The sequence below is a fragment of the Lethenteron reissneri genome, chromosome 17 (genome assembly GCF_015708825.2).
Source record: "Lethenteron reissneri isolate LAM-NWPU_2019-01 chromosome 17, ASM1570882v1, whole genome shotgun sequence".
NCBI lineage: Eukaryota > Metazoa > Chordata > Hyperoartia > Petromyzontiformes > Petromyzontidae > Lethenteron > Lethenteron reissneri.
The window spans coordinates 466,611-519,717 of NC_083795.1; the positions used below are offsets into that span (position 1 = coordinate 466,611).

Below are 53,107 nucleotides of genomic sequence, written 5' to 3' on the forward strand. Positions count from 1 at the left end.
CAGCAGACGCAATTCTGCGACCCCTCGATTTCCATCTTGCAGGCCACGTGGCCGTCCCTAACGCGGCTCGCCGCAGCCCCGGGTCCCTGCGACGCGGAGAAGCCACGCGGCACCTCTGTTGGATCCTCAGTCGGGTGTCTCGTTCGGGATGTCGCAGGCTGAGCACCACGTGAACATCACCGCCGGCTTGTCGGTGCCTTCTCCTGTTGCCCAAGCGTCGAGGAATGGGTCCAGGAGGGTTTAATAGACACGGGCGGCTGGTAGTAGCGATTTGATGCCTTGCTGTACCTGTGAGTAATCTCATTGTATTATTATCATCATCATCCCCTCATTGTATTGTCGGAGTACGGCAGCGAATCGTCTCATGTTCCATGGTCGGGGTGCTCGAGACTTCATTCTTGCAATGAGCCACTGTGAGTGGCGGCCTGCGCCGTGTGCCTGAGGCCATACACGAGGCATTGGGGAGACGCTTTGAGGAAACGTTCTAAACGTCTCAGAACAAATGTATTCTCGTAGAAAGCCATATAATTAGCTTTCCTGATATAATTACACTATTTTAAAACGTTTGAAAATACCCTTGTATAACGTATTCTCAACTCAGACGAATTACACTCACATCTTTACACACCACTCCGCAGTATTCACATCTCAATTATATCAACTTTACAACTTCGCGATAGTGGAGGAGCACATTTGTTGGCAGGCCAATTGGAGAGTAGGCGAATGTCTGTATCTGTACAACACCATCACAGACGTCACAAACCACCACTGTGACGTCACACACGATCATTGTGATGTCACACGATAATTGTGATGTCACACACGATCATTGTGATGTCACACAATCATTGTGATGTCACACACGATCATTGTGATGTCACACACGATCATTGTGATGTCACACACGATCATTGTGATGTCACACGATCATTGTGATGTCACACACGATCATTGTGACGTCACACATGATCATTGCGACGTCACACACGATCATTGTGTCACTGGCAGAAGGAACCTCAACATTTACAACAAACGAAGTGGTTTTCCACGTTATCCGCATTGAAATAATTAGTGAAACCAATTATGAACTGTATTGAATGAAGTCGTATTTTTTAGTAAAACCGTAGATTTAACAAAACCGTTAAGGTACTGCCTGGCGCATGGAGCTAATGATCGATAATAAATGTTGCTATGCAAGTATTGCCAAAAGCGTTTGTTAAGACGCCCCGACCAAAGCATGCCGCTTGCGAATGCGTTACCCTCGGTGAGTGTTTTGCACTGCGCTGACATCCAACCACGTGACACCGTCAGTGACGTCACGGCATGCGCCACAAATGCATCCCTATAACGCCAACACGACTGTTGCATGCACTGACGTTAAGCGACAGCGGAGAAGCGATGTAAGCCCTAGTTGCACTGCTGCTATCAATGTTGATATTGTGCAACGATATGACGCGCGTATGTAACGTCGGTGAACTTTAACGAGACTGGAGGTCATGCCGTAGCACAAGTGTAAAACAAAGAAGGAAAATATCACGCGTTTGCATTTACTACTGAAGTGCTCGCCGCTCCAACTAATGTGTCTGCGACCATCGGAGTGTTTTATAACTTCGTTATTGCGATACATCCCTTCTCAATACGGCTTCAAATGACCACTCTCACACACACATCGTGCACTAAGTTGTAAGTTTATAGTGGCCAACTTCAATGTAGCCTTCTGAGTGCATGTTGGCCAGAAGTGAATATCAAGTGAACGCGTTTCAATCTCTAAGGGAGGGGTGCAAGACATTCACTCCTTGCTCACTCGAAGGGAAGTGAATAAGGGCGGATATACATTGCACTGAGTAACACTGAATAACACGGAATAACACTGTGCGTCTCCGGGTCGTTCCGCGCATTGTCCGGCAAGCTGTGCGACGTTTCACACCACGTGCTGGGAGCTCCATGTCGTGAAGTTGCTGAAAAAGCTGCCAGCGCGTGGAGTGAAACGTTGGACATTGTGCCGAACAACGCTCTGGTATCGGAGTAGACAGCAGACGGGAGGAGTGGCATTGTCCCGCCATCTTCTTTGAGAACGTCGAGTGACGCCTTGGACAGGTTCTTGGTGACATCGGCAATGAGTCCAACAAGGGCTTGTGAGCTGCACCCAAGCACGATGCGAGCCCTGCTAGCAACACGCACTCGGAGTGGCTGATTGGGGATGAGATTTTAGGGCAATTCCTCGAGAGAATTGGATGAACTATAAACATCGGAAAATGCACAGCACAAATAACAATGGGGTTTCATGGAAATAGTGGACATTGGTAACGTCAACGCAAGGTGTCCATTAAGGACGAACCCATTTGATTTGTTCTGCCCCTGTTCTTTATAAACAAGTGGGTGTGAGATTCGGGTGATCGCCACCCCGAAAATAGTCGTTTGATTGACTTTTACCATGCAGATACATCTCACTGCGGTGGGGTTATAGTTCACTACTAATGTAGGGCCCTATTGAACAGCTAGACGTTTCGGGGGACGCCCCGGGAAGTGTTTCGATCCCCTTGTGGCTGCCGTCTCCATTCTGCACTGCTGCCGTGCCGGCTGCCCACAAGCCGCGTGGACGGGGGCCGGGCGGTAGAAGCAGCAGCAGCTAAAGCAGCAGCAGCAGTTGCAGCTAAAGCAGCAGCAGCAGCTAAAGCAGCAGCAGTTGCAGCTAAAGCAGCAGCAGCTAAAGCAGCAGCAGCAATTGCAGCTAAAGCAGCAGCAGCAGTTGCAGCTAAAGCAGCAGCAGCAGCTAAAGCAGCAGCAGTTGCAGCTAAAGCAGCAGCAGCAGTTGCAGCTAAAGCATCAGCAGCAGTTGCAGCTAAAGCAGCAGCAGTTGCAGCAGCACCTGCAGCAGCAGCAGTTGCAGCTAAAGCAGCAGCAGCTAAAGCAGCAGTTGCAGCAGCAGTTGCAACAGCAGCTAAAGCAGCAGTTAAATCAGCAGCAGTTGCAGCTGCAGCGGCAGCAGCTGCTGCAGCTGCTGCGGCCGCCAAGGCGCCACGAGTCGGAGACGTCTTCAACATTGAGACGCAAATCACGCGGCCGCTAAATTGCGGCATCTCTGAATGTGATTATATCTACACACACATATATACGTAGGGATTCACAATCAATCTTTTGATTTGTAATTGTTTTTCTTGGGGTGAGGTCGACGTGTAAAAATGTGTCGTGAACCCTCCTCCACCTGACACAACCGATGAACACAAGTGTCACGTGAGACACTGCGATTCCTTGGCATACACGGTGGGTGCACGTTGTTACACGAGCCACACAAACGTCGCGTTCAGTTCACAATGGTGGTCGCCAGTGTCCTTGTACGGCGGGGGCAATGCTTTTGGATTTGATGAACAAGCGGTGAGGCTCATGGCATTACAAGGATACGACAGTGTGTCTCTGCAACACAAAGTGTGTCTCTGCAACACACAGTGTGTCTCTGCAACACAAATGTTTTGCAAAGAACGAGAACATCTCCCACTAAAATATATCTTTTAAACCTCTCGTGGCGTGTCTCACCGACAAGTCTCGCGTCACACGGCAGAGGTCACGCGTCGCCCGCTCTCGCGGTGGGGGGGGGGGGGTCTGCTGCCGAACTATCATTAAATTACGCAACAACAAACCCCAAAGGAGATTGGCATCCAAAACTAAGCGTTTAAACCGCGGAGTACTCGAAGGCGGAGCGAAACGACGTCCAGGGAGGTGAATGCGTCGATTGGTCTCCCTCGGTATTGGTTGCTGTCACCAGCGCGCTGCACACACGGCCCGGCACAGTCCGCAGCTCACTGCGTGTCCCGTCAACAGCCACTCGCGTGTGTCACCATGGCGCATTGCCCCCTGACACAGACCCATATACAAGTTCCCTTTGGCACGATGACATTTGTAGCGTTGACAACGACTTTAAACGAGCTAATCGAGACATCTGTTGATGAACTGGACGTGCAGTGGTGGAAGGCACATTTGTCGTTCCCGTGTGCGAGGCTCACCGAATGGACACAAACCAAACCATGGGACACGTGGCCTGCTATTTGTTTGTCCACTCAGCTGTGCGTGTCGCCAGCTCACGTGCACGTCATGAGTTGCTATGAAGCTTGGCATACGGATATTGTCACTGACACGCAGTGCCTTTTAACAACTTGCAGACATTTGGAGCTGTCAGACTCTCCGCTGCTGCGCGGGTGACGTCGCGACGCCTCTGAGTGACAATTTGTGCCGACGTCACAGTCTCGTGCTCAGTCACGTGATCACAGTCCCGCTCACAGCCACGTGCGCGTTGCCTTCCTCTCTGGAGGCGTCCGTTTCGGAGCTTGTTTGGCGTTTTAATATATAATTTTGTTCTTTAATATTTACACGTAAAACATGCCGGATAAACACAATTGGGACATACATTTTCGCCAATTATGATAAAATCTTGATCTGAAGCTTTCGTGACTGCAGGAATCCATACTCTTTGGTTATTTCGGTAAAGTCACGTGGGTAGAAAATAAAATAATCGATCACGACATTTCGGACGCAACACAAACGACCGTCATCAGGTGAGACAATCACAGCAGGGAAACTGCTTCAGCTTCAGCAGCTTCCCTGCTGCGATTGTCTCCCCTGATGACGTTGAAATGGTTGCCCTTGCTATGAGCTGGTGGTCGCTATGAGTTGGCAGGATCGGGATTTCTCCGAATGAATTTTGCTGATAAGAGCAACCCAGCAAGTGACAGGATGGTGCCCACAGGGAGCATTCCCCTCGTTGTGCGTGACAGCCCGCTCGCCGGGCGCGTCTACGAGGGCCGTGGAGCGACGTTATTGCCCGGTTCATTGTTGACCGCTGCTGCTGCTTCAGAGAGAACCGGGGGCGAAGAGGCATTGGTTGCATTGTGCATGCACGTGGTCTACCGTGGACTCATGGTTCCCGTTTAAGGGGACGGTTGAAACGTTCCATCAACCTGGCTCCGAAGAGTCTCGTCCACGATGTTGTCTGGCCACACTCCAAGTCAGAGGCAAAGTGACGACACTGATTGCGAATCGGACACGGCGCCGTCACACGAGGAATCGACCTCGACGATATCCAAAGCTCAAAGCACCTCCTTGACCTCCGTAGGTCTCGGTGTGAGTTGCCGGGACTCGCGTGATCTGCACTTTCATTCCTCTCCACCCCTTGCCCCCTCCCCGGCCTGCCAATAGGGTCTGCCAATAGGGTTTGCTCCGGTAAAAGCGTCGTGCAGTTAGAATCGGCCTCTTGCGAGGCGTTCTGTGGCCATGGGACTGCACCGCGGTGGTGGTAGTGGTGGTGGCGGTGGTGGTGGTTATAGTAGTGGTGGTGGTGGCGACGGTGGTAGCGGTGTTCATGAGGACGCTTGCCGGCGATCGGCGCATGCGGTTACATGCGTTCGTGTGCACCGCACGAAAATGCGTGGGCAGTGCGATTATTTAAAACAAAATGTTTTCCAGATGAGCTTCACTTGCGACGTGCAGCCGCATTGAGATGGAGGTGCCTCCTAAACTGGAGTTAAACAGTGCAACGTCCCTGCGCGCACACCTCTGTTGCACTTTCCAAGTGCTGGACAACATCCCGTGTTAAATACTGCGAGTTAGTTGCTTCTGACTTGCAACACAGACACACACTGATGGTCCATTAAACTCAACGAGGTCCATGTATGCGTTCGACAGCTTACACGTCCCAAATGAATTACACACAGAATAGTCGTAAATATAGTAGAGTACACGACTCTCATAACCAGTCTGGATTTAATAATGAGAAATTAATGTCATGAGATGGAGTGAGAGGGATTGTGGCGTCCATGAGGAATGGCGACAGTGGCGAGGCTATTCATCCAGCAGTGGATAGACCGTGGCCGATGACGATGAATGTAAAGAAGCACGGGGGAGGAACCGTGCCAGACGGCGGTGTGGTGCAGCAGTGGTGCCCATGTGCCAGCTCCAGTCTGGAGGCAATGGGCACGCCTGTTTCGGGGGGCGGACGCATCGCTGGTCGAGCGGCATCGATGGATCACCGATTCGAGGGATGGGATTTGAGCGTCATTGTGCTGTGGACGTGTACGCGTCGGCGCTGAGAATCACGGGTTTTTGTTTGTTGCTAAAATCAAAACAAATGCAGATTTTGACTCGAAATAGGTGAACGTTTTATTTTGTATACCATGGAATACTTACGGAAGCGATATGTTTGGATGGTATTTGGATCGTGTGATTGGATGTGTTTGGTTCGTACTCCGTGGTACACATGCGGACACGCCGTGGCTCGCGCCGGGGTCTTCTCCAGAGTGAGACGACCACCACCACCGGGTGCTAAACGCGGCGTGCGCCTTGGCGTGGCACGGTGCGCGGTGCCTTGTGGCTTTGTGCGAAACAGTTTCCCTGTGAAGCCTCTCACGTGCGCCGCGAACCGTGTCCGATGCGTAGGCGTACAGTGCCTGTTGCCTGCGCGCCGTGTGTACACGTGTGTGTGTGTGTACACGTGTGTGCGTGTGTACACGTGTGTGTGTACACGTGCAGTGTCCATCGAGAAGAACGGCGTGCGGAGCTGCAGAGTTGTGTGTGTGTGTAGACGTGTGTGCGCGTTGTGTGTGTGTGTAGACGTGTGTGCGCGTTGTGTGCGTGTGTACACGTGCGTGTGTACACGTGCGTGTGTACACGTGTGTGTGTACACGTGTGTGTGTACACGTGTGTGTGTACACGTGTGTGTGTACACGTGTGTGTGTACACGTGTGTGTGTACACGTGTGTGTGTGTCGTGGATTCGTGGTGCACTCGTGAGACGAGTGTGGGCCCCGCAATGTGCGACTGGGCCCTGTGTCGGCTTCTATTCGACGTTGCGTGCCAGGTCCCCGCACTGCCCTACCTCTGTCTAGCGCGTCGTGTGCTGCTCGTGGAGAACATTTATTTTTCAAAAAAGTATCAAGGCAGCTGCTATATTCCTTTAAAAAGCACTATGAATATTCGTTGTTCTAGATAGCGAGTTGTCAAAACAATGTTTAACATTACACAGAAATGAGTAAATTATTATATTTTGTACATATGTATATAATTTAATTAGCAGCAGATTTCTTTGTACAACGCTGTATATGCACTTCCAATGGCCCTGCATGCTGCCTGGCTAAACCTGACCGTGAGTGAGGGTGTCCGCAGAGTCGCAGGGCACCGGTAGACGAGACAGCGCTTGACGTGGAGACCAGCAGGGGCCCACATCACCAGCTCCGAGATCCATTCACGTGGATCTCAACGGGCGACGCCGTCCACCCACAAACCTTCACCGACAATTGACCTGTAATATACCGTACTGTGGACATGACGCACATAAAGTACTCACACCATCAATCGCTAGAAGTTCATTGTCGTCTACTTTGCCGATTTGTCCACCCGTGTGTGTCGCCATGCACGGCTTGCCCACCACCGCTGGGCCTGACCAGGCCACGGCGAGGATGCGAGTGCTGTACACGTGGCCCTGGGACAGGCTCCCATGGAGAGGCGGGGGTGGTGACGATGGCGGCTGCTGCGTGAAGCGTGCGGCAAACCGTCTTCTCTCGCTGAGTCGTTCGCCACGAGAAGTGGTGGCGGCAAGGTCAGAGGGACAATGTCAGAGGGCAAGGTCAGAGGGGCAAGGTCAGAGGGCAAGGTCAGAGGGCAAGGTCAGAGGGGCAAGGTCAGAGGGGCAAGGTCAGAGGGGCAAGGTCAGAGGGCAAGGTGAGAGGGGCAAGTTGAGAGAGGGCGTCACGGGTAGATGGGCTCGTCGAATGTGTTGAGAAACTGGGTGACCTGACATCCTGGCCCTCCTAAAGTCTCACGCACCCAGAACATCAGAGTGGCCATTGGCGAGAGGGGGCCATGGCACCACCAGCTCGATATGGCAGCCACAGACAAAGGCAGCCAGCAGCTGGCACCAACAATCGCCCAAACTCTGTGGTCTGTTCATGGCGGGGAATTCTGGTCACGTGGCTTAGCCTCGGGCACCCCCAGTGGAAGCTGTCGCTGTGCATTATCTGCCAGTCAGGGGGGGGGGGGTCACACTTGCAACTGTATTTATAACTCTGTTTTTTATTGGGAAGTTTAGACCAGGACGCCGGCACGCAGTGGGCTGGTCTTGGGGTAGGCGCCGCGTGGGCAATAATCACCAGCGAAACCGCCACTGCAACGGTCATCTTGACGACACATTCGGAGACTGCATCGCTGTGTCCAGGCATGCCGCGGCTGTCTTTTGCTGAAGCAACGTGGACTCACGCCCATCTATGTGCCGACGCGAGTTACTGGAGGCCGTTGTAAACGAAGCAGTCCTTCTCCGCCCCCCTTGGCAGTGCACAACCTCCACAGTGGCCACCGCCAGCCACTCTCCCCACCGCGCCCCCGGGTCGTTCGGTCCAGTCCGGTAGCACGATCGGTCTCCCCAGGTCGTGACTATTGCCGCCACCCTCTTCGCTACGCAGGACGGCTCTGCTGCCGGATGTCTATCCAACACGCGAATGCGCACTGCACGGGGCGGACGTGTCAAGATCACTTCTGACCAACTGCTTCACCGGACTCGTATGTGTTCTAAAACGAAGGCTTGTGAAAGGCATCTGGCTCCTGCTGGAGCACGTCAGGGTAGTGACCTGCATTCTGAAGCCGGTGTCGTATAAAGCGTGGTCCAGATGTCTTGTGACCCCCATTTAATTCTCTAAACCGTAATATTTGTAAGTATTGTAAGGTTTACTTAAAACATGAATGAATATGCAAAGGGTAAAACCTGTTTGGGGTCAATTAATCGTGGGTCAGGAGACACGTGGGGTGCCCTGGACACTGCAGGGCACGCTGGCGAATGCGTCATGTATGGCCGTGCACGTCTTTAACAAACTCACGCACCTCAAAACGCGCCGTGTGATGTGCTGGAGAGATGAAGCCGCTCTTACACCGCGCTGCGTCCATCCTGCCAGGCTCAGCTACTCTTATGGGGGGGGGGGGGGGACCGTAACCGCGAGAATCATAGGGTGAGGGAGCGTGGCCTCGACTGGTGCCAAAGCGACATTTGGTTGTGCAAAGGAAACTTCGTAACAAGTGAACTTTATTTCCGCAGGCTAAAACTACCACCACGCGTTGGCCGTGTTAAGCATTACTGTTCGCAGTCCTTCATGTAAGTAACTGCTGCGATGCTCGATTCGCATACAGCACTTGGCCCGGCCCAATTCCGACCTCTTGTTCGTCTCTGCATTGTCTGTCCCTCCTCCCAGACTGCCACTCGCTCATCCCACGTGTGTTCATCTCACGGTCATCTTTGTTCGCTTGCGTACTGCCATGCCATCGTGGGCAACTGAGTTTTGAAAGAGGCCAGATGCCCACTCCGTCATCACGAAAGGATTGTGCGCGGGGTAGCAGCAGATGATTGGGCATCTCAACCGTGTCCATTCGGACCACCACTAATGGCATGGCTAGTTGCACCATATGGACGAGGACAAGGGGGTTTCTAGTTATTTACACGCTGAAGATACACGCTGGTATAAAAGCAGTTTCAATTAACTGGATCCATAGCCTTGACCTTAACCGCATCGCTGTGAGTTGTTACTTGACAGGTCCTGTACGCTGTTAGCTGATGCCATCTGCTCAATATCAAACTCTTCCGCACCCCCTACTGGAGAGAGACTGCGATAAATAATTAACATGGAGCATACTTGCGTTAATAACATTTGCATGTGACTGAAATAAAAACATGGAATCTCAAACTGATTGATGTCTTATCTTCCCAGTGTCTTTCTTATGTAAAACATGAGCTCAACGCACTATCGACGTCATATATACACGCTCATTCATTGGCTGAAAACATCTCAATATATAGAGGACCGCAGAACTTGGCCAATTGTTGGTATCACCAGCTCACTGCCTGGGCACTGCCCTCCATCTTGTCTGCGGTTCCTCAACGATGGCACTGAGACTAATACATTAACACTTAAAACTACAGCGAGCAGTGGACCACTTTGTCAGAGGATGATCTCAGAAGATGACTTTCAGAACTCCTGAAGTTAATGATACCCACATCCATCGAGAGCAGGGATACGCATTTTATATGCCCCGAAAAGGAGGGTTTATCACGTGACAATCAAACTGACATTTCTAATGCTCAAGTCGGAATATGCTGAATTAAGTGAAAAGCCGCATGTATTACGATGGCTTTTTCGTGAAAGGTCACACAGATGGTGGGGGGGGGGGCTGTCATCACCAGGCGTTGTATCACGAGTGCTGGAGCACTCCGTGAGAATCCACGTTCAGCACAACGGGCTCTTGTGCCTGTCGTTTGCATCCGTGGTTGGGCCGAAACCACAGACAGCTGGAGTCGGGTGGTAGTGAACTCTCTCTCTCAGGGCAGTGAACACTCCAGGCGACGTTCCAGGCAATGGCCCTTTTTCATAGCGCAGGTATCGCTTAAATTGATATTTACCGAATTGATAAACAACTTAAATGAGCAATAAAACGCATTTAACTTTTGAACTGTTTATTATTCTATTATATATTTATATATATAAGTGGGGCGCCACCTTCACCCAGCTCGCATTGGTCTCCGGTGGAGGGTTCGGATTGTTAAACGGTAACCGGTTAAACGGTCACAGTTTAACCGGTTACCGAAAGCGAGGAACTGGTAGTTTTAAGGTTTGTCAGTTACCCATCTAAAACTGTATAGTTTGTTGCAGTACGTTTCCACAGATGCGGCAAACCCGTAACCGGTTTGTACAGTTTGTACCGGTAACCGGAATTAACCTGTAACCGGTTCGTACCGGTAATTCCCGTCCGCCCGCCGGTGACTTCAACAACCCGGGCCGCGTCACGCGTGGAAGAATCATCGAGTAGGGAATCGAGATTCTTCAGACGAATCGATTGGAGCGGTAATCGTGGATCGTGTCTGGCTGTCTCGTGCGTGAGGGGGGAGGAATCGCGGCAAGAGGAATCGCGTGCGACGGCGGAGTCGTGCGCGGGAATCGTGGATCGCGCCGCCTTCCCTCGCCTGCCGCGTTCCCGTCCAGCGCGGCCGCCGCCTCCTGCAGGAGCCTCGCCACGGGTCGGGGGCGACGCGGGCGGCGACTCGCCACCTCCTCCTCCTCCACCTCCTCCTCGGGGTAGCGACGGGCGCGGGGCGCGGGGCCCAGAGAGCGGAGCACGAAGGGGGAGACGCGCGCGGGAGTTGAATGAGAAAGTTCGCGAGGCGGCCCCCGGCCTGGCCGCTAGGCCCCAGGCGGCCCCAGGCGGCCCGCGGGGTGCCACCGGCCGCTCGCGGGCGGCGTGGCTGGGGATGGTGGGGAACTGGGGGGCTGGGGGCGGTAGGGGGCTGCCAGACCCCCTGCACGGCTCCTGTTGCACGCGGCTGCCGAACTCGCGGCCTCCTCCTCGCGCGTGCGGGGAGGGAGGGAGGGAGGGAGGGATGGCGACAAGTGCGAGGAGGCTGCTGCTGCTGCTGCTGTGAATGTTACCCGCGCGCAGGCGACGGGTCGTGGAGCCGCGCGGTGAGGGACGCGGGGGACCGCGCGAGCCCCGGGGACCCGGGGCCTGCCAAGGTCGTCCCGTGACCCCCCCCCCCCCCCCCCCCATGTCCTGTGGTTGTGCAGATGCGGAGCGGAGCCGCCTGACTCGGCAGACGTCGCCTCAAGAGCCCCCCAGGGGCAGCAGCGGCCGCCATGGTGAAGTACTACGCCTGCCTGGGCATCCTCAAGAGCTCCTGGGACCACGTGTTCGCCGCGTTCTGGCAGCGCTACCCCAACCCCTACAGGTGCCAACCCCGACAGGTGCCGCGCGCGTCCTGTCACAAGCGGACGCGATTCCCGGCTCAAAAGAGAAAGTGGCGGAAATTCCACATTCTCATGGCGGGGGCGAGGTTACCCCTCTATATTGACCACCGTTGACTTCCCCATGCAGCGGTACTCATTTTATCGAACACAAACTGGAGGATAATCGGCTGAATGGACCACCACCTCCCATCCTCAAACCAGGCTTGTAATTGATAATCTCGGGGGATTGCCAGCTGCTTACAGCCGAGCTGCCTGGCCTGGGACCCCGCGTAATCCTCTACAGTGCGCACTCAGCCGGTGTCCCTCGCATCCAACGAGCATCGCCTCTGTTGGTGGCAGTAACGCGGCAGTTCGACTTCCACGTTCCTATGCCGGGGACCAGTTCGTGGGGACCAGTTCGTGCGGAGCAGGGCCGCCGTCGCCCGAATCTGCAGTTCCGCCACCCCGGAGGGATAATGGGGCTGAGCCCGCCCCTGGCCGGATTTGGATTCGCAGCCCTCGGCGGCTTGAGTTGTCTGCCAAGAGCACCTTCACTCAAATGCCCTTGGCGGCTGTTGAAGGCGATCTGATGTGATAGCTCGTCATGCGGGAGTGCGTGCGGCTCTGAGGCCACCCAAGGCAGCGGAGTACAACTGGCAGGTCACATCGTGTGACATCGTGCACATCGTGTGTATCTTGCACATCGCGTGACAGCAGCTCAGACGGCGTTCGCAGGAATGGTGGCGATTGAAGTTTAACTGCGGATCTCACTCCGGTGCTGCGTAGACCAATCTATCGATTGTCGCCAAATGTCTTGAGAGTTTTTGGAATTCCCGAGGTGTAACCCTACGGGTTAGGTCCTGGATTAAGGAGATTGCATCGGTTGTCTTTGTGTTATACTCTTTAAACTGTCTGGTGACATTTTTTGTTTCCTTTTTAAGGCATATATATAAGCTATTTGAGGTTTGTTGAACACGTAAGCTTTCTCGACCACAATCCATAATACAGGTTTTTTTTGGGTTAGATAGCGTAAATATAAATGTGTCATTAAAGGAATGAAACAGGAGGACTTCTACACAAATCTGGCTGTCCACCTGATGAAGCTAGTTGAAATTACTAGCGAAACGTCGTACTCTGATTGTAAATGTTTTGGCTTGGCTCCAACACACCGGTGTGCCGGACTAGTGACGAATTGGCATGTTCTGTTTACGTGACAAAACTTACTATTTGGGTGTGTCTGGAGGTGGTGGGTTTAAGGACACTTATATTTACGCGATCTACCCCCCCCCCCCAAAAAAAAAAACTGTATTATGGATGATATTGTTTGCGAAAGTCTACGTGTTAAACTTTCTGAGGTTTGTTGGACCACTTCCCACTTTAAGGAGTTGCCAACACTGGGTGTTGGCAGTTTTGCATTCTGCTCGTCATCTGCATGAGTTTGAGGGTTGAATTTGTCATATGGCCCACAAGCCTAGCCTCTCGCCAGAGCATGCAACTTCGCAATGTCAGTGTGCGGAGTATTTGTATAATGTCGAACTTATTTCACACCGTACGTAGCCAACCGCGCTAATCGGAGCAGTTAAAAATGAGTTTTCAATCTAGATTTAGATTTAAAATCCATAGACCCCCATGTATTCACACTTACCTGTGATACCTTTTTGAGACTTTGGTAACATTATTTAAGCATTGTAAGTGTGCAAAATTGTAAAAAAAAAATGGATAGTAGTGACCAAACATTCCCTTTTTAATAGTTAAAGCTCAAAATGTATTCGTTTGAATTTGCATAGAGCAGAGTTCCTTTCCTGTATTTTACCCCATAAAGCATGCGGATGGATATCAAAGCTCTTGATAGTGGTGCTCATTGTGGAGTCCACATGCGAAGCCCACGACGAGTGGTAAACGACATCTGTCGCTCGGCGGTTCGCACATCTCGCCAACGTTGACCAAACGTCCCTGGCATTTCGCAGCAAGCACGTGCTGACGGAGGATGTTCTCTGGCGGGAGGTTACGGAGGACAAGAAGCTGTTGACGCGGCGGCTCCTCTCCAAGACGAACCGCCTGCCCAAGTGGGCTGAGCGGCTACTGCCGCTCCACGTCGCCCCGCGCCACGTCTACATTCTGGAGGACTCTGTGATGGACGCCGCCAACCAGAGGCTCATCACCCTCACCAGGAACGTCAACCACACGCGCCTGATGGTGTGCTCCCCCCCCGCACCTTGTGATGCGTTTGCATCCCACCATGTCCCTAGAATTATTTTATTATTCTTACTCGGCTGGTTCATCCACGAAAGCCTCGCTGCATCTCAAGACTTTCTCACGATGGACCTGCCAAGCTTTCGCAGTAAGGGGCGATGTTGCTGCTGTGTGTAATCGCTTTTGAGTAATTTGCAGGTAATTTTTCAGCATTAAGATGTTTGCCCAATACGGTCCGCATTGCGGAGAAGCCGGAGGAAACCCATGCAGAACGGGGAGAGTACATACACACGGTCCGAGACATGTCGCTTAGTTTCCTAAATGTAACTGTTCACGGTCGGAGATACATTGAGCTCTATGGTGTAGAGTTTTGATGAGGGAATTCTTCTGGGATGGATGGTGGTGGATGGAGCTCGATGTATCTCCGACCATGAACACCTAACCAGTGGACTAAAACACGTGCACCACGCTCTCAGGGCGAATGGATACTCTGACTACACAATCCGCAAAGCCATCACCCCAACAGTGAGGAAGGAGCCATCTGAGAATCCAATTGAAACCATCACCTTACCATACATAGCAGGGGTCACCAAAAAGATTTCCAAAATCATGAACAAACACAAGATCCAGGTCCGATTTAACACAGTACATTAAATAAATGATCTAATCCCATCTGTGAAGGACAAGATCTCTGACATGCAATATCCCGGCGTCTACAAACTAAGCTGTATTTGGGGCAGCAGTTACATTGGGGAAACTAAGCGACATGTCTCGAACCGTGTTCGTGAGCGTAAGGCAGATCTGAAACACGGTAGGACAAATACTGTTGCCGTGGCTGATCATTGTTTTAATGTGGTGGGCTCAGACGAAATTGATTTCTCTAAGACGATGGTACTTTGCAAGCCCACTGGCTATCAACAAAGATTCGTTCATTAAGCCATCCAGATATACAGACACAATTCAACCGAGAGGATGGGTACAAACTCGGCAATCATTGGCAAGACGTCATCAACCACTTCAAGTCGTAACTTGTTGTATGTTGTCACCTTTCCGTGCTTCAGCTCGGTACTCTCTGACCCCAGGGCACCTGAGCCCCGCCCACTTCGTTTTGACCCCAAGGCACCTAAGCCCCGCCCACTTCGTTCTGACAACAGGGCGCTTGTCCCACGCCCATTTTTGAAATATTTAAAAACTGTTTCCTTCAGTGACTTTCCCCCCTTTTTCCTCCTGAAGACTACCGCTTGTGCTGTGATGGAAACGTTGTAGTTTCTATTTGATTTACTTTTTTTCTATCTACGTGTCTTTACCGAAAGAACTAAAGAATATGAATTGCTGCAGTCACGAAAGTTTGAAGTCAACATTTCATTGAAAGTCTTTGTGTCACTACAGTGTAAAGTACGATTGGCAACTGTACGTGTGTGGGGAGTGGTAGTGTAGCGGTTCGCGCGCTGCCCTACGAACCCGGCAACCTTAAGTCCAACACAAGCACCGATTATCTTAACCGGTCCTGGGCCTCCGCTGGGTTGACTAAACCTTAAATGGTTACCTGGTGCAGTGTGTACACACCAGCATTGGAAAGACAAAGGCGTTTGGGCGTGGTGTTGGCCACCCATCCCTGGTTTTCTGTGCCAGCCTTAATCGGTGCTCGGTGAACAGCACTTGCCCCAACAGTGTGTGAATGCTATACGGGGGGGGTCTTTGTGCTGCAGGTGGTGAAGGAGCGCTGTGAGTACACCATCGACCCCGAGCAGCGGGGCTGGACGCAGATCAAGCGGCAGGCCTGGATCTGCTCCAGCGTCTATGGATTCTCCCGCCCCATACAGGTCAGGCCTCATCCACAGCCACTTGATAGTTTCCAGGTTATTTTGTCTCGCCGCGGTTTCTTGAGAACTCGAGCGACCAGGAGAGGTCTCACTTGCAAGAGGGACCTGGGTCACCACCACGACGACAAGCGCAGGAACATGAAGACGCCTGCAGCATGGACGCAAACAGAAATCGTAGCAAAATCCACCGCACTACAGGAGACTTCTAAAAGAGTGTCAAAGAAACGTGAAATGCATGTTAGTAAAACAAAGGTTTGCATGGACTAATTACTTTTCAATACATTTAGGGGAATTATTGCACACGTGTAAACAGATCTTATATAGATGTATATAACGCCTTAATCCAAGACAATTTCCAACACTTATAAAATTGTATGTAAGATGATAATGCTTAAAATAAAGTGGGGTTATTAAAAGTGGTGGTGTAGTTATGGTGACAGGAGGACAGGCGAGAGTGGTGAAGGATGGTATGGGGCAGTGGTAGGGGTAGTTATAGAGATAGGGCTAGTGATAGCGGTAGTGATAGGGGTAGTGATAGGGGTACTGATAGGGGTACTGATCGGGGTAGTGATCGTGGTAGTGGTAGTGATAGGGGTACTGATAGGGGTAGTGGTAGCAGTGTAGGGGTAGTGAACGGAAGCAGGTTAGATAAGGACACGTCAAATATACCTGCAAGCCAATTTATCATAAAAGATTTGAGGCCAGTAATGGGCCCTTTTAGCGAAAGTGGGGTTTCTGTCCAGGAATGGTGGTGCATGCCCCATAATCCCGCTCTTAGAATCGTGCAGGGTTGATGGATCTCCTGAAATGTAGTTTTTCTCTCCCAATCCGCCATGCTGCTAAGTGGCCAGCAGGTGTATGGGTGTGAGACCACCACGACTCTGGCAGAGAGCGTGTGTTTATCATGTGTGTTATTGCTCAGGGCATAGTCGTTTACATTGTCTCAAGCGTTGTTTTATAGGTTCGTGTTCTCTACATCCTTCATTTTCATAATCATTGCATTTTTCTTTGTCGCCTGGCAGGAATTTGGCATCGCAAGGTTCAAAAGCAACGTTTCCAAGGCAATGAAGGGTTTTGAATACATCCTGACCAGCATGCAAGGTATGTCACACGCCTCGTGAATCGTCACGTCACAGGAAGGCAACCCAAGTCGGTGGGCGCAGCGTTGTACCTTGCTGCTGTCAAAACGAAGGTCTCCACGTTTCATTTCGTCTTTAAATAAAAAGTAGCGCTCCCTTCCAACGTCTCAACCGCCCGCTTCTGGCTTGAGGGCCCCGTGGCCTCCATCGCGGGGTTTTAAATTCCTATCCATGCGCTGAGCTGTGATGAGTAACAATAATTATTAGTATATTTGGTTTCTGTGCTATCATCTTTAGAGCGTGAGGGCTACCACGGAGGTAGGAGCTCTGTTGCACAGACTAATGTCTCCCTGAACATTCCTCTTGTTATCCACTCTCGACCCACCCTCCCTCCTCCCACGTGCACGTGAGTTCTGCCGAGCAGTGGTTCCCACGTGACGGCACTAGAGGGCGCTCTGGGGACGCACTTCACAGACGCCTCCTTCCCTCGCTAACAGCGGAGGCTTGCCGCCTCGCCGTGCATCTATAGGGAAGCACGTATCGGTACTTAGAACCGTGTCTTACTTTACTATAAAGTGTGCGGTGGGGTGGCGCTGTTGTAACATTCGCGTGGCCTCACAGCCAGAAAGACCTCGGTTAGATCTGATTCTGTACTAAATGATACATAAGTTATATAATTATTTACTAGATTGGGAATTTAATGTAGTATTGAAGGTTTTTATTATTTATACATTCGTTAATGATAAAAACAAGTTAATGCGCGAAAATGTTCAATCAAAATGCATGGCATGATGTACAAATAGTATCACACAAAATGCGTTATACATTTCTTGATATTTAACTTTATACATTGCAACTGCAAGTTAATATTTTCTTGGGCCTACTTCTGCCTAACTAGAATATTATAATTATTATGACTGCATTATTTGAACGATATCTTATTAGAATGTTTTGGGGAGTGAAACTGGGGTTTTACATATTTCAACAATCAATATTTTCAGGATTCCATTTTGACACGCTGTGTAATTCATATTAACCTATTCATATTTTAACACCCATTTTTTTCCCAACTAAAATTTTCGTTGAAACACACTGTAGGTCGACTTTTCGGAAATGTATAACCTGAACAGGAGTCGTGCGAAATGTGTTACTTGTTGTGCCCATTGGGGCTCATCGGGGAGCCAATGCGGGTCCTGTGATGTCACCGCAAGTCTTGTCTCTCACACCCTGCGGCCTTCCTTGATTACTCTCTCAACCCTGTCTGTCCTTGCTCCCTCCGTCTGCAGTCGGCACATTCTTAAAGACTTTTACCATTGTTGATGTCCAGATATGTTTTATAAAGGGACATAAGCGGTGGGCGACATTTAAAAATAGCACGCGGTCACGCTCGCCGAGCACGGCGAAGCAGCCGCACGGAAGGGGGAGATGGTCCTAGCGGGGAAGCGCCGTGCCAGCCACGCGATCGCCACCACCCTCGTCCCTTGCCCACCTCCACACGGTGCTGCAAAGGCAACGGCGTTTGAATTGGCCGAAGGCTTCAAGGCGGGTGGCTTGTCTTGTATTGGCCGCAGAGTATGGCTTGTGCTCGGCGGGGTGCGAGAGCCCGGGAAATCTTCTTGATTGCAAAATCGACTTTTAAAATGTAAATACTGTGGTCAGATAACACTGGATACCATGGTACAGCAGTTAATTAAAGTTAAGTAATTATACCGAGTTATCATCACAATGAAACTCTGATAAACACTGGAATAAATAAATATGTTATTGGTAGACCAATAACAGAGAGCTTTAGATCCCCATATGGTGGCGTTTAATTGCCATGACTGGTCTCATTGAACTTGGGACACAACAGAATCTGTATAAATGCTGTCTTTTCATCTAATATAAACAACTTGTTTATGGCTTTTGCAATTCTCTTATTTCCTTCTTCGCCATCTGTCGATCTCTGCCTTTGTCCCACTCCCGTCCTGCCCGCTCACGCTTCCCTGGACGGACGAAAATTCCAGCGTTGAGCTCCCGGCTTCCTCCGGCAGGTGACCCGCCGGCTCGCTCGCTCAAGGCCACGGCCATGGAGGCCACGGAACGGGCCAAGGACCTGGCCTGCAAGGCCGCTGCCCCGCAGAAAGCGAAGCAGTTCCTGTGAGTGGCCGACCGCCGTCCCTCCGGCCGCGTCTTGCTCAACCCCAACGCACTTCAGGGCACAACGATTGTCTTCGGTCTCCAAGCTTTCCCACTCGACGTGGCGTGCATAGAGCTGCTGCTGCTGCCACTGCTGCTTCTGCTGTTCAACGGTGGAGTCGTGGGCAGCGACCTTGACTCTGTGGTGGTTTGTCTACGTTGTAGTCACATCGTCTGTGTAGACCGACTTTATTACTCGGCAGTCGTCTTTGTTATTCAGCGTTTTGCCCTCATGAGCGCATTTCCTTTTTGTTTAAGTGGTATTTAAATGACCGAATCTGTTCAATTCCAGTGATGTATATATTCTAAATAAAATTATATGAATTCCAGGGAAATTACAGTGTAATGGTACTGTAAAGAGTAAGTATATTACATTTTGTACATTTCCATGCAATTTGATTTAATTGCAGTATAAAATAAACGCATACTTCGTGACTTGTGTTGCGTCTTGATGGTGATTGATTCTGAAGGCTCCCCGGTGTTTATTGCGGTGTAATGATGGCTTTAGTGCTTCCCACGTGTTTTATTTTAACTCAAATGTAAGCGCTATAATACTTGCAGTACTTTGATAAAAGTTCACAGGTATGTCCTTGATCTTTCGTATCAATGTTCAGTGGTATGAACAACTTAAACAGGCCACAAAACGGCCTCGAGTTCTGTACATATACTCTCACAACATCAAGACAATAATAATCAGCGTCATTATGGAGAATGTAAATAAAACGAGATCAGTACACGATGTGCACTTCATATATCCTGTCGAATTTAAACAATCCATCCCACATCGTTCTAGGAGTGCATTTCATCAGCAGAGGTCCAGCGCAAGGCAACTGTGGATCTGTTTTGACATGCAGTGTCTTAGCAGCAGTTCTGGTCGCATGAGTGTTGGTGAACTGTCCGATGTTATAGGCAAGGACCCTTTAAGATATGGAGCCTCATGCGATGTTAAAACTTAAACAAAACAACTTGCATAGAAACACAACATGTACGCAGGAAATATACGGTATCCATATATTGCCTGTCCACATCAATAAAATCTCAAGTATTTTTACACTTTTCAAAACAACTTTACATTTTCGAAAGGTGGTAAGTAGCCTTATGATAGTCTTACAATCAGTCGTTGAGCCTCAAAGAAATGTGGTAGTCGTACATTCGGGATCTGCTGCTGCTCGGGCTGCTGCCGGTCTGTAATATCGACGCCGGCCCAGGAGCTGGTTGCGAGTCGGTGGAATTCGCATCGGGCTCTCGAGTTCGAGCACGGTCCCAACAAGATGCGTTGTGAAAGTGCCGCCGTGATTGCATTGCAACTCGCGGCCGAGTCTTTGCGTCGAGGGTTATTGTGGGCCGAGGTTCAGAGCGGAGTTCTGCTTTAAGGGTGTACAACTGTACCGTATGGTTGCCATTCCACTGTATTGCGTTTCTTGGAAATGCGGAATTATTCTTAGAATCGGCAAAAGTCGATCTCGAGATCAGATTCTTGGTGCGAGTTCGGCTCAAAGCAACAACAACAAGGAGGAGGAGGAGGCGCCCCGCTGCGCGCCGCCCACGGCAGCACGCGGAGAGCGGCGCCCAGGAGCGGCGGACAAACCCTCGCCGCCTGTGGCCCGACCGGGGCCACTGGCACCCGCCTGGGTCGCCTGGAGCTGCAGGAGGAGCTGCACGCGGCTGCGTGTGGCGGACACTTTGACCCACTCCACTGAGTGCAGCGAGATCGCAATGCAATCACAACCACCACCACAAGTCGTCAGGATGACCGACAGACATTCATCCACTGCTGGACAAAGGCCACCACACGCCGTGCTGGTCGTGGGGGTTGCTGAGCGAGCCTCGGTAACTTCCGATCGTCATCGCGGTCATGTGTTGCACGTGTACGCCATGGGGGGAGTCGTTACGCAAGGGCCGCGTCCACTCGCACACCCCCGCGGGCCCGAGCAGATTCCCGGCGACCGCCCCCGGGGTCTGCCCGCAAGTGGCGACTCCCCGCGCCTCGGTGGCCGCTCCACGCCGCTGTGTGCTTGGTTGCAAGGCCCCGGCGGCCCCCTGGTGGCCTTTCGTGCGGCCCCCGACAACACGCGGCACGTGCGAGCACACTCCTTGCAGGCGCGGTGGCACACTCGTGATGTCTTATGGGCGAAAGTGGCCCGATAATAGAGAGAGAACCGCAGAGCTTGGGAAATTGTTGGTGCCGGCTCACCGCGTGGCTGTGGTTTACTCTCGCGTCTGAGCCGAAGTGCCGCACTCCGAGATGAAATGAACGCTCTATGTGCGGCAAACCGGTAACCACTATAACAAGGGTTTCAAGCGGTTACCGGTAATTGCCCCCCCCCCCCTATTTTAACAACCCCCAGCCACTTGATAAATCCATCTATGGCGAATATTCATGAAGCTCGGCAACCGGAGACACTCAATGCACATCTACCACTCGAAAAGCCACGGCGACATTCAGCTCAACGAAACATTGAGGCTCAGCGCCTGTCTGCAGCCCTGCAGAGCCAGTGGTGGAAATTTCTACATTCCTATGGCGGGGGCGAATCTCTTCACACGACAACCGCTGGTGACTTCCTGCACACAAAGTGTGACTCGGTCACTCGGTCGACCTGACTGCAGGCACGGAGTCACGGCGTGAGGGACAAGACAAAGATGCCCCCAATAGCCATAGCAGACTGTTGGGGCAAGTGCTGTTAGCGAGTAGCAGCACCTGTGAAGGCCGTCGGCATTGTGGCACACGAGGGGGTGGGTGGCCAGAACCACGCCCACCCGGCCGCCTTTGTCTCCCCAGTTGGCGATGTTTACTCACCGCACCAGTTACCCATTTGAGGCTGAGTCGACTTAGGGGAGGCCCAGCACCGGTTCAGATAATCGTCACCAGTGTCTGCGAGCTGGAATCGAACGCGGGTCGCCGGGTTCGTAGCGCAGCGTAGCGCTGACCACTACTACACTACCGCTCCCCCGCACACATACACGCAGAGACACACACACAGAGACACACACAGAGACGCGCACACCGAGACACACGCACACACAGAGACGCACACAGACACGCACACACAGAGACGCACACACAGAAACTCGCACACACAGAGACGCACACAGAGACACAACAACAACAACCGCCGCCATTCGCCACTGATGTTACCCGTGGGTCGGGAAATGAAACGCAGAGGTCACCGGGTTCATGCAGCAGCGCGTTAACAACTGCGCCACCGCTCCTCCCCTGTCCACGTGGTGTGCATCACGGAATAAACTAAACACCTATTTTATTTTACCAGGTAAAGCCAACTGAGCGGTAAGCAAAGCGTCTCCGTCACACGCTGCGTCTGTCCGCTCACACACACACACGAGGGCATGTGTTTACACATCCCTCAGTCACGAGGCATATCTGGTAGTCACAGGGGTTTCCCTCCATCACCAGAAATTGGTGCAATACCAGCACGACGAGCAGTCTGGATGATCCATTTCGACATTTACCGTCTCATCATCAGCAGAGGCAGCCAAGTCTAAAACCGGTGCCGGTTCACGGCCAGACGCCACGGGGGGTGGTGGGGGGTGGGAGGGTGGGGGATATGGGGGTGGTGGGTGGGGGGGCTCTCTGCTCGCGCCGGGAGATCGATCCACGTCGAGTCCCGAGGGCCCCCGCGGCCGAGTAGCGACACCGCCGCCCCCCCCCCCCTGGCGAGCGAGGCCCCCCCCCTGGCGACTCCCCCCCCCTGGCGAGCCCCCCCCCCCCCTAGCGAGCCCCCCCTCCCCCCTGGCGAGCCCCCCCCCCTGGTGAGGCCCTCCCCCCCTGGCGAGCGAGGCCCCCCCCCTGGCGAGCGAGCCCCCCCCCCCAGGCGCACGTGGCCCGCGGGCCGCCGCCGTGCGGGGACCTCGTGGCGCCTCCCGCTGCCTCCCCGCGGGTTGGACCCGCGACGTCGTCTCAGGCGCTCAAAGTCCCCACGTCGACGTCGTCGTCGTCAGATAACGCGCGGCCCAGCACGTGGAGCACGTGGTGTGAGCCGACAGGGGCGGCGGGGGGGCGAAGGACTTTGGCCATTGTCCACAAGTCGATGGGGGGCAGCTGCTTACAAGTCGATGGGGGGCAGCTGCAATGCCGCCCAAACGAGCAGCAGTTCCCGGAGCACTGCGCTGCTGCTCCTGTGCCCAGGGTCGCCGTCAACTGGGTTTGAGAGAATGTGGCAGCAGCTGGCTGGTTAGATCGCGTAAGTGTGTGTCGTCAAAGCCGCCACCACCCGACACAGCCACTCGGTAAGGTTCGTCAGGGACACAGAACGTGACAACTCGGTACGAGTTCAGCACACGCCGTGTGGTGGCGGGTTTAACGGCACACGTTTACGCGATCTAACCCCAAATCACCTCTATTATGGATAGCATTGGTTGTGTTGATCTGCCTGTTAGCAGCTCTGCCACTGAGCTAACCCGCAGACACATCTCCCGAGGTGGATGGACGCTGTTCAGCAGGGAGCCCTGCTGCTGCTGGGGGTGGTGACGACCGACGCCGTGAGTGGCCGCACGGGAGCAGGTGCAGGTCACAGCGAGAGGGGATCGCAGCCGAGACTGCTCCGCTGCGTCGTTGTGGCCTCGCACATGTCTGTGGGCACGAGGCACAACTTGACACGAGAGTTCGATGTCCTCGGTGAGCTCCGAAAGATCGTCGCGACCAAGGCGCCGCCTCCTCCTAGACACTCAAATCGCGCCGTGAGGACCCGAACGGGGAACCCAGAGCCTGGCGCAGTCTGGGGGGATACGGAGCGAGTGACATTTACTGCCCCCAATAGCCACTTAGCGCACAGCGCGGCGTGTAAAGGGCAATGCTGATCTTGCTACCCGGCCAAACATTTCACTTCGGTTTTTTCTCCGGCTTGACCCCTTTCAAATTGTTACTGTACAACCAGACACCGGTACAGTACAGAATGTATCTCAGCAGGGTCACACAGAATGACCCGAGGGTCGTCATCGTCTGGTGAGCTGAGCTCTCGAACTCCACCCAGGTTCAGGGCTTCCCCACGCATGTCCCAATTATGGTCGACGCTTCCATTCAGAATTCCGTCACCCGAGAGCAGTGCATCAGCCCCTGCTGGAGAAAGTCACGTGAACGATAAAGCCGCAAGGGCATTTTGAGATCCCTCCAATCGCCTCTTCTCCACGCTGCAAGCGGCGCATCTTCAAATCTCCACATGGCAATAGACCAGGCGCGTTTTATTCCTCAGAGCTGAAATGTGCTGAATCGTCTGCTGTTGTTTGCGTGCAGACAATCGTTATCTGGCTGACACCAACTCGCTACGCCCGAGCAGCCGGTTCAATCGGGTATGTGGGGGCTGGGATTCGAACCCAGCTCTGTGCCGGTCCAGTGCATTGTGCCAAGTGGCAGTCGACTGACACTTGTAAGAGCGTGCGTGTGCTCTCAAGTCCTGGCTGGGGGTGAACTCATCCAGTGATTTCTCCAGGGTGAAGGTCGTGCCGCTCCGTAGGAAGGCAATCGTTGTCGTATGGAGGGACTTGCCCTTGCCGAGGGAATGTGGAATGTGCACCACGCGTCCAGAGCCAACAGTTGAGCCGAGTGGCACCCTTCTCGCACAGGGGCACCGAGGGCGGTCGATGTGGGTGCTCGCGGTGGAATGTTGCGAGGTCAGGTTCTGGGCAGACATCGACTCATCGCACATCCAGGGTCGATAAAGTGAATACTACTTAGAGGGAAGTCAACAGGGGGTTCCCCGCGGAGCGTACACGTCACCCGTGTGCTCGCGTGGCACTCCCCCACCGGGCCGCCGATGGGGACAGGAGCTGCATCAAGGCCCGTGACACGCACGGAGACAATGGGCGCCTGGTTCAAGTGCTGTTGGGTAGCGACTTAAAACCACCCCTCGGTGCCCGCGTCGCAGCCCCCTCTTCCTTTCGGTGTGCAACCCGTGGGTGTATTCTTTACCTCGACACACAAACTGAAAACCCGGTTATCATTGGCGCCACGTGATTTATCCACACGTTCTTCCTCGTGACGATATTTTCGCCGCACTGTCCACAACCCAGCCACCCTCACAACCCGCCGCATGCCAGCCCCCTCACTCACCCATCCTGACCTCGCTCACCCATCCTGGCTTCGCTCACCCATCCTGACCTCGCTCACCCACCCTGGCTTCACTCCCTCTCACTCACCTCCTCGACAGCCCGCTCATGGCCTCACCAACTCGAGGCCTGGCCAGGTTTGCTCGCCCTCCAAGCCGATCACTCGGCAATGCGTGCGGGCCAGAGCTCATTCGTGAGCGCTTGAAATGCAGATCGAGTAGTAACCGTCTTTAACTTCGCCCAACATTATTTGACATCACTACTTTTAAAATTTGATATGCCCACATGTGCTACGATATTTTAAAGGTAGTGTCGCCGAACAGGGACTTGTTAACTAGCACAATGACCTCCAGTAACAACGTCGTGGTAGCAACAAAGCGAAATCAAGATAACTCCAGCTTATCTTTGCTGTGGACATTGCCAAGTCTTAAGTTTGAAGTACCGCGGGGTTCATGGTCATGGCAACTGTGGAAACAGCAGTGGCAGGGCCAGGCACACAGCAGTGGTCCAAGGGATATTGAAAATTGGACAAAGTCATGGGGCCACGACCCTCAGCAGGACAAGTGGACTGAGAAACGAAGTCATTGACTGTACCTTGTATCCATCCACACATTGTACCCCGAGCACTGCCCACCCCCCCCCCGTGCGGTTTAAGCGCCCGAGCGTGCCAGTCGGTGCCTCCCGCTACTCAAGTGCCACTGCAATGCGTTACCGGCTCCTGAGACCCAGCAATCGATTTTGAAAACGCTCAACACCGTTTATCGTCTCACAGCCCTCGTGTTCACCGTGACACGGGACTTGAGAAACATTATTTGATGCCACACAAAACTGTGCTATTAACGGCTATTGCCCAAAACGTCGCCAATTACACATTTTTCCTTTTATGGCCAGTATTGACAAGTGTCGAGTTTAACAACATGTTTTTACGTGGAATTGTAATTTCTAAACTGTCATGGAAACGTATATCAGAATTTAACTTGGTCTTTGGCAGTGTAAATGGTAACAATATTTTTTTAGCAATTTGCAATAGAACACTAAATACTTTTATTCAGTCTTCATGCGACGTCCCCCACGCAGGCTGCTGCGACAGCACGGCTCACCAACTCGCGTATAAAGAAATACCCTCGGCGACACATTAGTGAAATAAATTTATTTGTTTATGTATAACGGGGAACGATAACACATGAGGTAACATAGATATACACGATTTACACAGCTAGCGTTCAAAACAGTGCTCTACCACCAGTCGGTTCGAGTTCCATCGCCAGCCGGAAACGTTCACTGGTCGGAGCCGGGACACCTTCCACCCCCGCCACAAGCGCCCCCCACGCTCGCCCTCCCGGGGCCCGCAGGTGGCGGCGCAGCTGCTCCGCAAGTGGCAGGCGGCGGGCGGGCGGACGCCGCTTCAGGTTGACGCGAAGCCTGCGTCGGCGGCCACTCGCGGGACACGCACGCCGCTCCAGACGTGCGCACGCGCGGAGTGAAATTGGCAAGCGCGGTAAGAACATTACCATCGCGTCGACGCATGCAAAAAATAAGCAAGACAAGAGCTACTGCAGCAAGTGGCCGTTGTTTCGGGATGCATAATATACACAACACTGATGTCGCAACCCGCAGAGCGGGGGTGGCCTTACCTTACGATGTTTTGTGGAATGTGCGGTAAAACTGGATGCTGGTGGGAATCTGAATAATCTCATTTTAGACAATCTGGTCCATGACGTCTACGCTCACGATGCAAAATAACGAGTATATGGAATTCGATCAACATCCAAATGAACCAACCCACCAATCATCGATTACAAAAAAGCACCATGAAAAACCAGATTTTCTAACGGGGACAGATTTGGTCACAAATATTTAAAAACTGTGCCTCTGTAAAAATCACTTGTGATAATTACTTGTAACTATAACTATTTGTAACTAAAATACAATTAATCTAGAACTTCATTAAGTGCCAATCAAGAAACTGACAATAACAGCGGCTTATAGGATGATTGGTAAGATTTTTTTAAAGATGTCAAAACTTGTTGCTTTCACTTTACAAAACTACAACACTTGTGACAGGAGCTGCCATTGAGGTTCTGAATCAGGAGTCTGTCAGATTCCTCTCGCCTGGAGGTGATGCGGCCTGGGTAGCTGCCGGTTGGCAGTGGCTCTGTGCTACTGCGTGACACAGCCAGCAGCCAGCTAGCCCACTTTGTTGATATGTTTTTTTGCAGGCATTATAACCTTCAGAGGAACCACAGATTAATAACTCCTTCGTGTCTGGCTTGCAGGGTTACTGCACTGCACAACAACCAGATATACTCCAACGTTAAACCAAAACAAAGGCACAACACTCAAAACAGCCACAGAGTCCCTGAGACTCCAAAATAGTGTCCACCTGTGGAACCAAGGACTTCCAATGTCTGTTGCTATACAGATATATAACAGTCCATATTTAGGAAAAAATATTGTACGATTTTTTTTTTCTTTTTACATTTGAGGTCAATAATGTCAAAGAAATATCTTTGACCTTTAAGTGCAACATATTGGTCGTAATGCATCGATGGGGTCAACTAACTCTGAAGACCCTTTTGAAATGGGCAGCATCAGGGAAGTTTATTGCCATTAATGTTAACATCTCCGCAAATCGGCATAAAAGTGCTGTCTGAACCATTCTTTAGGTGCGTAAAACAGCGGCCAGGCGTTTATACATTTATTTACAAACTGCTCTTTTAAAGGTCTTCAGAGCTTAAGTTACTCTTGCAGTGCTTCACAAAATACAATTTCATGTACAGTATAAATTGTCAGAAAAATACATACAAAGTCTGAAAAGCACTGTAAGAGCGTCTTCCCAATACTTGTCATCTCCCAGTCGGAGGAACACGACCGCAGACCGTGCCCCCCCCCCCCCCCCCCGCTGTGCTTGTGAGCGGCTAGCAGAGGAAGGTCCCCACGTGCTTGAGACTTGAGCTGGAGTAGCCGCCGTCGCTGGTGCTGCTGCTCTGCAGGCTGCTGCGCTCGTCGCTGTCGCTGCTCGTGCCGAGGCTGTCTCCCTCGCCCACCGAGAACTCCACGCTCTCCACACTCTCCACGTCCACCTCCATGTCCTCTGCAGGGATGAAAAGGAATGCGGCCGCCACGCCGGAGGGGAAGCCGTCAAGCCCTCGCTCGATACGGAGCGTGTACTCACGTTGGGGAAACAGCGTGAACAAGAATTTAGCCAAGTACCGTAACGCTTCTCCTCTTTCTGCTTATCCCCTTGCACTGCTCGACTTTGGGAGTTCCCACGATAACCTTGTTCAACTGGATAAATGTGCACTCGCTTATCGTTTACAACTTTGACAACGCCGCTTGTTGCTGGCCACTTGACGTTTTGGGCCTTTGGTCCTGTGATCAGCTGCCCATCCACAGCGTGAATTCCAATGTAAATAAACTTCACAGCGATTGGCTGCGCAGTCCGCCGAGCCCCACGTCGTACCCCTGTCGGAGTCGGAGTGCTCGGAGCTCAGCGCGGAGCCCAGGCTATCAGTGCGCAAGCGCTCCGCCACCCCCGTGGGGCTGCCCTCCAGCTGCTCCAGACGCCGGCGCAGGTAACGGTGCTCGCGCTCCAGCTTGTCCTTCTGCTGCTGCGCCCTCCTCTCTTGCTCCTCCAGCCGCTGCATGCGACGCGCGCGAAGCCACATCAATCCCACTGCCACATAGCTACCGCCACGGTTACCGTTCCCTCGAACCTCACGGATTCCTCCACCTGCGTCGAAGACTCGGGTCGACTAAACCGACTGTTTTGTGTCATCATCCACACTTGTGTTCAACCACCATGCTTCGTGTCAAAACAATGGACTCTCCAACTCACTCCCGACACTGCAAGTCAAATCACTTCTCTCTCCGCTTCTTCCCTTGCATTGCTCAACCATGGAATCCCTTCCCATTGTCTCTTTCCCCCGAGCACTTATAACCTTGCTCAATTTAAGACATGCGTCTATGCTTAAACATTGCAACTTTTAAAGCGTTTATTGTTGCTGGCCATTTCACGTTTCGGGCTTTTGAGCCTGTGACCAGCAACTGAGGTGAGAACAAAAACCATCGGCAAATCACTCCACTGCACCGACAGACAATGCGACTGCACAGTGTCAAAATGCTCGTTACACAGCGATCGAATTAGGCTGGAAGCCATGGCATACCGATCAGTGATGACAACCTATCTCACAAAGCCACCTGAAGAAGTTGACCAGGTCTTCCTTCCTACCTTGATGTGGTTCTTCGCTTTGGTGAGCAACCCCAGGGTGGTGTGTCGCGAGCACTCGGGCCCCAAAGGGACCATGTTCTTCAGACGCTCCAGGCAGACGCGCAGCTGTGCTCTCCTGCGACACACGCACGCCACCTCACAGGGTTACTCCACGCTATCTCATAGGCCTCCCCCCCTCCTCCTCGTTACCGGACCGTTCTCCACACACTCCTAACGCTCGCACGAGAGCATCTTCCACACACGCAGCCGATGCAAATACTTCCGCTATCTGGGGTTGAGGTGTCCATTATGACATTTACATTGATACGGTTCATATGAAGGACAACTTCTCATATCTGCAACAGCAGTGCAGGATGGTATGAGGAGATCATTCACAAATATGAAACGATCTAAAGGCCACATTTACTGGCAGCACGGCATTCCCATGATCCCCTGGGTTCCTGCGTGGATTAACACCCGACACGTTGCTCAACCCCAGCCTGTCACCCAAGCACATGCGCACTCATCCCATCCTGTCCTTGGAACAAGCCACCCAAGCACACAGGCCCATTTGTCTTCTCTCTCCCATATCTGAGATGATCTTTAAAACAATGTTCACAGCTGAAATTATGGATATTCGTAAGTGCAGTGCACAGCAATCGCACAACGTAGAATGTTAATTAGAAAACGGCAACACAAATATTTGTTATTAATGTGAATAACATTTACGGACTAGTTATTTTCCTTATACTCAGCTTTGAATATGGCAAGTTTTTTTTATAGACCTTGCTTGCCCACATTCACTGCCAGACCACCGAGACTGGGCTGCCCAGGTGAGAGAGCCAGGGTGGAGGGTGACGTCACGCAGCGTCAACGTCACCACTCACATTTGCGTGGTGACGTCACCACTCACATTTGCGTGGTGACGTCACCACTCACATTTGCGTGGTGACGTCACCACTCACATTTGCGTGGTGACGTCACCACTCCACACTTGCCCGCCTGCGTGCCAGTCAGCCAGCCAAACTTTTTCTAATTTTCGTGTTAAGTATGATATATGCCATGCTGGAACACGTGAGCTACAAAACTGGTTGACCAACATCTGGAAAAGACGGCATTGCTACAGCCACGATGAGGAATGTTTCCAGGAAGTCACCAATAAGGTCAGCATCACCCGAGATACACAAATCTGGGTTTTCCTGTTGTTCGGGTTATTCTTTGCATGACATCTAAATGACAACAAAAGTAAAGCAATGCTACTTTAGGCATGTCAAGGGGCTGAGTCATTAAAAATAATTATAGAAACACAGTCATACATTCATAAAAGAATGCAATGCAAGGGACGCCCCATAATGTTCCGAGCGATGATACGTGTACATAAGGGTGTGGTGTGGGGTAATCAAACGGAGAAACAAAACGTTTCCAAGCAGCGTGTCAATAACCCACGCACGCATGATCTCAACAGCTACGTGGCATTGGTGGCGGCTTGTCCAGAGGCAGGAGAGCCAATGCCTTACACGTGTATTCCATATTCCATATATGTTGAATGAGAAATACACAAGTATGCCCAAGCTATTTTTGCAAGCACACTGAACGGTAACAAAACAAATAAACAGACATTACGCCTCACATATCCATCCCACCACATACAAAATAAAAGTATTTTTTACGCATCCATCAGCCACACGGCCTCCTGGGAGTGTATAATTCCTGAACTTCTTTCGCACCGTACGTAGCCAACCGTGATAATCCGAGGTGTGAAAGGTTCAACACCGGTTTCGACATTCAATATCTTATCAGCAGTCGGATCAGGTTCGACAAGTAGCCTATTGAAGGCAGAGGGAGCGCTCCCCTGCCCGGAATGCTCACCGAACCTGTAATGACCCACACTCCATCGCTGCTCCACCGGTTCTCATGCCAGAGCTGGGTCACCAGCAGGAGCCCGCCCGCGCACCGTCTCCACGACCCTGCAGTAGCATGGACTCGCCCACACCGAATCCTCCTACGCCACGCCGTGCGCTCTCCGCTCCAGCAGCCAACACCTTTTGCCGAGTCCCAAGGCAATCTCGGCTCAATGGGAGGTCGCTCCTTTCGTCGTCTAGAATTCACTCGGCCAGCAGCTCACACGGCTGGCGACCTCCTCTTGTTCCAGACTCAAGACCTTCCGTCACTTCTCCCACAAAGTGGGCTTCCTTCGCTGCCCTGTAGCCTCCCACCCTTGCACTCCCGTGATAAAGCTCTCCGTTCTCCCCCAAAGTCCTCTCATTGCACGCATCTACATACTTTGTAGAGTATGTGGAGATGCAGTTGCATTTATACACATTAATCCAAGATTTTTAGAATCGTTGTTTCGATGGCTGTAAGCAGACAAACTGCCCCCGGTCCCACAACGCCACTTGTTATCCAGCGTGCCCGAGCGAGTGATTCGGCACTCAGAAGGTCATGTAAGTAAAAGCACTCACCATCACTCCATTAACACTCAAATAGTGGTGCAGCGATTAATTCATTACTTACAATTAATGTTTACACTTGTGACACACCATTTGTTGCATATGAGAATTACCTAACCCATGTATGCAGCTAATGTACGTAATTGACGCTACAATGCACGACATTGTTAAAAACTCATCGGCGAATTGTGAGAATTCTTCAAATGGCAAGGGACTCGACTTCCTCTTGAGTGTGATCCCCAGTCAGTGACATAGCCACGGAACGTGTCACGGATCACGTCCCAAGCATGAACATAACCTGGCCAAATATGTTACAAATGAGATCACCAATCCTTTGTCCCACCCTTTGTCACTACCCTCTGGTAAACATCCCTCCCTCTGAGACGCACCTCTTCATTCCACCTCTTCCTCATACTCCCCCATCTATAGCCACCACCTGCTCTGCAGGTAAATAATATATACAAACACCAATATTTATTTTTTGCTCCAATCTTGGAACACTTTGCCCGAGAAGCACAATGTTTTGTATTGGCCTTATCTCTCAAGTGCCATTCACTGCTTGTTGACTGTGTACACAGTGCAGTGTTGAAAAAGGGCAACACCTGTGGCCAACACCGATGACATTGGCTGGCTTAGAGCTGTCGAAATCTTTGCCGAAAATAATTAGCTGAAAGGAGCTACGTGGAACCTTTTTTTTTCAAAACTGTTTAACTTATCAGCGATCTGGCTAAATTTATATTGTGAAACCCTCCACCACCCGACACAACCAACCAAACAATTTACACTTCCACGTGGTGTACAAGCGTTTCCACGCGACAAACATCAATATCCAGGAAATCATTCTGACTTGGATTTGATTTCCCTTTATCCGTTTATTTTGCACCGTCTGTGTCGTCTTGTTCGGTTCTGCCCTACATGGACGCCTGGATTGTTATTCTGACTTTATGGATCTGGTCCTAGTGATGGTCGATGCAGTTTCAGGCAAAACATCACAAATCTAAATTTCTAAATTTGATTCTCTCAGCCAATCTTAAAACAACAGTACGTGGCGCAATACAACACTTGCCCACGTGGACAATTGTATTTGTTTGGCCGTGCTGGGTGGTGGAGGGTATTAAGGACACAATTTGGTCAGTAAAAATAAGCAAGACTACACACGGGAGACGGCCCAGACAAAACAGAACAAGACGGTACAAGAGAAACCGGACAAACCGGACAAACGACAAATAGATTCGCGACCTGGATTGAGACACGGAATCATGCCCATTCATGGAACGAATGGGGGGTGAATCATTACATGTCCAATAAAGGGGTATGCGCAGGAGTTATTTGCGCAGCTGGAAAGATGGGTCAACGTAACGAGGTGAACAGCCGGTATCGGCGTGCGTTTGAAACGGGGACCCAGTCCCTTCTGCTAGAAGGCAGCAGGCAGCTGCTGACGTGCTCTGAGAGTGCACAGCGCCAGGGCCAGGTTCAAAGGTCACGATTCAAGTGGGGTGTGCGTCAACAGCTGGAACAAGAAATTGCTTTTTTATCTGGAAACACTCAACAGCAAATCTCTTACAGTCTCGTATAAATGGAATATTGATATTGGATAGAGGTCAAAATAAAATAACGCCTTTTATGAGATCACGTAACACGTGTGGCAAGAATGTATCAACAGGTTTTTTTTCACTCGGATCCATATTTATCCTCTTCCTTTTCTACGAACGTGAGATATTCGAGTCGTGGCGACACGCTTCCACACGCAGCTCTGGGAAACCCTCGCTCCAAATTAACTTGCCAGTTGCTTTGGTGTCCATTCTGCGTGGCCCCAGCGAACCGCAAAGTCCCAGAGCCTCGCGCAATGCCAGGGAACCCGAAGAATCTAAGTGTGCCTTGATAAGACCCAGTGTCAAAAGAAACAGTCCCAGTGGTTCCCTGCTCAGCAAGCACCGAGCCGATGCTCATTTCCTCCTGTTCACAGCCCCTTGGCCAGTGGTGGAAATTCAACATTCCACTGGCGGGGGCAAGTCTCTCCATAGGACGTCCCCCCAATGTGTGGTCATCATTTTACCAGCCCCAGAGGGATGCTGGAGCTGAGTGAACCTCGACAACCGGGATTTGAACTCTCGACCATCCGACTGCGAGCCACTCACTCTACCGCCGGATGTAACGCGTCAACCACGAGACTGAAGCATTTTGAGTGTCGTCGTCTGGCTTCCCAAGCCTGCCCTGGTTAGCTATTGGGAGCTGTAGTAGCTCCGGTACGTCTACATGCACGTTGGTCATCAATGACCAACTCGGAGCAGCTGACACGTGTGGGAGTCGGGGCGCGGGCGCAGGCCCAGCGCCACTCGGACAGCGCCCGTGCCGCTGCGGCGCCGAACAACGGATGAAAGCTTACGCGACACAAGCCACGGCCGTTTGATGTCACGCAATTCTTTTGCAAAACAACATTACACAAGAACGACGTCACTTCTCGCAATGCAAATTATGGTAATTACAGTCTTGCATCATTACCAAGTATCCCACCTGGCCCAAAACAGACAGAAACCATTAACATTGTTTTGACCAAAGCCAGTTATATTAAACTGGCCATGGCTGCATCCACGACAATATTCCCAAATTCCATATCAGAAAGTTCGAGCGCTCCCCTTTGATTTTAAATGTCGAACTGCGTGTTTTGGTTACGCACGTCCCAAAATGTGGCGAGACAGTTTCACATTGTGATGACGCAATCCAGTGTCGGTGTTGTCAGCGCGAATGAATGAGTGGCCACAACAAGGCGCGCCTCTGTGAGTCAGGTTACCCACACGATCACGCCCGCTCGCCCCGCCACACATCGTCCCTCGCTCTTGTCAACATCTGGACACACCATAAAGCGTGCCATAAATGCAAAGATGTTTATGCGAATGACAGTTCGGGCTTTAATTAAATTCAAATTGTGCAGGTGACCCAGATATCACCCTTATGAAAGAGTTGTATTTAATTATGCACAGATGGCAGGGCACTACTTTTGCAGGCACGTTTGTTGAAACAGCCGGCATGTGGATGCAGGAACAGCGGACTATTACTGCTTACACATGCCTTAGTTTGTTGGTAGTTAGATATTAATAGAGCTCATGAGACGTGATATTCTTTAACTCTGCCGAGACAGGGGGGTTTAACACCCTAGGTCTCATCAGTTTGTACCACCATGGGCACGAGTGGAAAACACGAAAAGGAAAGAACTGAAAAGTGTGCATGGAGAGGTGCATGTTGGGAATTACACTCAAATACAGAAAGAGGAAGACACGGATTAGATAACCACTTAGAAGTGGGCACATCGCGGCTATACAAGGGGATGGACGATGGTCAACAATAACAACAACGGAGTGGAAGCCAAGGAATGTCAGACGTCCGAGATTCTGTCCAAGGAGATGGAGCGACAATATCAGCTCGTGTGCAGGTGCTGGGTGGACTGATGCATCACGGGATTGTGAAAGGCTGACCGTGACCGATTATGATGACCCCTGTTCTATATTACACAGCCAGATACACAGCCAGCTAAAAGAGAAGTTATTACAGTGTTGCACAAGAAACTACAACAACAAAAACGTGGTCGGGATATTCCTACTCAGAGGATCTGGCTTTTAGTAAAAACATAATATTTACCTCAAAAGTTTGCCCATTTTTCTTTGAAGTTCAGCTTGGGCGAGTGCTCCCTTTACATGTGCGCAAACCGTGTATTTTATCTTTGATGTGCCGTGCGATGATTACAGCAGCAGCTGCCGCCGCTATCTTCCTGCCGGCAGAGCGGCGTGGCTGTCCAATCGTGCAGCGATTCCGTGGGAATGTTTGGCTCGGTTGGCAGATGCAGGCCTGGCTGCTGTGCACGCACACAGCCAGGCTCAAATCGGCTACAGGTCCAAACTCGGCTGACAAGCACAAACAAGTTCCCCCAAAGAGAACATGCCCGGGCCAGCCTCACCCACGTCACCAAACCCACCCACTGAAACTCAGTGTTTGCAATTCCGAGATTACGCCAGGCTCCGAGTACAGACGAAATCATCGTTTTGGTTTAACACCTCTGGCAGACGGTGACCTTGTACCCCCCCCTCCCGCTCGACAAACCCAAGATACAAGGCGGGATTCCAAACCTGCGTGCGGACCTTGCGCGCGGAACGACTTCACTACCTGCACCGCAGCGGCGCGTGGGGATTTCCAGCGCGGTGCTGCACCGGTCCGCCGCCGCCGTGGCGGCGACTCGCACAACGCGCCCCACCACCACTCGCCACAGATGGCTGTGCTGATAGCGCCGGCAACAAAGTACACCGTCAGCAGCAGCAGCAACGCTCCAATTGTGGTGACATTATTATTGTACAATGTACAATTAGGTAACGCTCCTTTTCTTGGTGCAGGCTCGCGCCAATTCATAACAGCTGTATTGTTGTAACACAATATCGTACAATTATCGCCGTTAAAGAGAATATAACAGATACGCAGACAATACATATCAACATAAAAAAAACAATTTTTACACAAACCTTCGGCCACACAGCCTTCTGGGAGTTAATAATTTCAGCAGCTGTCATGGGGCCCCGATCGTTATTGTAAAAAACACTTCTATATTTTTTTATGCCAAGATAAAACGCCAAATAATTAGAACAGATAAGCAGCTTTCTCACCACAACAATAAAACATTTAGATCCAACAGCCTATGGACCTTCTGGATCAGTGTTCCCCAGAAGCATTTGCTTTAAGCAGTCAGAACTATAAAAAATGCTGTACAGGCCCCACAGGGTTAACCGTGAATGCTCTAGCCTATGAAGTCAGGCAACCCAGCAGTGTTCAACAGGCATCGCTGGTGATATGAATCTCCATTGGAAACCAACGCGGAGTTTGTCTGGTTAAACAAACGCTGCTCCGGTGAAAAATCGGTCCGGAAGTCACGTAGGCCGAAGGAGCAAAGTTTGATTTGATAGTCACATGGCGAGAGAGATGCTCGTCTATTAACTGCGCCGAGGGTCATCGCTTGACCAGTTGCATTTTACAGTTGTCACTGAAAACATTTATGACGAGTCAAAGGGAATCGTAAAGTCTGGTTGTTGTTCCTCTTAGCCAGAGGGAACGTTTCACAGGTGTAGTAATGTTGACCAGAAACAGCTGTCATGTCCTGGCCTAGAAGAGTGCAGCAGTGCCTCACGGCCAGGCGACGACACAAAGCCTCGCCAGGCAGCCATCACTCACAAGCAACAAACTCGGCCTCACGACAGCTCAAGTGGACTTGCGTTTAGCTTCGTCTTTAGTTGTTCAGAAGAAGGTTGTGCACTCAAGGTGTATATGGCTTAGATATTATTTAAGTGTTTCAGTTACACATTCAACTGCTTAAAGTAAACGACTTGCCTATGCTTTGCATGTGTAGTAGTTGAGAAAGTCAAAATGATGACACTAGTTTTGTAGAGCATGTGAGTGTATGGGATTAAATAATCACTGAAAGAGCACAGGGCGATAAGAGAGACTTGAACGTTTCTCTAGAGATAAGATGAACACGTTTATATTAAGTTCACAGGTTTAAATCGAATTCAGGACGTACAGGATTACGACACATTCTGGTCTCGTGCGAATGTGGCGAGTGGATATCTCCGAGATGCAGGATATGAAACAGCCAATCCAACTTCTCCTTTCCCCAAAGTCACCAAGCAGCTGTTTAATGCTTATTAGCAATTTACTCAATCCACCGAGTAAAACCTACGTTTGTACCTTGCAAGTGCCCTACACAGGTTTTAACGTGAAGGAATAAAACATAGAATACGGCATTGATCTAAACGGTTAATGGGTTAATACACATCTGTGGTGTCTGAATTATCATTGACCAAAAACCCGACATGTCTGTGATATCCCAGAGCCCAATCTGACGCCCTGTCAACTGCACGTGACCCACACAGCTCGTCAGTACATAAAGTGTAAAATTGTGGTCCGGCAATAAAAAAGGTAATATAATACGCCCACGGCCTTGCAATACCCAACCACTTTGAGGCACGACGTTAATACACCAACCGAGAGATGGGAATCATCGGCACAGATCGTGGTGTTAAGGGCTAGACAAGACACTTTTCACGACAAAATGTCAGGGGGCTCCGTACAATCGTTAACGCCTTCAATGACCAAAATATTTCATGAAACACTTCGTATTTTATTATCCGATGCATACCCTGCACCATAGAATAGTTTAAGTTGATTATGAGCTGTAATGTCCCAAAGAGTATATATGCATACAAAATTCCCTCTATTATAGCAATTTGACTTCATCTGCAAAGACTTTTGGCTCTAGCAATGAATGTAAAAGAAACACCACGACATAAGCGACGTGGTGCTCGTTGGCGGAATAAGAAGAGTTTCCCTTGCTGGGTTCCCGCCACGCGCTCCTCCCTGGAGGTGCCGCGCGGCCGCGTCTTGCCGACATGCGAGGAGCGTCGTGCGACGAGAGGACTGTGCCCGACGCGCTGGATGTCGTGCGGATAAAAATAACGATCGCACAGGGGAGTCTCGCTCACGGCAGAAGTGGTGGCACCACCATCACCATCTGTGACGCGACTGCGCAACCAACGCTGGAGAGACAGCGGTGTCAGACACCGCCACCGCCGGGCTCTTAAGAACGATTCCCCCCCCCCCCCCCCCCCGAGTGGCGCGCGTTCACCATGCTGCCTAGAATGATATATTTTGTCCAAGTATGTTTGTGGGTTTAAAGAGGTTCTATTCTTTTCAAAAATGTCAAAGTTGAGATTTCAATTTCAAAATTATGTTTACAGTTAGGGTTGTGGTTAAAATGGTAGAAACAAAAAAGTTAACTTCAAAAATGCATTTCTTTAAAGTAATTGGATGAACCTCCATGAAGACTAATTTACTTTTTGCTGATGTCATAAAAACAGGGGGTGGGGTGTGTATATCTATAGCAGGTCGTAAAGTTTGGACTCCTTAAACAAGGAACACGTTCACTGCTGTCGTCGTACGAACACTCCCCAGCGGCTTCCCTCCTAACATTATCACGCACGGTGCCCAGATTGAAGTTGACGCAACAATGCACAGATCACGTAGCCTGCAAACCCCAACAAGCAACGTGATCACGTAGCCCACACACGCGAACAAGCAACGTGTGTGGGTTTCTCCACAAACAGAACCAAACCAAATGCCCGCCAGGGATCAAGACTAAAAGAAGGTCGACCAATGCGGCGGTGCGGAATATTTTGCAAGAGCCTTGCAGCGACTGGGAGAGAGCTCACGCCTGAGGGCCGCTGGCCAAGTGGCGCAGGCGGCCACCCCCTCCACCCCCCCCAGACAACAAAAGCAGGCAGAGGGGACAATGAGCAGAGTGATGGCCAACTCGCACAAAGACACTGGAAACAATGGGCAACGTTAAACAGCTCTCACTCACGACATCTGTGTCCTACGGGAGTTGTCAGCCATCTTCCACCATTCTACCCTCGGCAGATGTACCAAGCCTGGTATAACCAGTGCTGACATCACAAATATATGACCCACGGTAACTCTTGTTATACATAAAGTGTATACACAGGTGCACATATCCACTATACTTGGGGAGGAGAGAAGCATCGGTTCATTACTATTGATTTCTAAGTGCACTTAGAATCAATTACTTTATTTCATATATGCTGTATGTAATGGCTTCATGGCACACCTGCAGCCAGTAGAGTCACGAGAGTTTTCACTGCGATGTTAAAAAACGAAAATGTTCTTTAAATCGATTTGCGACCCCAGATTGTGGCGATAATACAAATCACGTGAAGACACATAATTGCACCCATAATCCACCATCAGTTATTGCACTGACCGCACCAAATGGATACAACGGTTGTGAGGATTATTCAAATCTTACAATTTCAGTTGAAGCCAGTAACGCTGCACTACCGCTTACTCCATATCAACCCTTTCACGTGGACACACCGAAACAAGACCACAGCCACGTGGCCCGCTGCTCTCTCCTCCGCAGGACGAAGATCAGTGCCACGGCAAGCGGCACAAACATCGCTTCCAAAAACAGACTGTGCCGACAGCCAGAGGTATAAAAAGCTCTATGGTCCAACAGGAAGTGTGTGGGTCTGCAGAGTGGCGTATTCATGACAGTCGTAAAAGTCTGTCACGAATGTGCATCAGCCAGTCTACGTCCGCTATTGTGCTACCGCATAACATTTCCACGTCTTCTTTACGATGGAGTAAATGCGATTCAAAACCAATTGTGTTGTCCAGGCCCTCCACCAATTGACACAGCCAATCAAACTGAATTGTCACACAGCGTAAGAATATTTAACCAAGCGCCAATTATTATTGTTTCGGCACACCGGTGAGTTGAAGAACAGTTCTCAACCTATTTTCGCAATTAGATTTGAAACTACGTCAAACCTCATCAGGACAAGATCTAAAAAGTCAGAATAAGAATCCAGGGTGTCATAATAATCGGTCTCCTAACCGGCTTCTTAAATAGTTGGCATGACCTCACAAGAACAATCAATCAGATTTATGAAACATATGGGCTGTAAAACATGTAATTTGAATAAACGCTGATGAGTGATTTAACACATTTTCTTTTTTAGAACATTGGGCATGCTCAAATAATCGAGTTCACCATGTTACATTTTAAAATTATACCTTGGAAGTTCTGTAAATGGATACACGGTACTGTAGTTCTGTACGACTGCAGTAAAGGCAACACACCTACGCAAACTACAAACATCAAGCCTGAGGGTTATCTGTGTTAAAGCATAAGCAGTGACTAATCCTATGGTAGCAGTGCACAATACTAGAAACACGTTTATCAGCGAGCATTTGTCCACTTACAAAATGTTTTCCATTTGCTTTCTGATTAGCATCCGCATTGGCTCTATACAGTTCGCTATTGCAAGCGAGTAAGAGGTCCTCTGCATTTCCGTGTATGCCCGAGAGGCGCTCGAGACCTTTATAACTTGAATTCAAAAGATGTTTGTGATCTAAACATACCTCCTCGCTGTACACATATTTGCAAACTTCTCCCCTGACAAACGATAGAATACAAAACCCTCTTTCAGCTTTCAGATGGAACTGGCCAAACAGCCCAAGGCAGGAGCCCTTCTGGGAAAGTCTTGAGACCCCAGCAAAGGCTTTCCCGGGTAAATACATTCCATTTGTATTTACAATGTCACGAAGCTATTTAAACATGAAATTAAGCTAACATCTGCTCCAGCCAGAGTCGCTTAAAATGCATGCAAGCAAAAACAAAATGTCACGCAATGCATACTATGAATAGACTTATGTCGCCTGATATTGTGGGGGGGTGGGGGGAAACGCTCAACACCTTACATGCCCACCAACGCACAGGCACACAGCTTGCATGCAAGCAGTCACATTAAAAACTGCACGTCTGTCAAGCACAGGTTCCGTGGCCCAAGGGAAACGGCTACACGCTAAGAATATTGAAGTCGAGTAGACGGCGACACTGACGGTGATGTGTCTACCAGATGCATCCGTTACGACCCTGTAGTAGAAGACTGCCCAGGCATCTTGCTATTCTCAAACAGATTTTTCTATTTTCATGCAAAATATTAAACAGCTGCACGTTTTAATTTCCAAGGATGTCAGTCGGTCAAGATTGTTGTTATGGGCATAACCAAAATTGGTGTTTTTCATTTGAAAATGTTTTCGAATTTGTTACTCGTTTGACAACAACTGGACGGTCTTACATATAAATATGAAAGGCCTCCACAATGACTCTGTAACAGTGAAAGATTTGGGGATTTTTTTTCCCTCCTTTGGTCAATATAAATCACCAATCATGGCCTCTCTTTCTCAGTATGCGTAAAAATCCCCAGTGAAATATACCGTGGTTTCAAAACCACTTCCACAATGACCAGTGTAAATAATGTCTACTATGAACTTAAAAATGTCTCTCAATTCTCCCTGAGCATCCAGAATATTTCTATTTACACTTTACTCTCTACAAACAATTATGTTGTTTACTGGATGACGACACTCAAAACTCAATATAATTCTGAAGGTTTTATTGCTTCAAATAAACCTTGGAATTTCAGACAGTCAAGCCAGGATATGATCTAAATGTTCATGCTCTCCTCAACCAAGCCTTCCTGATGGTGACATCCACGTCACCCAACGTCACGGGATGCAGTGCAGGGCATTCCCATGGCAAAATCAGAACGATGATGTAGTGACATCATGAACGGATTTGGAGTCCAGCCCGTGATGCCTGCGCAGCATCACGTGCAATGTGTGGCACGTCACACCACGCAGTGGGGGAAACTGGCAACACTTTTTGGCACGCAGGAAGATTTTTCAGGTTCAATTCAGTTCTTCTGGATTCTCCAGAGAACGGCAGTAAGGAACCTTTCTGCATCTGTTTTTTTTAAGCATCGCTTACCACCCACTAGATCGCGTTCACCGCTTGTTGCAGAGATCCGCGGTTCGAATTCGGCAGGCCACCCTGGTTATTATTGGTCGAAATAACCATGAAATACGCACTGCCTGCATAACAGTGGATGTTAAAGATCACCTGACATGTTTCAAAACGAGTAGGCCATTGTGTGCCAGTGTCCATTTGAAAATGTACCCGCAAATCACAAAATGTCGAGTACACACAGGCGCATAGCCCCTTATTGTGAAACTACTGCAGAAAATGTGAAACATAGCACCTTCGTGACAGCCTTGCGCTATGAGACTAGATGCGAATAGCAAATGTACCAACTTATGATTAACGTCGCACGTTGACGTGTGACAACACAAACACCCACGCGCCTGTGGGTGTTGCCTTTGGTTGGACCTGGGGTCAATTACATTTGCAATACGTGAGCTAAAATGACAATTAAATAGTGATGGTAATGCATGACGAATGACATAATTACATTGTAATTGACACTGGCCACCTTGGTATATATTTCTGAATGTCACCTCCCCTGCAATAACGTGGGCACGCAACCATATGAGCAAACCTCCAGTGCCAGGGCATTGCTGGATTCCGGGCAATGCCACGCGACAAATGTCAACCGTAGCACCCACGCAGAGGCCGATTACATGAAAATCCATAGGGGTCTGTACATAATGAGGACCATCACAAACCTCCTCGTTCCCATGAAGAGCAACAGAGCTGTGCTTCATATGTACAGCGCGTTTATTTCCCGAAATGTTTACGCGACTTACGACTTTCAATTTAAGCAATTTTATTCATAATTCGCTTTCGACTATTTTTAATCATCTCAATAATGTTGTTCTGTACCGGAGTTAGAGGTGAATGGTGTGCTGCGAGGTCTATGGATTGGTGGGAAGAGGAGGTGGGATGGACTCCACACGTTCAGAGGCAAGAGAAGTCAAAAGTGGTAGAACTGTCAACATTAAGCACATGTAAATGTTGTTTGCAAAACCTCAACAAAAACGTGGTTTAAAAATAGCGAACTTATTTCGAGATTTAACCACGCAACACTCCTCTTATGTGCTATCATTTTCACATTGGCAACCTGATCACCGACATGTGAGCAATAACACACCTCACGTGCTGTGGTGCACACACAACACACTCACTACACACACACTCTGCTCCCAGCACAGCTCCTGTGCAAAGCCCACAGGGTGTTTGGGGGAGGGGGCATGGAACTCGGGACACGTGAGCAAGGCCCCTCCCCAGCTGACACGGCGATCCCAAATCGGTGTCCAGGGGCATGCACGTAGCTGTCCTGCAGGACAGCGTTCCCTTGCAGGTTCAGTGTTTTACTTCGCTTTAAGAGCAACGTGCTTAACAGTTTGACAGACGCGATTATGTCTGGGTTAATTAATTTATTCTGTCGTGTATGCGGTCGTGCTACACTACACAACGCTGGATACGGTACGTTCTGTCGACAGAACATCCAGCAGCATGATAAACACATCAAACCTCAATGCAGCAAGCAAGGGAACTTTGATTGGTGCAGCTGGTCAGTGGGCCCTGCTCACGCGCACAGAGCCGGCTCAGGCTCGCAGCCAAATCCACCCACTCACCTGTTTTTCTCCAGCTCGTTGTGAGTGGATCTGAAACACAGGGGAACATTCACCGGTAAACACGGCTGTCTGCAATGCTGGCTTTATTGCTTTGACAGTCGAGGCGAGCTTGCCCTCGCTATGACACGTCGTCACGGTTGCCTGGTTCGGTGTGTTGAGGCCACACCGCTCTAAAGTTACGTCGAGGTCAGCCTCAACAACAACACCACAGCAGTCGTGGCATATCGAGTCATCGTAACGCAGATAATAGCACCACGACAATCAACCCAGCTACCACAGCAAATGTTTAACACTGCAATTACCGCACAGAGTGAACACGATACGGTGCCGGTCATCAAAACATAACCATCACGGCTCTCGCACACTTACAGCCACCGCAAGGCAACCAAGTAGCGGGGGGGGGGGGGCAGTCATCACGATGCAGCCGCCGCATTCACGACAACGCAAACAACGAGCGACAGCGGGGCCGACACCACCAACACCACCACCACGCGGACACCACCAACACCACCAACACGCGGGCACCACCAACACCACCACCACCACGCGGACACCACCAACACCACCACCACGCGGACACCACCAACACCACCACCACGCGGATACCACCACGACCACCACCACCACGCGGACACCACCAACACCACCACCACGCGGACACCACCACGACCACCACCACCACCATCACGGGTCGCAGGCCGCCTTCACAACGCCGCCGTCGCCGTCCACGTGGCGGGGAGGCGCCCCGCAGTAAACTCCCCGCCGCGGCGCCCGCCTCTGACATTTAAATACAAGAAACGAAACTCAAGAGCGCGTCAGCTGCTCCACTACACCGCAGCTGCCCCCCACTCGGGGGGGCTTCTGGGTACTTTGCAGAGGGCGTGGGGGGGGGGGCAGCCACAGTTGGGGGTCCCCATCTGAGTAGCACGGCTGACTACGTACGGTGCGAAAGAAGGTCAACGCACACACATACGTGGGGGGGGGGGGGGCACTGGGCGAGAGGCGGCAACTCGGGCGGGCACCCATCAGGGGACCCCCAACCGCGGGGCCCAGGGCAGACGGGAGGCGCCCACGCGCAGCCCCCCCCGGGCTGTGCGAAGATGGCGCGGGGAGAGCCCCCCGTACCTGATGCTGGGCGCCTTCCTCGTCTTGAGCCTCTTCCTACTCGGGGACTCGTCCTCTTCCTCCTCCTCCTCCCGCCTCGACGGCGGCATGGACGCGTAGCCGTGCTCCGCTTCTGCGGGCACAGCGGCGGCGGCGTGAGACCTCGGCCCGAGAGACGCGAGAGGAGGGGGGGGCACGGAGACACACGGAGACACACACCGACCCCGTGGGGCGAGGCGGTGGTCGCCGCGCTCACAGCTCGCCGTCACACAAGTCGTACGCACGGAGCCCGACAAGCGACAAGAGGAGAGTTGGGGGGCGGGGGGCCGAGAGCCGTCGACGACCATGACCGCGACGGCAGCAACAAGACGCGCGCGGGGGGGGGGGAGAACAACAACAATGGGGAACGGACCTCCTGCCAGCCAGGCAGCGCCACCCCAGCCCTCACCCCTGTCCTTTCTCTCCAGATACTCGGCCGCGGCGAGCAGGATCTGAATCTTGTTGTTGTTGTCGGTGGCGGCGGCGGCGGCGGCGAGGTCCATGTCTGCTGAGGGGAGCCGTGGGGCGACGCGGGGACGCGGCCGCCGTTTTGTTTACCCCGAGCGCCGATGCCGCTCGCCCAGCAACACGACCCGGCCCAGCCAAACGCCCCCCGCCCATTGGTCGGCGCTCGGAGCGGAAGTCGCCTCCTATTGGTTGCCACCTCAGCCCAATCGCGTCAAACCGCGGCGATCAAACCAATGGGGGCGATGCAGGCACGCACGCGTGGGGGCACGCGCGCGCCAATTGGATACGCCCACCCGTCGGGACACGCCCTCCTCCGGGCATGACCCCGCCTCCTGCACCCCCCCCTCACCCGCTGGAAGCCCCCCCCCCGCCACACGCGCTGTGCCCGCCATGTATTGGTACGCCCATTTCGCGCGACCCCCCCCCGTGTATGGGAATAGCTCCGCCTCATAAACACGCCCCCCCGAAGTGGACACGCCCCCCAGGTAGACCACGCCCCCCCGAGGAGACCACGCCCCCGGGTAGACCACGCCCCCCGGAGACCACGCCCCCGGGTAGACCACGCCCCCCCGGGGAGACCACGCCCCCCGAGTAGACCACGCCCCCCGGGTAGACCACGCCCCCCGGGGAGACCACGCCCATGCACGTGCCGAAGGAGCCCTCTGGCCAAGACGAGGAGTTGGTAACAGAACCAGAATATTTATTCCGACTGCAGGAGGAATCCGATGAGCTATAAAGCTCTTCTTCACAACACGCACATACCACACTAAACCATCCCCATCCTACCAGGCAGAGCCCACTGAAGTATTAACTTGTTTTTAGGGAAGCGATCTGGCCATAAATGATAGCTCAGCAAAGTGGCCCATTATTTGGACATTTATAGCACCAAATAATCTCATCTCAGTGCATGGGTCAACCCAGCGAGTTATCACAACAACAACAATGATGATGATGACACATGGTTTGGTGATTCTGCGGCGTTAGCAGCGGTGCACAAGCAGAATCACATTCGACAGTAACACTACTTTCGAGAAAAAGTAGGCGACGTTTCGGGCAATGGCCCTATTTATAGCACATAAATGGTAAGAATGACAATTTCTATAGCGCCGTAACATGATAAGCCATTCTAAGGGCGCTGAAAATTAAGGATGTACAGATTCATATATATGCATAGATTCGTATAGTCTGACTAATACATGACATTTAATGACTGATAAAGGTGGCAGGGATAAAGGCACAGCCCTGCAAGTGCTCGCTCACGGCATTGCTGGCGGAAGGGCCTCCAGCGAGCCCCTCGAGAAGATCCGTGGTGTACTCTCCCACGCTGACCACACGTCTTGGAAGAGGTTGGAGTACCCACATTTTAACCCACCAAACTGGACCTGATGGTCGACTAGCCGTGTGGCACCCATTGAGACTGCTGGGTGGAGGCTGGGGGGGGGGGGTGGAGTTTAAGAGAACCTGCACAGTGTTTTAACTGCCGCACCGGGAGATCGAACTGGTCACCGTTGCATTGCAAGTACAGTGTGAAGCCCATTGTACTGGACTACGGCAGCGCCGCGTGTGTGGTCAGATCAGCGCTTAATTTGAGCCGGAATGGAGCAGGGGAACACCAGTGACGATGATCTAAACCGGTCCTGGTCCTCCCCTAGATCGACTCAGCCTCAAATGAGTACCTGGTGTGAAAACATCACCACTGGGGAGACAAAGGCGGCCGGGCGTGGTGCTGGCCGCCCACCCACTAGTGCGCCGTGCCGGCCTCCATAGGTGCTCGCTCACAGCACTTGCCGCAACAGTCTGCTAGAGGCTGTACGGGGGATCTTTGTCTCTGCACCGAGAGCCGCCGCCACTTGCACCCCTCCCGGCCCCGCCTGCTGCTACGTGCGGCCACGCACGACGGACGCCCTCCTCCCAGAGCCCCGAGGCAGAGAAAGTTCGGCGCAGTCGTCGTTTCTCGCAATCTCCACATCTCGCGCCCCAGACGCGGCGCGTGGGTCGACTGGCAGCGACTCGCGCGGACCGCTTCCCCGTTGTCGAGCGCCCAGGGAGCTGGGGCAACTTCTCAGCCCAGTGGGCAATTTATTATGAAAAAGTCCTCCAATTCAGGAGACATCTCTCTCTCTGGTTGTAATTTCCAGCGAAACGTCGTACACAATTGTCAAAGGTATGCTTGCAGTTTCGACTTAACCGTTTTGCTGGAAAAACAAATCAATTGGCACATTTGCCCACGTGATAACTTGAATTGTGCAGCTGTCGGGTGATGAAGGTGCATAACGCTAATTGACGTGAGACTCAGACGACGATCTAAGCAAAATACACCAATTATAAATCATGATATTGGTCGCTAAGGGCCTACGTATAAGTGAACAGAATGCTGCTTAAATCGATTTGAAGATGATTGTTCCAGCAATCATGATGGTTGTGGAAATTGTATTCATGTCTCTGTATGCTTTCATCTTTAAGGCTCAGTGTCAAGCAAACCGCACGGATTGTACGGCCATTACACGCCGCAGTGTTAACCAGGGCGGCCTGCCGGAAAAGAAGCGCGAACCTCTGCGACAAGCGGCGGCTGTGCCACCGCTGGGCTGCGCCACCGCTGGGCCACGCCACCGCTGGGCCGCGCCACCGCTGGGCCACGCCACCGCTCCGTCAGAACCAGGGTGAGATAGCGGGGGGGGGCGGGGGGGGGGCAGAGAGTTCAGAGGGGAAAATCCCAGATACGCAGTAGAGAGACATCGGGCAGCAGGGAGCTCTGAGTCGGCGAAACTATCAGAGAACGTGACGGAAGGGAGGAATGTGAAAAGTCACAACGCTGTTGAAAGGCGGCATCGAAGGCGAGCGATATTATCGTCGAGATGTCGAAATAATGACGCTGGTGGGTGACGGAGGAAGCGCTGTGACGTGAATTCGAGTGGAATAGGGAAGCGTTGCTCCAGACCTGGGAAGGTGTCGTCATCACAGCGTGGCACCCACAAGGATTGACGGAGTGGGGCGGCCCTGGAGACGTCTTCGTACAAATATCACAAAGCATGACCCAAACATCAAAGGTTAATTATCTGCATCATGCAAATACATGGGGAGCTCAACCCGGGCGTTATGGATAGTTGAATAAGACTCGCGTACTGCTGCTGCTGCATTGAAGCAGTACTTACACGGGAGATTCACTCCGCACTTTCAAAGCGTAGTGGGGCCCGGCTTAGTTTGGCCACTCTGAAAACAAGTACACATTTGCACAGCTGCTAGATTTGGTAGCGTGCTATAAAATATATTTGTACAAGTTATACCATCTACTGCGGCAAATAGGAGTCCTCCATCAGCGGATGACAAAGCCTTCCGCAGATCGATGCTGGACGCAGATGAGAGGAGCCGCAGATGAGAGGGTCGAGGAAGAGCACAGCTCCGCGTCCTGTGTGCCACGTGCACGACTCGGAGTCTGCCGCGTGAGCCCACGGCAGGATGCCGCAGGGACCTCACTGCAGCCGCTGAGATATTGTGTCCACGGCAAGGCACTTGCACTTCCCATCATCTAGACCACACATCTACAATGTGTTGGGGATAACGGTAGAATGTGGATCGGCTGGCCTTTGAGATAAAAGACTGAGAGATAAGCAGAGTTCTACTTGAATAGTTGTTTCTACTATTTTCACACGTGTGCAAAATAGGTGAGTTAGAGACGGGAAGGATGGTGGAAGTGGATCTTTGACGCCACAAACATTAACGAGTTAAACTCGACACAGGAGGAATACATCACAGGGCCTTTTAAAGCTGACGGGAGTCGGCACTTCATGAATGTCCATTGATTTGTATCGGTGCTGGCAGTGAGTCGCAGTTGGAGTCTCGGTAGGAGCTCTCAGCGAGAGAGTGCGGCTATCACAGTGGCACGGCAGCTCGTGGCCGACATCGCCACCCGTTGTGAGAATCAGAACAATCCGATCTGAGATGCGATTTGCCTGAACGACGTCACTATCTAACATTACTCATTAACATTTAGATTTAACTCTACGACATTTCACGGACATAACAGTCCTGTCAAACACAGCTGCCATGTCACCAAACGGCGAGATACATCCTGTGCTGAGTCACGATATCCATGTTGACGCGCAGCCTTCAGTGGCGTCGTTGTTGTTGTTGTGCGACGGGACACGATGAGCGGCTCCCGCAGGATCACACGCGGTGTGCCAGGACACTGTGTGCAGGCTGCTGCTGATGATGCTGATGATGATGCTGATGATGCTGCTGGAGTGCGAGAGAGCCCCCGTGGTGGTGGTGGTGCTGATGTTGCTGATGGTGGTGGTGCTGATGGTGGTGGTGCTGATGGTGCTGATGGTGGTGCTGATGGTGGTGCTGATGGTGCCGGAGTATGAGAGAGCCCCCGTGGTGGTGGTGGTGCTGATGTTGCTGATGGTGGTGGTGCTGATGTTGCTGATGGTGGTGCTGATGGTGCTGATGGTGCTGATCGTGGTGCTGATGGTGGTGCTGATGGTGCCGGAGTATGAGAGAGCCCCCGTGGTGGTGGTGCTGATGGTGGTGGTGGTTCTGATGGTGGTGGTGCTGATGGTGGTGGTGCTGTTGTTACTGGTCAGGGCGGGTGGCTGCGTGGCGGTGCCACAGGGAAGGGTGACAGCACGCAGACCGGGGGTAGGGGGGGGGTGCAGGGTGAGGTCACACCGCTCACCAACGCTCACCCCTCAAGAACACCTCTCACTCATAGTCGCCTGCAGCGCTCACGGCCACTCACCACCATTGACCAGCACTGTTTAAACATACTCACCAGCACTCGCCACTCACTCACCATTCACCAGCACTGTTTAAACATGCTCACCATGGACCGGCACTCGCCACTCACTCACCATGCACACTGCTCAACACGCACCGCTCATAAACGCTCACCGACACTCTCAAGCACCAGCTCACCACTCGTTCACTAACACTTACCCTTCACCAGCTGGACACTCAACGCGTTATCGTGCGACTCGCTAAGCCCGCCTCTTACTGAAGTGAGAACCCCAAATCCCCGCTGCGTTCGTTTTAGGGGATTCACTTCCACTCGTCGTAATGGCAATGCTATAGTCATGGCATTGAGTAAAACAAAACATCTTCACAAGTCACCTGTTGAGCCTGACATTTACAGATGGAAATGAAATGTGCTACAATACGCATGGTTGTATATTTACGGAATTACCATTTTACTGGCATTGTTTTGATACTTCAATGCAGGGTAGTGGATGTAGGGGGTACACACACGGTGATTTTAAGGTGGCTTTAAAGAAGTAATAGTCAATTGATGGAAGGCGAAAGATCCCCACGGGGGCGGTGATGGGGCCGTGAGGATTTCCGCACGCTTCGTGATCACCACCCACCCACCCAGCCCGGCCGGCCGGCCGGCCGAGCCTCCCACTCTGTAGTGTGGTTGTTGAGGCGGCTCGCTGCTGTGCACTGCCCATCAGAGGTGACGAGACTCACGGGCACGAGAGGTGGCGTGGGCCGCGTGGGCCGCGTGGGCGCGGTACGGGCCACTCACTGGGGCCGAAGGGCGAGAGGCACCGTGGGCCCTCTGGTGGTGTCACACCTCGACAATGTGTGACCTCGCCAGCGCTGATGCGGGACCACTCACGGATATTGATTGCCAGAGAGCCGCTGCCGCCGCTGCTGCTGCCAAACACAAGTCGTCGTATTCGCGTCCAAGACGACCAGCTCATGCGGTTAGCGAGCGCCAATGTGTCAAGCTGGCATTGCCAGAAGAGCGGCCTGGGGGCATGCTCACGTGACCACACACGGGCACGCTCACGTGACACACACGGGCACGCTCACGTGACACACACGGGCACGCTCACGTGACCACACGGGCACGCTCACGTGACACACACGGGCACGCTCACGTGACCACACACGAGCACGCTCACGTGACACACACGGGCACGCTCACGTGACCACACACGGGCACGCTCACGTGACACACACGGGCACGCTCACGTGACACACACGGGCACGCTCACGTGACCACACACGGGCACGCTCACGTGACCACACACGGGCACGCTCACGTGACACACACGGGCACGCTCACGTGACACACACGGGCACGCTCACGTGACACACACGGGCACGCTCACGTGACACACACGGGCACGCTCACGTGACACACACGGGCACGCTCACGTGACCACACACGGGCACGCTCACGTGACACACACGGGCACGCTCACGTGACCACACACGGGCACGCTCACGTGACACACACGGGCACGCTCACGTGACCACACACGGGCACGCTCACGTGACCACACACGGGCACGCTCACGTGACCACACACGGGCACGCTCACGTGACCACACACGGGCACGCTCACGTGACCACACACGGGCACGCTCACGTGACCACACACGGGCACGCTCACGTGACACACACGGGCACGCTCACGTGACCACACACGGGCACGCTCACGTGACACACACGGGCACGCTCACGTGACACACACGGGCACGCTCACGTGACCACACACGGGCACGCTCACGTGACACACACGGGCACGCTCACGTGACACACACGGGCACGCTCACGTGACACACACGGGCACGCTCACGTGACACACACGGGCACGCTCACGTGACCACACACGGGCACGCTCACGTGACCACACACGGGCACGCTCACGTGACACACACGGGCACGCTCACGTGACCACACACGGGCACGCTCACGTGACACACACGGGCACGCTGCCACCCCTGAGCGCGCGTGCGAACTGGCTCTCCCGGCCTGCCACGAGGCGCGTGGTGACGCACGCGCCTCGTGGACTCGCGGTGCTCTCGCAGTCACCCCCACGGGCAATGGTGACACCACCGACGATGGCGATGCTGCTGCTGCGCATTGCTGGCATCAGGCGATGGCAGCTGGCTCTTGTTTATCCCCAGCAGACCCCCTGGCGTCACGGCCTCTGGGCGGGGGGGGGGGGCTGAACTCGCGCGGAGGCAGCGCGCCTCGCAGCGCCACGTCTGGGAATCGCTGCCTGTGAGCTCGTCCAAGCCAGGGGCCACTTGCTGCAGCAGCAGCGGCAGCAGCAGCGGCAGCAGCGTGGCGTCTTCATTGCCCGTGGGGGCGACAGCGTGATGCCGGCAGGTAGCCGTGGCAGTAGCAAAGCAGCAGCACGGGGGACTTGAGAGTTTACATCGAAAACTGTTAAACGCCGAAGCAACCAAATGAGCGTGAGGCTGAACACGCAGCTCGAGAATGGCAGTGTCCAGCTCCGAGATCGGCAGTTGAATAGTTTAAAAAAAGGTTTGGGAAAGATTACAAAACATCCCGCTCTGGTGTATGATGGGTGTGTAATGGGAATGAGTGAGATGGTGTGTGATGGGTATCATGAGTGTGATAAGTGGTTGTGTGTGATGGGTTTGATGACTGTGGTTGTGTATGATGAGTGTGGTTGTGTGTGATGGGTGTGGTTGTGTATAATGAGTGTGGTTGTGTATGATGGGTGTGATGAGTGTGGTTGTGTATGATGGGTGTGGTTGTGTATGATGGGTGTGATGAGTGTGGTTGTGTATGATGAGTGTGGTTGTGTGTGATGAGTGTGGTTGTGTATAATGAGTGTGGTTGTGTATGATGGGTGTGATGAGTGTGGTTGTGTATGATGGGTGTGGTTGTGTATGATGGGTGTGATGAGTGTGGTTGTGTATGATGAGTGTGGTTGTGTGTGATGAGTGTGGTTGTGTATAATGAGTGTGGTTGTGTATGATGGGTGTGATGAGTGTGGTTGTGTATGA

The 53,107-nt window shown here is 51.9% G+C and overlaps 2 protein-coding genes and 1 long non-coding RNA gene across 6 annotated transcripts; 1 reads left to right on the forward strand and 2 right to left on the reverse strand.

Moving 5' to 3' along the window:
* Positions 1–6,172: 6,172 nt before the first annotated feature.
* Positions 6,173–10,806, reverse strand: LOC133343300 (uncharacterized). Its single transcript, XR_009755237.1, has 3 exons — positions 10,760–10,806; positions 8,859–8,935; positions 6,173–7,549 (listed from the first exon to the last, which is right to left on the reverse strand). It is a non-coding gene; the product is annotated as an uncharacterized LOC133343300 (long non-coding RNA).
* A 130-nt stretch (positions 10,807–10,936) lies between these two features.
* On the forward strand, positions 10,937–19,451 carry PRELID1 (PRELI domain containing 1). Of its 2 annotated transcripts, none has more exons than XM_061552775.1 (6): positions 10,937–11,098; positions 11,585–11,745; positions 13,711–13,939; positions 15,646–15,759; positions 16,782–16,860; positions 18,845–19,451. In XM_061552775.1, exons 2-6 carry the CDS (start codon positions 11,654–11,656, stop codon positions 18,979–18,981), a joined length of 651 nt encoding a protein of 216 aa, XP_061408759.1. In that variant the 5' UTR covers positions 10,937–11,098; positions 11,585–11,653; the 3' UTR covers positions 18,982–19,451. The 2 variants fall into 2 exon arrangements, with proteins under 2 accessions (XP_061408759.1, XP_061408760.1); XM_061552776.1 differs by having other exon boundaries at positions 10,939–11,098; positions 18,872–19,451.
* A 6,766-nt stretch (positions 19,452–26,217) lies between these two features.
* On the reverse strand, positions 26,218–45,481 carry LOC133343292 (max-interacting protein 1-like). 3 transcript variants are annotated; one of them, XM_061552768.1, is made up of 6 exons: positions 45,247–45,481; positions 44,856–44,967; positions 43,731–43,760; positions 29,308–29,422; positions 28,540–28,717; positions 27,939–28,170 (listed from the first exon to the last, which is right to left on the reverse strand). In XM_061552768.1, exons 1-6 carry the CDS (start codon positions 45,374–45,376, stop codon positions 27,995–27,997), a joined length of 741 nt encoding a protein of 246 aa, XP_061408752.1. In that variant the 5' UTR covers positions 45,377–45,481; the 3' UTR covers positions 27,939–27,994. The 3 variants fall into 3 exon arrangements, with proteins under 3 accessions (XP_061408753.1, XP_061408752.1, XP_061408754.1); XM_061552770.1 differs by having other exon boundaries at positions 27,946–28,170; positions 45,283–45,481; XM_061552769.1 differs by lacking the exon at positions 28,540–28,717 and having other exon boundaries at positions 26,218–28,170.
* Positions 45,482–53,107: the final 7,626 nt, after the last annotated feature.

What these genes read in the sequence shown, in the direction of transcription:
- PRELID1 (XM_061552775.1), top strand. Translation starts at nt 11,654, where the DNA reads ATGGTGAAGTACTACGCCTGCCTGGGCATCCTCAAGAGCTCCTGGGAC. An exon ending in CGCTACCCCAACCCCTACAG is followed by an intron (nt 11,746 to 13,710) that starts GTGCCAACCCCG and finishes GGCATTTCGCAG; the next exon opens with CAAGCACGTGCTGACGGAGG. An exon ending in GATTCTCCCGCCCCATACAG is followed by an intron (nt 15,760 to 16,781) that starts GTCAGGCCTCAT and finishes GTCGCCTGGCAG; the next exon opens with GAATTTGGCATCGCAAGGTT.
- LOC133343292 (XM_061552768.1), bottom strand. Translation starts at nt 45,376, where the DNA reads ATGGACCTCGCCGCCGCCGCCGCCGCCACCGACAACAACAACAAGATT. An exon ending in CGCTGCCTGGCTGGCAGGAG is followed by an intron (nt 44,968 to 45,246) that starts GTCCGTTCCCCA and finishes CTGTGCCCGCAG; the next exon opens with AAGCGGAGCACGGCTACGCG. An exon ending in GCACTCCGACTCCGACAGGG is followed by an intron (nt 28,171 to 28,539) that starts GTACGACGTGGG and finishes TCATCCCTGCAG; the next exon opens with AGGACATGGAGGTGGACGTG.